The 72,089-nt window shown below is 35.8% G+C and overlaps 1 protein-coding gene across 2 annotated transcripts; it reads left to right on the top strand.

The window, feature by feature from the left end:
- Nucleotides 1-35,718: 35,718 nt before the first annotated feature.
- On the top strand, nt 35,719-65,719 carry LOC120778447. Of its 2 annotated transcripts, XM_040110240.1 has the most exons (5): nt 35,719-35,791; nt 57,024-58,442; nt 59,160-59,262; nt 60,079-60,104; nt 61,139-65,719. In XM_040110240.1, the coding sequence occupies exons 2-5, from the start codon at nt 57,647-57,649 to the stop codon at nt 61,840-61,842; spliced, it is 1,629 nt and encodes a 542-aa protein (XP_039966174.1). In that variant the 5' UTR covers nt 35,719-35,791; nt 57,024-57,646; the 3' UTR covers nt 61,843-65,719. The 2 variants fall into 2 exon arrangements, with proteins under 2 accessions (XP_039966174.1, XP_039966172.1); XM_040110238.1 differs by lacking the exon at nt 61,139-65,719 and having other exon boundaries at nt 60,079-61,078.
- Nucleotides 65,720-72,089: the final 6,370 nt, after the last annotated feature.

Raw genomic sequence — 72,089 nt, 5'->3', positions numbered from 1 at the left:
TAGGCCTATATTGTTAATAGTTGAAACACAAAAACAAAAATAACAAAAACAGCAAAGTTTCTAAGTTCTCTTTGACATTGCTGACTTCATATTGTGCTTGCAGCAGCGATTTTCTGCATGTTGTTGCTGCTGTTGTTGTTCTTTTGCCAGTGTCAAGTGCACAACAAGAGCACATATGGTCACAGCAGCAGCAGCGACAGCGGGAACGGCATTTGTTAAGTTTTTTATTGCATTCATTGCTGCTGCTGTTGTTGTTGTTGTGGTCGTTGTCGCGGATGTTGCCGCGTCGGACGCGGTCATCAACGGCAAACAATTCGCGATTTGCTTCGTTGATTCAAAGTACGCGGCAGCAACAGAAACAACAACAGCAACAACTACAACATACAGTGAAGAAGAAAAAGTAGCATCAAACAACAATAACAAGAACAACGGCAGCAGTAGCTTGCAAGCAATAGCGAAAACAACAGCAACTGCATTTTTCTGCAACTTGTTCCGTTGCTTGCGACTTAGCTATTTATATATATGTATGTATGTATGTGGACATATACATGTATATATTTGTGTGTGTGTGTTTGTGTGTTTGTGCGCCAGCATGCATGTCCGCTTTTACGGCCTCTCATATGCACGCTCGTACTGGTGTGCTTACGCCCCGCTAATTTTCCAGCACAATAAAAACAAAAGCACAAACTTGCTGCAAGCTGCCCGGCAATCAACTGCTCACACACACACACATACACCGATGTAGTATGTTTGCTGCGGCAACCGGCTTTTGCAAGGCAGTAAAGCAAGGCGTAATGGCAATTTCAGTAGAAATAAACAGCAGCAACAACAACAACTGCCTAGAAATGTTTGCGCAGCAAATCTAAACCTGCTGCAAGTGTAGTAAAAATAACAACAATAACAATAATAAAAAAACTGCCACTACAAAATGTGTATTAATATTTAAGACGCAGCAGAAAGAAAGCATTTTTACGCAAAAATAAATAAACTCCGCTTTACTGCAAATTGCAACATTTCCTCTTAAGGCTGGCTCAATAAAATTGGAGCAACCAGCAAAAGTCATAAATAAATAAATTTGCTTGTCTGTATGTGTGTGTATACTAAAACAACTTCCTTTTTTTGCAGCTTTGCCCAACAACAACAATAACCAACCTAATCGTACGTGCAACATATGCAAATACACATATCTGCCAATTCGTTTGTATGCACGTATGTATGTATGTGTGTTCAGCAACTAACACTCACGTATTAGCGAATTTGCATAGCAAATAATATTATTTTGTCGCTGCAACATTTCGCGCCGCTGCCGCGCCGTAAACAAGCAAACAACATTCGCGTGTGTTGCAAGTAAACATTTGTGCGCCCATTTGTGATTTGTGTGTGTGTGTGTTGTCAAAGTAACTGAAAGTGTCATCTTCAGCGTTTTTCGCGTGCGCGTACTTGTCGCGTGTGTTTGTGTGCGCGTGTGCGTTACAATTTGCGTAGAAAAGAAATTTATTTGCTTTTACCTGCCTCTTAAACGTGCAACATACTTACTCACACACTGGTTGTTTGTCTAACAAATCACAATTGAATTGGATTATTTACGTGCCACCTCTTACTAATTGGATTTGAAGCATTTTAAATGCTATTGCTGCTTAAAGTGAAGTGATTGCTGCCACTGTTGGTGTGTCACCGCTGTGTTGCAGGTGAGTTTTTTGCGCTGAGCGCACAGTAAATTGATTTTATGTGCTGAGTGGTATGAGTGGACTTGGCGAAGAGAAGACTTTTGGTTTGAACTAGATAGAATTGAAAGAAAATTGGGCCACGTTACATGGGCATACGGACATATATGATATACCTTAAGTATGTATATGGTATACAGAATTTTCGTAAATGCTTCTGGAACTAAAAAAAACGCCAGTTAAAATGCTTTCGAAGAAGCAAAATTTTAGCTTCGGTTGTATCCTACCTATATTTTGTATGTGCGAAGGGTATACATATACAAAATATTTCTTACAAGATTTTGATTTTGAATGCTCACTTTGTATGGCAGCTATATGCTATAGTTGTCCGATCTGAACAATTTCTTCACAGATTGTACCATTGCCAAAGGAAATAAGTAAAGCCAAATTTCATGAAGATATCTCGACAAAACAAAAAGTCTTTCATACAAGCGCGTGAATATGATCACTCAGTTTGTATGGCAGCTATATGCTACGGTAGTCCAATCTGAACAATTTTTGTGCAGATTGCACCATTGCCAAAGATAATAAATATAGCAAAAATTCGTGCAGATATCTTGTCAAACAAAAAACTTTCCCATATAAGGGCATGATTATGATCATTCAGTTTGTATGACAGCTATATGCTATAGTGTTCCGATCTGAAAAATTTCTGAGCAGAATGTATCATCGCTTGAGGCAATAAATAGAGCCAATTTTCGAGATATCTCGTCAAATGAAAAAGTCTTCTATACAAGCGTATGATTATGATTACTCAGTTTGTATGGCAGCTATATGCTATGAGAAAAGAATATGTGCACAATTTTTGAACGATAACTCAAAAACTAAGGGAGAAGTTTGCCTTTATACAAACAGACGGATATATTATAGTCAGTTATTTATACATTTTATACTGCACTCTATATTAGTCATTCGTAATCACACATATGCATATATACGTCTATCTGTAAATATATATAAATATATATGTATAAAACAGAACCCAGATATATAAATACATATGTATATATAAATGTATTAGTGCCGACAAAGCACAATACTTTAATTTAAATGTCAAAAATTGTAAAGAGTGCACTTCTATACTACAAATCCTTCGTTGCAACAATAAATATTAATTGCCCCTGTACACCTTTATTGGAGCGTTTGTGCATTTAAATGCACACAAGAACATCGATTCTCCTGCGAGACAACTCAATTGTATCCTTAGCCGACTTTAGCGGTCATGTCCTTTTCAGCGCAATCAATCGGCTAAGGGTATAACGAAATGAATTTCTGTTGAAATGCGTTCCTCTCTTTGATAATGATGACTTTAGGTTTCCATTAAAGGTAAGAAAAGACAAAAAAGCAACAACAGCACATACACTTTCATATGATTACAGTCGTGAGAGAGGAGGGTTCGGCTTTTTTTGCTTTTGGTATGAACTAAAAATAGAAAAGGTCCATCAATAAGTAACCCATTTATAAAGTCGAAATTGAGACATATGGAATTGTGTAGGAATGCGACAAGAAGGGAAAAACGGCAGATGGTTTTTTGTGCATCAAAACCACGAAGAAATTATAATTGTCTGACTGTGTTGAACGAATTCAAGAATTTCTATCGGTATAGCACGCATATAGAGCCCTACTTTAAGGGAACCTAATTTCATTTTCATGTCAATTCTTTTAGCCAAATGTGTGGTTTCAAAACTTAAAGTATTTTGTTAAATTTTTTCACTTTTTTTTAACCGTTTGTGTCTGAAAGTATGCTGTAGGTAAATGAGAAAAAACTGCGAGCCACAGCGACAGCTGTTTTCAATATGTCTTCATCCAATTAATTAAGTTTATCTATTTTAAAGTATGACAGGAAACTCCTCCAACACATTTTGGTCTAAGCAGTAAACCTAAAATTAGGTAGCTCATATATAATTAAAGGTTATATATGACAAAAAGAGAAGATGACAGTGCCAGAAACGTGACTTCCTTCAAACGAACCTCTCTTAAGGAGTTTTATGCTGAGCTTCGTTAGCTGTAAGTTGACTTGGCATGAAATACGCCTAATTGTATGCTACCTTATATTCTTTAAGGTCATTTTTACAATAAAGATAAAATGTTGCCTACATTTAGGCTGATGTAACAAAAACTGTGGCTGAAGTAGAGGTTAAAGTGACAGCGCAAAAATATGGCAGGTTTGAAATCGTGATTTCCGTTTAACAACTTAAAGTCATACGGCGATGGAGTACATTTTTAGTAAAGAAAACATTTCTTTGTGCTTGTTGCCTATCAACAACGCACAGGAGACATCCACGTAGCACGCATTTGGTAAAAAAGAAAATAAAAAAATGGAAAATAATTTCATTGGCACGTTTTTCGGCAATCTTTCACTTACACATGTTGCAAGCATATTGTTTAAAATCTCTGTCTGCCAAAAAGCACTCAATCTTGAGCATGTGATAAGGCTTCAAGCGCCTTCCCGAATGTAGTGGCAAGAAGAAATGCGATTTTCGTTTCGAACCCTCGAAGAAAAATCACCGCATGTGTTGCTTAACTAATTTAGTGGCATACTCTTTTTCACAACAGCACGTTTCTATGTTTTCAAAAAATAAAATCACAGAAAAAAAATTGCACAAATTTTCAGAGCCAAAAAAAAAGTTTTTCCTTTATTTGTTTTGATTATTTAACATTTGATGTATGACAGTTTAACATTTGCTTTGTACATTTCCCACATCACACACATAAAACGCATAAAAAGTGCAAGCATTGTGCATTACTAAGGGTAACATAAGGCAATTATTGGCATATGGTCGGATTAAGCCGTGCGGTTGCCGTTGGTGGGGTGGCTGTCGCCGTGAGATAAACACACTTCGGCTTACGATTTATATGCGCTTCCATTGTAATAGCAAAAATAACAATGAATAAATAGCGGATGCTAACGAGCGGTGGTTGAAAACCACCCAGGGCCGGTAAGAAAATTACGCACTTTTCTAATTTCCACTGTCACAATTCTACAGTCCTACACAGGATGGTTGTTAATGAAATGGGTCGGCTGCGAAGTGCTAAAATCCATGTTGTGCGCGCGAAGGCAGGGTCGATGACTAGCATATGATGAGATGATTACACTGCGTTGGCCTCTGCGAGTGCTTGCAGCACAAACAAGGATGCGAGATGCTGTTGAGTCACAGCGAGTTTTTCTATGAATAAATAACTACTATATATATGTGTGTATGTACTTTCTTAGTTGAACTTTGCTTTTCATAGTTGCTCATATTGGCTAACTTGCTTAAATCTTTTATGCAAGCTTTCAGCAGCAGAGACTCACAGTTATCTTTGGTGTTACTATTAATAGTTAGAACATGCCTTGCGAAAATAGACAGCTGATGGAAGAAAGCTGCATAAAAACGAAAGTTACATGCGTGATTTTCAAGGTTTTGTGGGTGGGTCATTGCACTTCGGCATGTTGCATGTAAACTAGATGGCCCGTAAAACTTCATTTGTTGAAAATTAGTAATAAGATCTTTGCTTGTAGATATCATTAATTACTTATACATACGTCACAAAAAAAATAATCTAATTTTTGTTGTGAACAGATTTTCCATATTGAAGATGATCAGAGTTCCAAAAAATTAGTGAGAAATAGATGTTTGAGTTTTTTATTCGGCTTTAATGCCGAAATAAATTTAGAAAAAAATTAAAAATCGATGCTGAAGTCTTTGAAAATTATAGAGAGTGAAAAAAAGAAAGTAGAATTACATAAATCCATTGGAAAATGAGATAAAATAACAAAACAAGAAAGGAAAATTAGTTTATAGTCAATCTGAATTCGGGAACAGTAACGGCAGGGGATTGGTTGAGTTTTAAGTATTAAGAACAATTTATCTCAATTTTCACTCAATTAAGAACCAAAAAATTATAATAAAAACTTAACGCTGTTTTTACATAACCTCAACATGCTTATGAAAATTTCAAAAGAAAATATTTTCTGGGTTGTTTACTTTTATATTGATTTGTTTTTCATTTCATATTTTTTTTTTCTTGTAAAATAACTTTTTTATGTCCCAAACACACTGCAATATTTTTGAAATAAAATATTTACTTTTCATATTATTTTGACAAAATGGAAAATGCTCCGATTTCCATTCGAAAACTCTCACGCTAAAATATTGGTTGCTTTTTTGTGAAAAAATATTCGAATACTTTTGTTTGCAATTCACTAATTTTTTCTTTTGGCCGAAATCTCATCTAACTATATTATATATGGTTGTATACAAAATTATTTAAAATTTAAAATTATTAAAAGTTTAGAAAAATATTTTTAAAAATATTTAAAAAATATTTTATTGTTTTTTTTTAATTTTTTTTGTTTTTGAAAATTATTTAAGAAATATATTTTTATTTTGCAAATTTTAAATATTTTTATTTTTGAAAAATATTTCCTTCCTCACAAGTCTTATAACATAAATGTATATTTTATCAACAAACAAATTATTTCCTTAGTTCAAAAAATTAAAATTCCAAAATTTTTAATTTATATAAAATTTTCTAAGAAATTATTTTCTTAATTAAAAATAATTTTATTTTATTTCAAATTGCAATCAAATTTCACTTAGAAAAACTGGTTTTATTTTAGTCAAACCGCCTCCCATTTGCTTCAATACTGTAAAAATAATATATACCTTCAGGAATCAAAAAGTTCCCTCAACCGCTTCTCCATATGGACTATTCACATAATCACTTCAGTCCAGCTTCTAAGTCGGTGTTGATGACCTGAAATTGTGTGAAAGTTCTGTATTCACATATTTACGAAGTCTCTGAATACTTTGTAATCCTTCATACTTTTCAAAAAGCAATCTTTCAAAGCTCCAAAGAGACTCCACTGGCATTAACGCCTTAACCATGAAAAATGATACGAAATATGATTGAACTCACAAAACTATCGGACACGCTGTATTTACATAATGTCTAGCGCTCACACACATACACACATTTACACAAGTAGATTGCTTTGTTTTTAATTTTTGATCAGCGTAAAGCATAAAGTCCATAAGTAAATAGTAAACACAAGAAGACAGCATATAAAGAGCCAGACCGAAAATGGGCTAAGCAAATACATAGATCACAGTGTTTAATCGCAATCAATTCCGAGCATTACCAAAAGCGAAACAAAGGGATTTTTCAACGATGCATGACATGAAAAATGACGCACTCGCAAAGTGTAAAAGTAAAAATCACTGGCAATCACCAGTAAGCACCGAGTCAACCAGTCAGTCAGCCAGCCAACCAATCAACCAGTCAGTCAATAAACAATGCAGGGAAATTCTTCAAAAAGTCAAATGAACGATGAATGTGTGAACACTCCGGCGCAGCTGGCTGAGGGCGGGGGCTGAGCTGGGCCAAGGAGATGAATGATTGTAGGAGGGGGATGGCAAACAAATTTACTTGCGCGTACGTAAGTACAAAAGCAAGAAGAAAAGAGTATTATGAAAAGCGGCAAAATAGATTGCGCTGCGCCTTCTGGGAGTTGCAAGTAGCTGGAGTAGCTGCGGCAGCTACGGAGCAACAGCGCGACGGCAACGCACAGGCGGCGGCGGTAACGAAATTCAAATTTTTCACATTCACCTTAATCAAGTGTAAAAAATTTCGATTTCTTGATTTCTCAAGCTTAACAATGCAGGGGCGCGCGCGCGCAGGAGTGTGCGTGAGCGTGTTTGTTTGTTTGTGTGTGTGTGTGCGCGTGTTTATGCTTTTCAAGTGTAACAAATGCAACGGATGAAGTTCGTGCACACATGAATGAGTGCTTGGATTGGATTTTCATTTCATTTCGACTTTTCTCTTCACTTTTCTTGCTGCTCGCGTTTGTTGTTGTTGTGTGTGTGCCTTCCTGTGGCAGCGCCCACCGCCCGTTGCCTGTTGCCCGCCGAATCATTAATCATTTCTCGTTATGAGCAGCGGTAATGCGTACGAAATTGGAATGGTATGAGGTGTTTAGAAAGCAAAAAGCAACAACAACTAAAAAACGTAGCAGCAAAAACAACGCCGCTGATGCCCGTGAAAAATCAAGCAGCTATAAATCCACTCGTGTGCGCATATCACGCGTTGACTTCATAATTTTTTATGATTGTTAATTTTATGCACACTGATTTTGCCTTCATTTGCCTCGAATTTACGTGGGTTGATTTCGTTTTTGTTGATTTTTTATTTGGAATTTATATGTGTGTCTTTCTGATAAAATTTCTGCCGCTTGCCATTATCGAAAATTCATAGCTTACAACTTTATAGCGTCCTTATTTTCATTATCTGCTATTGCAACACCGACAATTTATGCCGCGCGTTGTCTACATGCGCTCTTTGTTGTAATTTTTTGCTTGCATTTCTATGCAACGCATTGTGGCAAGTTGTATTTTCTGCTTTCTTTTACATCTCGCCGTTGCATTGTTGCAAGTTATATAGTGTGTCACGTTTACTTGTTTTGTCCGAAAAGATATTGATCTGGAAATTGGCTCAACTGATTGCTGCCGCCCCAACTAGTCGGGATTGCGTGTGCCTCATTGTATGCCGGCCGTCCGACTGCCACTTGTGGCCGTGAATTCGATTGCTAGTAAATGTGTACGTATGGGTGTGTGGTAACAAAGAAGTCTGTAAAGTAGAGATAAAATGTGGAATGAAATTGTATTGAAGTATAAATAAAAATATATAGTAAGGCCAGCTAAATCGAGAAATTTTTCGACTTAAAAAAATTAGTAAAAATTAAATTAACTTAAGTTATATTGAATTAAAATAGACTTAAAAAAAATTAATATTTAATTAAATACAACTAATTAAATTAAATTATTTTAAATTAAATTAATTTAAATTAAATTAAATTGAATCAAATTAAATTAAAATGAATTAAATTAAAATAATTTAAATTAAATTAAATAAAAAAGTTAAAAAAAAAAAATATAAAAAAATTGCAATTTATATTTCACATTTGAAAAATTGTATTTTTAAATCTTTAAGAATTTTCCCCAGCCGGCTGTTCGTTCAAGATGACCTTAATATCCAACTTTAAACCAAGCTTACCTCGCATTTAAATGCCACTCTTACAAAAAAAAAATAATAATAAAAAATGCGCTCCGAATAATATGACCGTCACTGTACACACAGCTCTTTAAGCTATAGTCTGAATTTTCTTCAATATACACCGCATTTTCCACTGCTCCTCCGACATACATACGCACGCGTTAACTTTAGCCTGCTCTGCTTAGTGTTTTTCATCAACTCATGCTGCTTGCAAACAACAACAACAAGAACAACAAACAAACAAGCAAGCACGCAGGCAAACAAGCATATAATGTTGCATCAATACTTGCTTCAAATCATCTCATCGCATCTCGTCTCGTCTCATTTGGCTGCTCTTGTGGCTGGCATCACCGGCCGCAACTTGCTGCAGCATCGTCAGAAGTTACCACAAGCCACAGTATCGTATCGCTGCATCAACAGTCACTTTGTAGCACGTCAAAACGGCATACTTATGCACATCCATGACCAGCCAACGGCACACAGACACACACACAAACGCTTTGTTGCCTTTGTTGTTGTCAACTATATTGTTGTTTCACATATCCATCATATCCATATAAGTGGCAACGGCTGCGGCATCTTTTGGCTGCGCTTGTGTGCATGTGTGTGTGTTTGTGTGCTGATACTGCTTCATCACTTATCAGTCGAGTTCGTATCTAATGCGCGTACAACACGTCCGCAACGGAAAATCTCTGTGCAACAGTTGCATACATACAAATTTGTAGTGTATCTAGCGTGATGCACAAAGTCACACTCATGCATATATGTGTGTTATCTGTTTATTTGGAGCATGTCCCCTGCAGTGCAGATCTGAATTATTGAGACAAATTTCTAATTAAAAATTGTGTTTTCTATTTCTTTTGAAGCTGACAAATTATGGAGGACCTCTATTTGTACCATGGCATTCATGTATAAATCATAATGTGTTGCAAGAACGAGTGTTGAAGGATATGTACATCGTGCTTTATGGGATCGGTGTCATTGACTCAACTGAATTTTGACATAATTACGTAACTATAGTTCCCACGCCTGCCTATATGTAAAATATGCCTTATATATGTAAAAGTACAGTTGGCACATATAAAAAGTAACAGCCAGTCGAAAACTTTTTTGAAAAAAGGAACAAACAGCTACGTTTTCCTACTAAGCAAAATTTCTTATAAAAATTTTTTCTTGCAACAACAAATAAATATGATAATTTTCCAATCAGTAACATGCAATTAAGAAAATGTCTGCAAATGTAATAAATTGAACAAAAAACTTCTATTTTCTAGTAAAAAAAAATTCAATAAAATTATTCTCCTTGCAACGCAGTAAAAATTTTTTTTTCGCAATCTAGCAACGCATATACCTAAAAAATAAATTTTCTACTAAAATATCGTTATTCACCCACTCACTTGCCTAAACTTTTCCTTAGAAAATTAAATTCTTAAGTTAATTCACAAATTCTTGCCACATATAAACCTACTCAAACACACATAAAAGTCTACAACAACACCAGCATAAGTTCTTCAACACTTTTACTACTTTCAACGAGCATAAACAAATATTATTTGCAATTCAAATTCCCAAATAATAACTTATGCTTTATTTTTGCACAATTATACCATCCACACTGTTATTAGAACTTTCACGCCCCACACTCCAAACACGAGCGTTGCATGTACGCACGTAAGTGTGCGGCTGACAGCATAAGTGTGTGAGTCCCAAAACACCGGCAAACGCCATTATCTCCAACCACAAACTTGATCTAATTGTTTTCGAAATATGCGCCGAGCAGAAACATTTAAATTCTAAACTTTTCCGAGCGAGTATTCCGTCGACGCTGACTCAAGTGCCATTTAGGTGCAGCAAAAGCAACGAAAGAAAACCCAGACCAGCACACATACAACCATAATTTGGTGCGAGGAGATAACTAACACGCAATTTTTGCCATTTTCCTGTGCTAGGCGCCGAGGCGCATTCGTTCATTAAAGCCGGAAAGTTCACGCTGCGTGGAAGTGGAAAGTTGCCTTTTCACTTTTCAACTGCCTAATCACCTACAAACAAATGTATTTAGTTAGCTCCTCATATATGCGCATATATATGTATATAAATGTGTGTGTGTGTGTGCGTTAATATTTGCATATGCTTTTGACTTTGTCTGCTCGGCTTTTGTGCAATTTAGTGTGGCATGTGGCAAGTTTTCGTCAAAGTTGCAAACTATATACATGCACTCTTACAAGCATACTTGCCATCCAAATGACTTATTTTGACAAACATATGTACATATATAATAGCATATAACCTCTCAGCTTAGCATTCACTTTTCCTACAACAACATCCGCACCATCAAAAGTGCCGTTAAGCTCGCAGTTGCTCCGCTGCTTCACAAAGTTGCTGCTTTACGGCGATTCCACCCACTCACTTGTAACTTTACGGCCTTTAAATTTTTACTGCATACTTTTTCGGCTAGTTTGCGTCAGGTCCTTGCCTCCTTTGACAAAATTAAGTTCTTGGCGAAATCTTAAGCTTTTCTGACAATGTTTTTAATACTTACTGGAAATTAATTTCAGTGCGTTCAAGTTCATTGCGAAATGGTCATATTTTCATGTTTTTGGCCTTGCTCTGCAGAGAGTTTTAAATTTGAGCCTGCTTTACCTTTTGCTATATTCATATTTATTATTCTTTTCCTTTCTAACAATATCTTATCGTTACATGCTTGACAAACTCCAATAAGGCTGGCCAGGCGCAAAATGTAATTATTTGTGGCACGTTTGTATTTTCATTGCATTGAGGCATGTTGCTTATTATTGCATGCAATGGAGTCACGTCTGTAAATCTCAATAGGATTATAAAATATTTTCCTTTACATAACGTGAGGATATAAAATATATTTTTGGTATTCTGAGGGCGTTTCTGGTTTTCAGCATTAAATCGAGGGCATTGTGTAGGTTATCGCACATGGGAGCTCTTCCATTTTGTACACGAATTCGAAACCTTGCGCCTCAAAGCTACAGATAAGTCCATATGGTCATATTTTAAAATGTTCTTAAGCGTTTACATTTGTAGTTATAAACTTTGCGCGACAGCAACTTTCCAACCACCTCTCTTTAAAGAGCATAAACCTTTCTTTCTTAAGCTTTGATTTTTCAGAAATCATATCTACTTACATGAAAGACTATCTCTTTCATACTTATATTTAAATAAAGGTTTTCCCTTGAAATCCTTGCTTGTCTGATTCTTCATGTCCACATCATCGCACATCATCCTAAATGTAGGCAACCGTTTTTTATTTAGTCAGTCAATTATTGCACTATTCTATAGCATAGCATACATTTAGGCTAAATGCATAATATTAGCCTCAAAAAAGCAATATGAAGTTTAGCATTGATTTTCGAAAAGTTAAAGTATTAGCCGCTTCGTTTATAAGGAACCTTCTTTTAAAAACTTGCGTTTTTATCTCTCTTGTATCATATTTCAATTTCTCAACCCATTTCATGGTTTCAAATAAGTTTTCGAATTTCGAAAAACGGGTTTCCACAAACTTTCGCACTTTTTTGGGATACTTAAGTAAAGTCTTAACCCACTTCAGTCAATAAAAGGAAAATTTTTGCCAGCATGATATACTCTAAAAAGTTATTATCTAAAGCATACCGTTATTAACGAACTTCTATGCGCACACTTAGTTTTCTCATACTCAATAGCAGCACAACTGTGGCATCTATTTATTACAACATAAAGAATAAGCGGAAAACTTTTTCTAAAGAATATAATTTTGTACTTAATGAAATTTTTTATGATTCTTTTATGAAGCCGACGCACGTGCCACAGTGTTGGCAAGCGGCTGAGTTTAATTACAAAAACGCATAACTCAAAACTAATGGCTTAAATAATACAGGGGTAGGTAGCGCAGGAAACTTGCAACAAATAATATTAGAGATCAGATCAACGCAATATTAGAGTTCTTTAAAAATATTTATATTAATTTATACACATTCAATACACAGCGCAACCTGCGATAAATAACTGCACCAAAATTGAAGGTGATAGACGCATAAAGTTCACACAATAGACTAATTCCGCTGTTAAGTTGCGCTATAAATGTTTGAGAAGAATAAACGCCACATTTGAAATTACATAAATCGCTTATTACTTAGAAGTAGGCAGCTAACGGTATTTATGTACGTGTTTTTATATAATTTTTGTTGCATATCCCAGCAGTCTAGCAGTATACTAATTCGCTTTAGGTTTCCCCAGTGTGTCATTCACAAAAATTTTTGTTGCCTATAAAAATTTGTCCCCGCACACACACATGCATACACGCACATACTCACAGAAGCAGACAAGATTTACCACTATGCGTTTTATAACCGCCGCAAATGGCGTATTCTTCTTGACAAAGTTTTCCTTATACATACTTACATCCAGCCACACACACACAGCCACATAAAAACGCGCATATTTTACTTTTCATCTTATTCGCATTTTTTGCTTTTATTGTTGCTGCTTTGCTTTTGGCCGGCATGAATGTCATGACCTTTTGTCAAAGAAGCGTTAAAGTACATATTTTCTCCGAATATCTTCGCAAGTCAAGCTGAAAATATTTTCATAAAACACCTACACAAACAAACGACCAATAAATGTTTGTGTGCGTGTGTGTGTGTGCGGATGGCTGTGCGTCCGTTTATTACGCTCGTATATTCGGATATTCGTTTGCAGTTCATGTATAGGTGTGTGTGTGTGTGTGCCCGCAACCACTTGCCCATTGTGACGTCTCCAAGGTATTCTAGTCCTGCTCGGTGCTGCTGCTCAACGCTGACTTGTAATAAACATAATCGTAAATTTAGTGAACAGTTTCATCTTCACTACAACAACGGCGGTAACAAAACCAACAGTAATGTTAGTGGCAACAACAAAAGTTTTGCGTCTCCAGTGCTCACCGGCACTTGCGGCACAACACCTTCGGGGCATTGGACGCACATACACACACAGACACATGTACTTACACTCTCACTCGCATTTTACGTGGCAAGCGTTGCAAAGAATATGGCTGCTAAAGTTTTCGGCACTCAACACACGCACACACACACACAGCTGGCTATTTATGTATAATACACTTAAAGATGTTTGCTTTGTAAACATTTGCATTCACGTAAATATTTCATTGCCACAGCTTCATTTATTTATTTTTTATTTTTTTCCTCTATTTTTTCCTTTTTTGTATTTTTTTAAGTCAACAATGATTACTTTGTTTGTTACACCTACAAAGGAATCCCTGGCAATGTGGCGCGTGCTGTGGTATTCTTATATTTCTCGCCACAATTTGATTTGATTTCAAAATTGATAATTTGCTTCTTCGAAAAGCTTCACAAATTTCTATGGGCTTTCGCTTGAGCTGTAGGGAAATTAGCCAAAAGTTGTTGTTATGCCGGAAATTACATGCAAATCTATAATATGAAATCTTTGGATATATTACACCTGTAGAAAGTGCAGAATTAAGCAGTGGAAGTCTTTAAAGACTTATCATAGTGGTAAAGTAATATCAAATAAATAGGACTAAAAGAAAAATTAGTCAAGACAGCATACACGACAAGAGACATCGAGTAGCATACATACTGTCGTCACTTAATGAAATTTGATTATTTGAAAAGAGATAATGACTACAGGCGTCACTAAAGCGAAAGAGAGTGGGATATATCTTGATAAGTGTCAGATTTTTTTGATTCTGCGAAAATCTTTGAAAGTATTTTTCAATTAAATAGGGACACTTTTTCTATATATCCTCCATTGTCTTGTTTATGAAGTGTAGACTGATATATATCACCCTAAATGTAGGCAGCACTTTTTTTATTAGCATGCCTATTTTTAATGTGCAAGTGGGAAGTCTACATTCAGGCGCACGTTGCTGTAATTAGTGTTATATGCTTTATAAAATATTCATTCATTACACTGTGATAGTCAAAAAAAAAGACAAGACCAAATTCGACGGTTTCCCCCTATTTCAGGTCCTACGAATCGAACTGCATCATTACTTTTTTGAGTTACAATCACGGTTTCATACAAAATTTTTTGTTGAAGTTTTTCATCAAAGTGGCCCATTGTAAGAGAAAGGCACATTTTTCTTTGGTCTCTAACTTTTTTAATGTTGACTTTTTTGATAAACTTTCTTTGGCAAAGCTTCTCAGAATAAGTCCGTCTTTAAGTTCTTAGATGACTGTAAACCCCAAAATCAATGTTTTTTGTGTCCTTATAGCCAATATGTCGAAAAAACTGAAATTTAATCCATTTTTTTTAATGTTTTTTCCCTCACGTTTTGTCAATATTTTAATTTACCCTTTGATACTTATACATTAAGTGACATCTTGTCATAGTAAGAAACTTAAGCAAAGACAACGTTCTGAGCAAACTAACCATTAGAAAAAAAAACTTAATAAAATTTGTATTTTTTAAAAAAGTTACACTAACTATGTTTTATTTTTGTATCTTATACACAAGTGTTATCAATAAGTATCATAAATTTGTACACAATATTATATATATATTTTATATTAATACTTGTGTTATCCACATACAACAATACTGCTTTTAAACTATTTTTCGACGAGTCAATAAACAAGCGCTATTGCTCTGGTTTGTACTCACAGTTCATGATTTGCATAAGACCAGGAATATTTTTACAATACGAAAAAGTATTATCGCCATTAACCTCAAAGAAATCTAAAAGCTCCTTCTGTCTTTTGCGGTATCCATACACCTTTACATCGTTAGACAATATATTTACCGATCGAAGATGATGTGATCGGCAAATCGCTTGTCCTTGCGACAATTTCAGCTGTCGTACCATCGTATTGAAACGGGCTTGGGAAATCTCCAAGTGACGACATGGGCTTTCAACTTCGGTTGGGTAGATTTGTAGGCTCGGTGGAAAATGTTGGCGAAATATATCTGTCAGTTGGACTTGGACATCTTGTTATCGGAGCATTTTCTGAGTGAGATACTGGTAGCTGTGCAGATTGAACACTTTTTTTGTAAACTGTGTTTTTTTTGTTGAGTCCTGCAAATTTGTTCTCGCGCAACGCGTAGCAGTTACCAGTATGATGCCCTTGTGGATCTATCCAAATCATTGGAATGCCGAACCCTGGCTTTAGGCACAGTCTTTTTGACCAGTTATGCAGGTTGTTGTTGCATTGCGTGCAAATGGTATTTGGCAACCCAATCTATTGTCTCTTCATAACGCGGCAAATCGAAACATTTCTCGTAGATGCCGGCAGTTCCCGGAAGATATTTTGCGTCTACTCCGGAGGGCTTGTAAATTTTTCCACACATTAACGTAGCAGAACAAATTTGATAGGTCATTTGATTACACTCTATTCATTTTAATTCTTATTTTCTTAATATACAAGGCACTAAAACAATGTTCTTTCCGCGAAGTCAAAGTCAAATTAACAACTGTAATCTATGCTTAAAGTTTGTTAAGTTTTTTTTCTAATGGTTAGTTTGCTCAGATCATTGTCTTTGCTTAAGTTTCTTACTATTACAAGATGTCACTTAATGTATAAGTATCAAAGGGTAAATTAAAGTATTGACGAAACGTGAGGGAAAAAACATTAAAAAAACATATTGGCATCGACATATTGGCTATAAGGACCTAAAAAACATTGATTTTGGGGTTTACAGTCATCTAAGAACTTAAAGACGGACTTATTCTGAGAAGCTTTGCCAAAGAAAGTTTACCAAAAAAGTCAACATTAAAAAAGTTAGAGACCGAAGAAAAATGTGCCTTTCTCTTACAATGGGCCACTTTGATGAAAAACTTCAACAAAAAATTTTGTATGAAACCATGATTGTAACTCAAAAAAGTAATGATGCAGTTCGATTCGTAGGACCCGAAATAGGGGGAAACCGTCGGAGTTGGTCTTGTCTTTTTTTTTTTTTGAAAAAAGCTATCACAGTGTTATTTAAGCTATCATTATCGCCTAAATTCGTGTAAATTACAAACTGATTTTTCATCATATAATATTTTTTTGCATGAGATGAAAGTAAGAATTCAGTGAATCTTTGGATATAAACTGCTCTCCATATGAAAGTAGGAATTAAAAAATTAAAAATCTAAGCTTTATAGTATACCCTTCATAGTTGCATTTTTTCAGCATAAAAGGCTATAAAACGATCTTTCTGTTGAGTTTGATCGGTCAGTTTGTATGGAAGCTATATGCAATAGTCGTCCGATCTGTACCGTCAAATATTGCAGCAATACCTTGGAAAATAGTTCAAGTTAAATTTCGTGAAGATATCTAGTGAAATCAAATAGATAATTTACTTTGTACGGTATCTAATGGTATATTGGTGCAATATCATCTATACCCACAAATAAGCAGCTCCTTGAGAACAAAAGAATGTGATCAAAGTTTCAAATCGATATAGCAAAAACTGAGGGACTAGTTCGCATATATAGTATAAGGACGGAGAAACGAACATGGCTAAATCGTCTCAGCTCATTAGTTTGATCTTTTAAATACATGCTTTTTGGGTCTCCGATGTTCTAAGCTGGATATTATATACAAACTTTGTGGCAAACTTCTTTTTTTTAAAGTTTTTTTGAAAACCAAATTGCCAAGTTCCTGAAAATCTCTTAAAAAAATTAAGTTTAATCGTTCTAAGTTCACTTTTCTATGAACGGTTGATGATACAAACATTTTGAGAGCGTTAAGAACATAATTAATTGGCAGCCCATATTCCTGAAAAGTAAAAAAATCTCAAGAAGTTAAAAAATCATCTTTTCGATAAATAAGACAGTATAATTCAGGCTTAGTATACTTTGAATTTTTTCCAAAAATATTTCTGTATAATTGAAACCATACTTACTTAAAGCCGCTTTACGCAACTGTCAGTCATTTAACCAACTCCATGACGCTAAGGACAAACCATAAATTACCAAATGAGCATGGAATGCTTCATTAATATTATATGAAAGGCATTTCCCTAAATTAAAAACAAACCTTCACACAAAATAATAGCTTTTTAACTAATACGAAAATATTACCAGAATGCCATTGTTGCAGTCTCTGCGGCTCTGAGGTAAGCAAAAGTAATTTAATATACCCGAAAAGTGACACACACTCGACTGACTGGCGAATGACTGCTCCGCGCCACCCTTTGCCACCCACTTGAGGCTGATCACAAGCGACACCTCACTAAATTTTTAACGCGCAAGTGACAGGCGTATCCTCTTTCATTTAAAAACCGTTTCCACACCTCGTAAATGTATATGTGTGGGTGTATGTGTGCGTGTGTAATCAAAAAATGCGGAAACGGAATGTCAGAAGTGCAGAAGTACACTCGTTTACTTAAGATACAAATAAGGCCACATGACACTTAGTACATTAACTGCACTGTGACTGTGTGAATGCGAATAAATTTAAACGTCTGCTTAATAAAAATGCCGTTGACAAACGCACATACATATATATTTATATGCATGCATATGTTGTTGTTGTGCTTGTGTGTTTTTAAATGCAGAGGCTTAAGCGCTGAGTGCCATTTGATATGACACGCACACGGCGCGGCACAAAGCGGCCGAAAAGCAAAACCCTCGTAAATATATATTAACATATGTATGAGTGTTAGTGCGTTTGTATGCGTGTGTGTGCGCATACCTTTTGTTTAACAATTCTTGCACAAATATTTCACAAAAATGCGTATGCATGTGTGTGTGTGTGTGTGTGGGACATGAAATATTTCACTGCTGACACATATGCGTGTGCGTGTGTCGGTGCGTGCTTGTTTTTGTGTCTGCCACATAATGGCGCACACGCATTTAACTCAATTTAAAATATCCCTAAATCGCTTATCCTTGTGGGTTTGCCGCCGCCGACGGTTTGTTCTTTCGTTGTTATTATTGTTGTTGTTGGCATTGTGTTGTGCCTGCGTAATCTTGTGGGCTTTCGCTTTCGTTTCGGTCGCTTGCAGTTTCGCATTTTTGTTTGGTTCGCTTTTACTCTTGTTGTTGTTGTGGTTGCTTTTAGTCAGTTGCGTGCTATTTCGTCTTGTTTAAAGCTCAATGCGCAGATGCCAAGTGGAAATACCAGTTTAACCCTCCCGATCAGTTGGCCAAACCGCTGTGTCCAACACTCCACCGCTGCCATCACATCCACCGTGGCAACCTCACCAATCAAGCATCTAAGCAAACTGACAGAGCCGCACTCATTCCGCCGCAAGATCGCTGTTTTGTGTGTTTGTGCCATTTGTTTATTTGTATTTGTTGTTTTCCGATTCGTTTTGCATTTCCATTGTGTGGCTTCGAGCTGTCGCTAGTTCCTGCTGCTCCTTGACACACTCCTTGAAGAAAAAGTCTCGAGTTTTGTTGTCTTGTCTTACTAACATATTATCTTACACTGTAAACACATATGTATGCAAACATACATATATACATATATACGTGTGTGTATGTGTGGGGAAGTACCGACACTGGGTTTGTGTTTCTTGGTCACATGTGCCGGTATTGGGTTTCAGGCGTGTCAACACTTGCTTTCAGCAACACTAACTGCCAGCTCACATCAAAACCGAAAAACCTCGAAAGCAATAACAAAAACAAGCATAAACCATTGAAAGGGGTGTGAGTGCGCCAAAATATTAAAACCAACTCTTTGTGCGCTCGCTTATTCATATATATGTATGGGTGTGTGTGTGTTTTGCCTGTCAGCATGGTGTGAGAAGTGTGAAAAATATATTCCAATGAATTTGAAGCCTCACAGCAGCAACTAAAACAACGACAACAGCGCATTTGTCAGTAAGACAATACCAGCATTAAAACAAAACGTCCATTTCATTTACATATCCACAAATATAATTCACACATATCATTTGCCTTTCTTTCGCTGCGTTTTGTTGTTATGTGTTTTTGTTTTATCCCTCTCCGCCTTTGTCTTTGGGTATCGAATTATACGCACTTTTAAGCAGCACCGCGTAATATATACATATTTAGTATATATCTCCATATGTACGGAACTTACACGCCGCACGCAGCTGTGATTCCTGCATTTTTGAAAAACCAAACAACAGTAAGCAGCAGCTGCTGTACTGTATAGGTTTTTTCTAAGTATGCATTTAGGCGCTTGAGCGTTTTGATGATGAATTTGCGGTCATTTTTATTTCTTTTAATTTTGATTTTGTATTTTTTGGTAATGCTGAAATTGCTCGAATAAAAATGCTAACCGTTATTTATTGCAATAAATTAATTAAAGTCTGGTGGTAGCGTATTTGGTAGCTGATATCATATTAGGTTCAATTATATTAGGTTTAAGGCTGCGTGGTCGGAAAAGTTCGAAAGTTTCAATGGACTATACCACATTAAAAGAAAACGTATTTTTACGCTTGACCTGTTTTGCGTACTAAGCTCCTTTGGCTTAAAAACCATGTACTATGTAGTTGTAGAAGATTCGTTTGTTACAAAGGAACCAGTTAAAATTTTACAAGATGCTTTTAATGTGGCATTTTTTCGCATTTAATTTGCTCTTATTTTTATTTAAATATAATATTGTATAAAAAAAATTATTAAAATTCGACACTTTTGGATTAAATATTTTTGAAGTAAAAAATAAAAATTTCAAATTGTCTTAGCTTTTAAATTTTTTGCAAAATCTTATACATTTTTATATTTTATCTATAAAAAATATTGAAAACCAGAATTTTTGAGTTATTACTGTATTAATATTGTCATCCGTTTATTGTGCCACATGACAGATCTTACCGCATTTCCTCTAAATAGTTGCGATAGCTGAAGTGCCAAGATTTTTCTGATATCACGAGATTGCCAATAAAAAATCTCATCACTTTTTAAGGGGGTTTTCTAGTTCAGGTATCCGAATTTCGAGCATTTTTTGGCAATATTAATCAATTTTTTTCCATTTTTTTATCATTTCATTATTTATTTTTGAGGAATAAGAAACATTTATTAAAAAACAAAAAAAAAAAAATAATTGAGTTATGGGTCCTTGAAGTAGATGGAAAAAAGACCGTGTCCTTATCGCCATAATATCTAATATTGTGATCATCTGACAAAATATGAATACTGCATTCTTGATTAGTCGATTGCCGTTATCTCAAGAAGCTGCAAACGAATTAATTTTCTTAAAATCGCGGCAAACCTAAAATAAATATCGATTTTTTCACTAATTTAATATTACAAATTTCAATTTTTAATTTCTTGTTGCTTCATGTGATGAAGAGAAGTTTATAGAATACTCATGCCATATATAAAGCAAATCTTTTTATCAGAACTGTAGACATTTTAGCAACTGCATCGTAAAAGTAGTTTCAAGAAAAATTCGTTCAAAGTTTTACATCAAGTCGCTTATTGTTGCAGTCATCCAATAAACTGGTCCAGTTGTCACGAAGCCAAAACGGCTATAGCTTCGGAAATAATGTGAATTCTGAAAAATCCTTTTAGAGACATAGTTTTGACTCCCCAAACTATCGAATTATTAGAAAAAATTTCATTTTTTTAATTTACTGAATTAGAATGCTCCTTAGCAAAAATCAGATTCAGACGATAAGCTTCCAAGCGGAAATTTATATTTGAAATATATTTTCCATCAAAAAAAAGCAATTAAAAATGCTGTATTATGAAAGCTTTACAGTCTTCGACATTTTGCCATACAACTAGTATGCTAAAAGATGCCTAGACACGCTCTTTTAACTCTGCGCAAAGCAGTATCAGCAGTTGCAACAGAGAATAATTGAAATTGCTGCAAATCATAGAGGCAACAAATCAATCAGAGCCAACACAACAGACGTCGGACCAACTCCAGAGAACAAACATAAACTTTTGCCATCCTACGCATACTACTTATACATGCATATGTATATGCTACACATAGAACGCATTGCATGGCTTCAAGCCACTACACTAGCAGATGCTGCAACATTGACACCGCTATGCATATCAATTTTGCTGGCAGAAAGGTGAGCAGCATTGGGCTAAAATGAAAAATGCAATTAACCGTGTGCACAGACACCATGCCACACATGCCACAAACACAGCTCCCTATATACATACATACCCATCTGCATGTATAGTATGTGTGTACATGCAACGTCAGCGAGACTCGTGTTGCAATGTTACTTGTTAGTGTTGCTGTTGTCGTTGTTGTCGAAGTCAAAGTTTTTGTTGCAACGGTGGCGCTTGCCGGCATACCGCTGGCAACTGCCAAGCAATGTGATAGAAATGTTAGACTCGCTGGCAGGTGAAGTTTGCCGCGCCTAATGAACGCTGGCAGCATGGCGAAATGTGGCAAGCGGCAACCGCACACCGGACACTGTGGGCACTGCAATGGCGCATGCCGCACAAACACCAATGCGCCAAAATATTTCTACTTAGATCTGTGGCATGCGAAAGCCGAAAAAAGTGTGCACAAGTTTTTACGGCTACCTTTTGTGGCTCATTGGTTTTTGTTGTAATTTTAAGTTTTTTTGTAATTTTAAGTTTTTTTTTCGTAATTTTAACGGTCTTTGTTATTTTTTTATTTTCATTTTTTTTTCTTGGTTTTTGCTCTACTGTTTGCGCAAAACTGGGCGTGTTGCGAGTGTACGAAACTTGCAACCACAAAAATATGTAGAAAGGGAAGCGTGAAGTTACATTTGAATAAGTGGTCGCATTACATACATACATATGTACATATAACTGAGTAATCGTTTATGTGGCAAGTAATGCAGGTTTGTGTGTACATATGTACATGTATGTATGTAATTGTGACTCCACACTCATGCGGCATATTTGAATTTATGTTGCCACTGTCGCATTGCATGACTCACCAACTCACAGCAGACAGCAACACTTGCCACTCACCATTTACCATTCACTACTTGCCACTTGCCACTTGCCATTTGTTAATGTGCCATGCTTGTAATTAAATCAGTCTGGAATTTTAATTTTTAATGGTATTCCAAAAGAAATTACTGCTAATGCTTCATGGCGTTGCTGGCGACAGCTAAAGCGAACAGCAAGCGCAGACAAGCCCGAAGACTCGGCTATAGCGGTATGGTGGCAGCGGCTTTTACCAAATGCTTTTCATTTTCACCTACTAAACTTAAGAATAATAACAATAAAATTATACAAAATTTATTTGCGGCAATAATTTGATATTTTATGTATAGCGTAGCGCCACTGTGTGGCAACATGAGGAAAAAGATCACAAAATTAAAAACAACAAAAATACACAAGCACTAGACAACAATTTGGTGCAGACGAAAAGAGCAAAATTAAAAAAAAAAAATATTGTGTGTTGGTGTATGTGTGTGTGGTAGTAAACGGCAAAAACGGGCACGAAAATTGAGGAAGACATGGAAAAGCTTTTATCTACAAGATGTCTGTATTAAACTGAACTTAACTACCGTGAGCCAAATGCAGACAGACAGGCAAACAACTGGTTTACTACAACTACACACACACACATACATATCTACATACGAGTTTGTATATCCGTAAACAGTCGTTTATACCCCACCTTGTAGTCATAGCAGAGTAGTAGCTGTAGCGTGGCGAATGGTTGCTCACCATTCAAGCAGCCAACGGCAGCACCCAGACAGTCAGCGCAGCTTCGCTACATACATATATAAATATGGTGCTAGTCTATATGCGCCAGCTAAGCTGTACCGCTTGTATTAAGCTGCTGCCTTGATTCCCGACTGTCAACAGCGCTACACTAAATGCTTTAAAGCCTTGATTTTTATGGCAAAGCGGTGATCTGGCGTAGCGCGCTTCAGTGTTTAGGACCTCTTACATTACAGTTAGGTGCGCGGTTATTAAAACAGGATTTGTGTTGTTGTTTGAGGGGTTAAGAACAACCTGGGAAGTAAAAGTTCACATGATTACTTCCAATCAAGCAATTAGGTGCGAGAAATCAGTCGTGTGTAGAGTAAGATCTTCATTGTTTCTAAGTTGGTATGAATAGTTGCAAACATTATTATTTGAACTTCATATAATATTCTAAATTTCTAGAAATATACACAAAAGTGCTTATCTCTGTTCAGAGTCGCTTTCTTATTACTTTTGATAGCATAAGAAAGCTTTGTGAGTTCATTGATTAGTTCTGAGTAGAGTCTTACTTTCGTCAGCCGTATAAATTCAAAAAGAAACTCGAACAAGCAATGACTAAAGAGAAAACGATAGTATTTTAAGGACACGTTTCGTTGATACTCTTTTATTCTTACAACAACAACTACCAATTTCAGAATTTTGTGAGAAAAAATTAACAAAACTTCCACAACCGAACGCTCTTAGCAAGATTAAAGGTCTATAAGCATTCTTCTTTATTACACATAAGCATTATTTTCTAGAGAAAGCGAGAAGTGGTCTTGGAAGACAGCACAGGGTTGCACAGCATGGCAAAATTTCAATTCTAAAATTATGTTGCAAGTAGTATGTTGGTGAAGAATCACTTGCTTAAACATTTTTTGTCGCCAAAATCTAAGAATTATTTATTATAATTTATTTTTTTGCAGAATAATTATTTATAAAAAAAAAACTAACTCATTAGTTATCATAGAAAAAAATCTCAATCCCAAATAAACTTAGACCCCACAAATGGAGTTTCTGGTGCCGCCAGTGTGCACACATGCCGCACACTAACACTTCCACACACTTTCCACTTAAGCAACAGCAATAGAGCTATTGTTGTTATTGTTGTTGCTAACGTTGTTATACTAATGTAAATGCTGTTGGAGCGGCTGTTACCATTTTTGCGCTTGTCGCTATGTTGTACTTTCGCACACACACACAAGCAGCTCTACATGGCTGTGTAGCTGATGAGGACTAATTAGTTTTAAGTTCTTTAGTGCCTCGCTAACAAAGAACCTGTAAGGCCGACCGACGCGCAACGCTTGTTGTCTGCCACAGCTGTTGGTTGTTGTTGCTGCCACCATTGCCATTGTTGCCGTTGAAACTAACGCAAAATGCTATTTTTTCGTAGTGACTGCATAAAGAGTTTCTACTGTAACAAATATGTATGGGTGTGTGAATATATATATATAGAAATATGTGTGCGTGTGTTTGTTGATGTATATCAGTCGCTTTGTAGCGCTTGCCGTTGCTTTTTCAACTCTTCTGCCGTTTTTATTGTTATTATCTGCTCGTATTATGTTAGCTGTTATAATTGTGGCCTCCCCATAATGGCAAGAAACCGCTTGAATTCTGCGCCAAAGCAAGTGCCCAAGCGCTACAAACATATGTACATGTACATGTGTTGTTGTTTGTAAATAATAAAAAAACTGAAATTAAATAAAAAGTATGTGAATAAAAATGCATAAAACAAGTAAAATGACAACACTCGCCATAACAATAAGACATTAAGAAAGATGAAGACAACGAGCAAACAAAAACAAAAACAAACTTGTGATTATCGGCAGTAAAAACTAATGCTGCGGCCGTTTGACCCAAGCGACTGGACTGACCAAACTCAAACAACAACAAAGCATACAAAAGGTCCGAAATTTCGGGTTTCTTGCGCAGTCGTTGTTGCTGTTTTTACGCCATTAGTTGTATGGTAGTTTGAGAAAAAAAGATGTAGTTGCCTTACATTTGCCACAATCATTTCTCAGGTATTGATGTGGCCGCATTTTTGGCTAGTGAAAATTGGTTGAAATTATTTTGGGCGTAAAGCTAATGTCTTTGGCAGTTTCGTTGATGATGCGCTCGACACTTGATGCGTTTGTTGTTTACTTTTTTGTTTAATTTTTTTTTTTTTGCTATTTTTCTCTTTTTTGTACTGTTTTTGTTATTTTATGTGTGTTGCTATTTGGCTCTTGTTGCATGGTTATTAGTGCGCTAACAACTTATTTGTTGCTATCACAAGCTATCTAACCTTGCAAAGCGTTATGTGAAAGCGTTTGTATGTATGTATAGATTGATATACATATGTATGTATGCATGTGTGTTTAAATGAGTTTCTTCTTCCCTGAATTGCTGTGTTTTATGCCGTTGAAGGTTAAACTTAGGGTTTAATTGAGTTGAACATTTGAGGTCAGTAATATGCATATATTTTGGGGCATCTTCAAATACTATATATTTTCATTCTAACAATGAGAACGCTGTATATGTATCTCTATACATATAATCTTATCGCACATGTGAAATCTGTACATTTTTCCACGTTCTGGGTTTCAACTTCTTCAGCTCATTCATGCATACAAAATTTATAAATTTTTTCATGCAAAATTCTATCACTTTTCGGTGACCAGCAGAGTCAAGTTCTAAAATTGGAGCGACTTACTGAAGAAAGTTTGAAAGCGATAATAAAAAAACTTTGAGATGCTATGGAAATATGTTGGGTATGCTGTATCAGTTCGACTACAGCATCGTTTCCGTACACTTCACAAATTTCATTGGTGGCTTGCGTGGCATATTTCCCGTTTTTATACAAAAATTTAAACTATCGCGAATTTCTTCATTATTTTCATTAATTTTCGAACAGATGTACTTAGATGTAGAAGCTTAAAAGTTCATCTTTCCAACACAATATGATATGACTCAATGTGATTGGTAGCACTGAAGATATACGACCTCAACGACATCTATTGACAAAATACGAAAAGACTCCAATAAGAGTGTATCACTGACTTCTGGATGAACAATAAAGTCAACTTACATTAAGTTCTATATTAATATGGATTACTTATATGATTTTTGAAACTTCACATTTTAACTAAGCTCTAGAATCCATTGAATAATCGGCACAGAAAAGTTCTAAAATATTTTGAGTTATAGTTAGTGATCGATTCGGATTTATTTATGAATAATTTTTTCGTATAGAAATTAATATATGTGTTCCCACCTCTGTAAGTGTTCAATAAATACTTTGGTCTGTTACTGAACATCATGCTACAGCTCTGAGTATAATCGGCTATTAATTCTCAAAAAATTTCGTTTACCTTGGTACAATAGCCGTTCTCTAGGAGCACCTTGGAAAAAATATCTGGTGCTGAAGAATTTGTTTCTGTTTCAAAAGATCTTAAATTAAAAAAAAAGAAAAAATAATAATTACAGTAGCTGAGTCTTGATTATGATCGAAGGACTAGTTAAAATTTGAACGTTTGACAAAATCGTCTGTTTCCAAAAACGTAAATTTTTATGAAAAAAATTACATTTCAACCTCGAAAATCTAAATTATTATCAAAAATCGTATAACTTAATTATTACTTAACAAATAGGTCCAAAAAGATCGTAAAAAAATTTCAAACCCAACAATTTAGCTGTTTCATCATCGACTCTGAAAACAATGTTTTGAAAAAAGCGCAATAAATGTTTTGAAAGCCGATTATACTAAATCTAAAATGTTTCACATATACTGGTCGCTATTATCTGCGAAACTATTGGCTGAATAAATTTTAAATTTTCGAAAAACGCTTTCAAATATATACATATGTGCATACATATATCGTCACTTAAAATGCAAAAGGCCGTATCATCGAAAAAATTGAAACTGAGTTTCTTATTGCGATTCACTATCGTATTAGAAGCATACAAGTTTCATGTATAACCAACATATAACCCATAAATAACCAATATATAACCAATGCATAGCCAACATATAACCAATAAATAACCAATATATAACCAATGTATAACCAATATAGAATCATTTTACAACCAAAACTCAATTTTTTTCAACATTAATGTTTTTTATTATATCGTTTTTGTTTTGGCTGTAAACTTATAAAAAGTGATGTTATGTTATTTAAGCGAATAAAATTATCTTTGGAATTCACATGTATCTACATATATACATATAATCCCTTAATAGAAATTGGTAACGAAATTTATAAAACCTAAAGCAAAGTAAAAGATATTAGTATTGTATATTAAATATCCATAACAGTTTAACAACAGTAAATATTTCTTCTATTGATTGACCTTTTATTTTCAAATTACTAAAAGTAACCCACAACCAAGTTTAGCGTACCTTTTGATTAGCTACATTATCGGAAAACTGCAGCAACCAACGACTCAAAAAATCACGCTAACTACAAGCCAAGAACTTTTTCTCGCTACCAAAAAATCAGAAAACTTTCAATATTTAACGACCAGAAGCAATTTTCAAACGGTCAGTGCTGGTCAAGGGACGTTTCCCAGTCATTAAACAATTTAGTATATTTTATGCTTGTAAATATGTTTGCGGCGCTGATAACCGAGCGAGTGCGCGCCTAACTACACGTCGGTCCTTTAATCGCTTTCAATGAAATTTACGACGTTAATGGCTGTAAAATTGTTACGACTAAAGTTAAAATTTCCAATTTCCTCTGAAAATCAAATGCTTACGAGACACAAAAACTTATTGTACCTTTGTACATATTTTTGGCTATAAGACACGCCCCTACCCACCTCTTGTTTTCTAACTAATAATCAACACACACACATATACATACACCAAGTTGACGCAATGAAACTGAAGCTGTGAGCGACACACCGAATGGCTGGACTATTTAAAGCGCCTTCGTTGACAACCGAATGGCGACAGTGGCTGCCGCTTGTTGTTGTACGCACAGCTAGCGGAACTACTATTAGAATAGATGCTGGCGCTTTACTGCTGTTGGTGTTGCTGCTGCTATTGTTGTGTTGCCGCCGCCGCCGATAGCGTTCTGTCAATATAGCTGCGCATAAAGTAAAGTAAAGTAAATTGCTTGGAGAATTCCCCAAATACCCTTGGGAATATGCCCCGCCCCAAAATAGCAACATTAACCGAAACTGTATTGTCTGTTCTTTTTATTGTTAGTGTGAGTGTCGGAGCGCGCATTAGACGCATTAGAGCATTGTGTACGTGAAGTGAAGTGCAGTGGGACGCTAAGCACCAAGTGGGGGTATACCCATTTGAACATCTTCACTACAGTTGAACACCCCGCCTTGGGATATATTTATTGTGCGTATTGTCTGTCGACCAGCACAACAGGAATTTATCTTTATTACCAGCATGATGAGTATGTATGTAGGCATGTGTCTGTGTATATTAATGTGTCTGTGTCGGTCAGGAAGGAGAGTTTTTATAATGCCCGCGGGAAAAGCTCTCTAGGAAATGTTTATTGCCTTAAAGTGGTAGTATTCTTGGCAAAATGGCTTGGGACATAACTAGTTAAAAATGTGAGGCATTGTGGGCACTCAGCAAAGTAGAGAAAGAAATTTATATTTTGAAGTTTATGAAGCCATATATTTTTTTTATTTGCAGTGCTCTGAAAACAAGTGATCTAAATATGCTTTCAAAGCTTTGTCACTAAGAACAGCTGGGTCAGCAATTTCGACTCCAGCTTTTGATCATACTTGAAAAAACTATTTTAATCACTTTTCCTGCTAAAGTTAAGTTTTCTATTAAGTAGGTATCACAAGGGGCCGGCGTTCTAAGCTGTCCATGTGAGGTCCCTGTTAAGATCGACCATATAATCTGAGCTATGATTGATATTGTAGTTTAAACATATCTTTTTTCTATTTTGCTTCTATAGATATGGTTCTGCGTCTTTTTCCGCCCTATAAATCAGTATTTTCCGAAGCGGACACTTTTCCCACTAAATGCTAATTCCGGAATAAGATTTTTCTCAAGTTCAAAAGTGTAATTTTGGTATAAAATTCAATAATAATGATTGTAGAAATTCTATCTTTTTACTATTTTTATATGATTTAAGTATGTAACTTAGACTTCCCATAATGACTTTTTGATTCGAAAGATGTTGTTATCTCTTTTCCTCATACAAAATTTATATTATTTTTCGTTTGATAGTAAAAATTAATGGGAAAAGCTCTTTTAATATGTAAGCTCTTTGGCTTCCTCACTTTGTTTGCTGAGCTTAAAGAGCTTGAAAAGCTCCAGTAGCTCGATTGAACTTGTGTTCGTCGAAAAATAAATTAATTCAGTGTCAAAAGGGTAACAATATACCAAAAAGAATAAGTTAACTACAATTTTAATGCATTTACTTCCGATGTTTTTTATTAGAAAACCGTTGACAGGCTAATTAAGTGCCGCCAACATGAATGTAATTAAGCACTTAAAGGCAAGGCAGTACCTTCTTCTATTATTTTTTCTGAAGGCAAACACGATTTTGGGGTGAAATTTTCGCCACTCTAGCGCGGAAATTAAACCCTTGTGCACCAAATATTCGTGCGGAATTCAATTACAGTTCATTTATTGTATCCCTGGCTCCTTCATTACTAACGACATGCCCTACAGGGCAGCTTATGCGTACGCATGTAAATGGATTTGCGTGTATTTGTGTTATTAACGCTGAAGATGCCTGGGGCGATTTTACGACAATTGTCGGCAGATGCCCGCCAAGTTTTTTAAACCTGTTGTCAGTTTTACGCAAATATGCATAGGCTATATACGCACGTTTTTGTGTCTGTGTGTTGACAGCGCTATCAGATTTGGAAAGACACACGCGCACATACGCAAATCAGAACTATATATGATTGATGTGCACTGTCAACGCCCAACGCTTAGCTTCAAATATTTATCCATGCAAGTGCACGGGGCCCAGAAAAAAAATACGTTAAAGTAGAATAAAAACTGAAGTGAAATGGAAAAAAGGAATTTAGAAAAAAATCACACAACAATGCAGCTGTTAATAGTAGACATGCCATACTTGCCGTTTGTTTATTTACGCGCTGCGTTCATTTGTTTGTGCAGCGCGCATTTTCTCCATCTCAAATGACAGCGGCGATAAAAATAAAAATTGCTATCGAATGAAAAATGGGCGCACATGGTGACAAAAAATGCGCTGCCCCGCACCGACCCGCTTGCTGGCTGCCACGACTGCTACTATAAATGTTGTATGAGTGTGTGTGTTTATGTGCGTGTGCGTTTTGCCAGGATCATGCTACTAAGCGCCGTGGGTGTCCTTTTTTCGCTGGGGCCCATACTTACATATTTATTGTGTCGTCAGTCGTCGTCACTAGGCGACATGCTGATCGATCTGTCAACGCTGTTATTGACTGCTCGCTGCTGATATTTTACTCAGTGTGCCCATTGTCTCCGCTTTCGCTTGCGCTAAAGCCAGCTCTATCGCCTTCACCTTCTCCTACGCTTTCTGCACATCATTTGTTTTATCAGGAGTGCGCTTAGGGCATTACACTACCTTTTTTTGTTATTTTTAATTTTTTCCCTTTTGTCTTCCGGGGAATGAAGTTATGCGCTTCTTTATACTCCACTTCATTTGACTGACAATTTATTATGGAGAAGCGCAAATATTTTTATCATTTCCTGCAAATAAATTTTTGTTATTTCGCTCATGGAAATTACTTTTAAATCCACTTTTACTTTATTGTTTTTTTATGTTTATATTTTTTGTTTATATTTTTGCCTGTTTCTCATCCGAAGTTTTTCCAATTTATATTAAGGTAGCGAGATGAGTTTGCTTCATCCCCGTCGAAATTTGTAAGCATACTCACAGGCGTACGCACATGTCGTTGTCAAATACAGCTAAGTTTATAAGTAAACACACACACATTTGAATGCACATACTCACGTTCTTATATACATATATATATGTACATTTGCACTTAGGTAGCAATTTTAGCTATCCAATTGCTTTGCAATGCTTGCCAAAACACACTCACGTGCAATCATACATTTGCTTTATATATTTATATGCATACATACATATGAGTAGTATGAAAGCTTCGTAGCGCGCCCCGCTGCCTTTACACGGCGTATCGAAGCTACTTAATATCTTATTTTCACCTGATTTTTCTTGAATTTTGTAAGAATATCATTCGGCTGCTTGGCAGCGCCTCACATTTCTATGCATACATTGATTTAAATTATGTAAATTCGCATTGTGAAAAGCACACCAACGGCAACAGTAGTGCCGCCAAACAAACGCGCACTCACCCTCCGGTGTGTTAGCTGCGAATTCACGTCTGCTGGAGCTCATAGCGCTTTCGCTAGCTGTAACTGATAGGCAAATCTTCTTACTTTTTACACGAATTTCTAACTCCCATCACAATTTGCTACACTTTGATGTAACTAATACTTTGTTTTTGTGATTTCGTGCGTGTGTGTGTTCCCCTCAGCGCAAAGTGTTGCAAAGGCTTTCCACCGGCATTGCTGCCCTCGCTCGCTTTGTGAATCTCAGCATTTCCCAACGGCATTTCTATTAATTCTTCTGTAATTCTCTTTGCGCTTTGTGAACAGACTCCAGTCGATTTCTATATTTTATGAAAATTATGCAAAATATTATCAGAATAATTGATGTTGCATAGATAGCGCGAAAGAGTGAAAAGAGTGAGTGCTGCCGCTGGTGGGTGTATAACGGTGCAGCAGTTGCGGCTGCAATGCTTTTAAAATCAATTTCAGGAAAGTAGACTCCAGTGTCCAGATTAGCATTTCAAGCGTGTAAATATTATTCCCCGTCGAGGGAACAGTGAATAGCATATTCGATGAAAGGATGAGCGGCTGCAGAACTTAAGCAGAATATTACAATGTACCTTCTTATGTAATATATATGTATATATTTATCAGTTGGCATATTAAAAAAGGGCTCAATTAACACACTGTTTTTTTTAACAGACCTAAAAAACGAAAAAAAAAACAAAAAGTTAACAAATGACAGTTTAGGCTTATTAAAAATAGAGCATTACGTGATAGATACTGTAAAGTGTTGAAAAACAGACATTATACACAAGTAGTATCTAGTTCACATTGTCTGTAATTAGGATATTTGGTCCTCAGCTATCTTAAATCTGAGATTTTACAGTATTTATTTTTTTTTATGCGTAAAAACTATTCAGTAGAAACTATTGAAAATGTATTAATTTACTTTTCGGGATATATTTAACTAGTTACTTTTCGGAATAAATTTTAATTAGTTACCTTTAAGATTAAAATTTAACTTGTTACTTTTGCGAATGAATTTTAACTAGTTACTTTTGGTATTAAAATTTCACTAGTTACTTTTAGGATTAAAATTTAACTAGTTATTTTTAGGTATAAAATTCGACTAGTTTCTTTTAGGTTTAAAATTTAAGTAGTCGTTTTTTTACAGTATTTTACAGCAATTTTTTCCACACCAGGCCTTTTATCAGAAAATAAATTAGTCAAAATGAAGTTGCAGGTGTGTGAGGGAAACAAACAACGCCCACTACTTGCCATTGCACCTGCCCTACAATACTTTCTTTAAGAACAAACATTGCTCATAATCATTACACATAAGCATTTTTATCTAATGACATATAACTTTAACGATTTCAAGATAGAGCTGATATCATTGAAAGAAAACAATTTGGTTTATGCTCCACTTCAACCTAATGTCAACTAGATATACTATAGTATAGATATTAACCTTTAACCTGACTTTAAACGCTAGATTTCTACAAATGTGCGCAAGAGACTTTTACGTATATGAAGCATGAAACGGAATGCTTAAATGTGCGCATAGCGACCTTCTTAGAACACAAACTGAACTATAAATGGAAAAGGTATTAAAATTATGGTCTATTACGGCTAAAATTTGATTTAAGTTGCTTAATATAATACAGTTTATTTTCAACCCCACACACACACATATGTATGTCTAGTAATAATATATATGCATATATAGGATCGTATACACGTGCTCACCGCCTTGAATGTATGTAAATTTTTTATCTCTTCTTGCCGCCAACAAAGTCCTGTCAAACAACAAAATTTATTATTATCGCATTTTGTTGTGTATTTAATGCTTTAACATATAAACATTAACACAAACCTTGACGCAAACAAAAAACTCATAAAAAGCATTATATCCAAAGTCAAGGAACAAATAAATAAGCAAGCAACAACCACAAGCGATGAACGAGGATAAATACACACTTGTTCCCCGGTATAGCCAGCGATGCAGTTTTATTGATATTTGCTTGTCGGTTTTTCTCGGACACAAAACACTTGTTGTAAAAGCAAATAAACCGACGGGCATCGGTTAAAGCATAAAAGCGAAAGCGGTGCCTAACAAAGTCTTTTATTGAAACAGTACAGAAAATAAATAAGCAGAGGGAAACCAGTAAGAATAACACTTGAAGAGATGCAAAGTGCCATTTTAGGATAATTCTTCGTTTGCGGAGCACACTCGCGCTATAAATACGTCGGCTTGCTTGTGTTTGTGTGTGACTTGGCGTGTGTATATTTATTATGAATATTAAAATCGGAAATAAAAAATTGTGTATAAACTAACTGTGTAAACAGCCGGGAAGAGGTGGCATGAAAGCCGGCGTTGCATAAGAAAAAAGGTAAATACATAAAGCATTTATGGCCAAGGTTCAGACGAATTTAGAGCCATGAATAATTTGCGCTTCCTTGCCTTTCGAGACACTCAGTAACTTGAATGCGTGTATCGCTCAGCAGGTGGAACTATTACTTTCGAGCGTAATTGGAAACAAGTTACAGGCTAGTACGGAAAGTAACTAGTTAAAATTTTGCCTCAAAAAATAAAGTTGATACTTTTTATAAAGTTGGGAACTTACAAAAGGAACTAGTTGCAACGGGAAGTAGTTACTGGTTAGTTCAAAAAGTAACTAATTAAAATTTTACCAAATAAAGGATAATTATATAGTTGGGAACTAACTAAAAGTTAAAACGAAAATTAACTAATTGAGTTTTTAATAATTACCAATTTTGATATATGTAGATGAAACTAGTTACGGGTTAGTTTGGAAAGTAAGTAGTTACATTTTTCTCTCTCGGTACGAAGGTGAATACAATTTTAATTCGATTTTTGAAGTTAGAGTTGACTCAGAAAATTATACCACAAATATTTTTTAAGTGCATCCGTCAAGCAAAACTATGGTATTTGCAAAGCACAAAAACTATCAAGTATTAAAGTGTACCTCTTCAAAAAAATTCCAAAAAATTGTGTTTCTGTATTTAAGACGGATTACTAAAATACATACATATATGCCGAAAAGCATATGTATATATTTTTTCCAATATTTAAAGAATCTTCAAATATATTCGTTGATTATGTGGAGCTTTTGTAATTCAAGACTCAACAAGCCTGATTTGTGTTAATTGTATTAAAAAACAACAAAAACAGAATCTACATAATTCTAAAATCTAAATCCGTCAAGTTTCCAATTGTCAGGCTTATCTCGACCATAAAAATATAGAGGAAATCCAAAAAAAGCTATTACTGCTCTATTAAAGATCAAATATTCAGTCTCCAAATTTCAAAATTTGTAGCAAAATTCACCGTTAAACAAGCAACCACGCCTTCTTATACTCAACTATTCGATTACTATCTCTATTACTCGAAATATGATATGCGAAAAAATCCATGCACAAACTCCTACGCCCTCATCGGTCATACCCATTATGCATGAGGCAAGTGTTGTGATAACCCTGCGGTCGGGCCAAGCGCCAAATTGCATAGGAAAACACTTGAGAAGATGCATATGAAAATAAAAGAATCTTCGGAATGTGTTGAAAGTACCAACTTATAATGGTTTATGCCCACAAAGGCCGAGCACATTATGAATTCGAGAAGTAATAATAAAAACGGCATACACACATACACGCGCACTCAAGCCCAGGCAAAGTTGGTAACCTGATCGCTTACAAGGAGTTGTTTATCCCTACAGAATTCAGACACTTACATGCTTATAAAAATAATCATAAGCACATTTAGAAGTCGCATGTTTTACGACGTTGTTCCATTATATTATCTGCCTTGGCATGCATGCACGCGAACGCGTGTTTGTTGTTGGCTGCATGTGTGTGTGTGTGAAAATATTTGATAGTCATTTGTATGTGTATAGCCATAAAAATAGAAACACGTGTGCCTGCGGTAGTGGCGTTTTTGACTCGCATATCTCAGCGCTTCGCATAATGATTGTTCAAATCTCATAAGGATAATAATGATTGATATTTGACAGCCAAGGATTTCGGAATCTTTTGTGCATTTCAAGTATCAGTTCACATTGTTAATTCATTTTCTTATGCTTCCCTTTGTTCTGCTCTTCTTTCTTGCAGTAAACCACTACAAAAACAATAACCAAACAAAATAGAAGGGAAAAATTTGATTCATTTGTTGGCGCACAGTGTGTGGTAAGTAAATATGTAAGTGTAGTTAACATAGATAGATTAGATTGTGCATATGTATGGAGTAATATAAATTTGTTAACACTTTAATAGGCTAGCATTGTAATCTTCAACATGAGTATAAAGTCATTATCGGATTTTCACTTGAGCGTCTGCAGCTAGTGTAAACAGAGAAGGGTCGCTTTGCTGCACATATAAGTATATGTATGTATGTACATTACTCTGTAAATATGCAAGTGTTGCACTTGCGATAGCTGTGGCAGCTGAAAAATTTATGATAAACATTTATTTTTTGATGAATTACTTGTTAGTGATTCGAAGAATTAGAAAAATTAGAAGACAATTTTCATGCATCCGCTGAATTTTCTAGCACCTTTGAGACATTTTTCAGTACAATCTTTTAATTTTCGGCAAAATTATTTAAATATTTTTTGCAAACTAGTTTATATATTTTTTTTAATTATTCGCATAACATTTTTTTTTATTTAAATGTAAAAAGGTTACTACTACATATTACAAGGTATTAAAGAGAAAAATGACTCAGAATTTAGAAAATTCTTGATATAAAAAGCCAAATTATTTATATATTATTGCTAGAATCTTGTTAGCATCAAAAGTGTTAGCCGAGTTGCGCATTCTTTTGCCACTCGCTTACCAAAAACAAGTATAAAGCAGCGATAGTTGAGCTCTTTGAGAGAGTTCTATAGGCGCGAACTAATTTCGCAATATAGCTTCGTGACGTGTGCGAACTTGAGCTTCGTAACGCGAAGAGAGTTGTTTCAAATTCTTGGAAAGCTGATGGATGTACCCAAAGCTTGTAGTTAAACTTTGTGAATATAGACAAATAAAAAAATTTAAAGTTGATTAAGTCGAGTTTAGGTTATGCTAAGTTAGATGACTGACTCAGAGATCGCACTTCGAAAAGCAAACTACTGTGTTCGTTCTTATAAGTCAGCAAATCGTCTGGTGACCAAAACAAATTTGCGCAATCGTTTAATTTCTGTTCTCACCACTTCGGTGTAAAGTCTGAGAATATCAGCATCCAATTCTTTAAGCCTTGATATCGCAAACGTGGTTAAATCAAGAAGGAAGTGTTGAGATGTTTCCACTTGGTCTGCTTCCACACAACTTCTGCAGGTGGCGTCTGGTAAGATTCCCAGCCTTACAACGTGGTTGCTGATAAGGTAATGACCTATTAAAACGCCCACAACTAAAAAGAGGCTAGCCTTACTGAAATCAAAAAGCTCACTCGATCTCTTAAGTTTAATCTTGGACCAAAAAGATATTGCGACTGCGGATGACAGCTCACCGATAGCCAAGCTCCCGCGAATCACAATTAAACAGTAGTGGAACACATGAGATAGAGAGGACCGACCCGTTCCCATTCTACTGATACAGGGTCTGGGGTACCTTTCTTTGACAAATCGTTAGCTGTACAGTTACCATTGATTCTGTTACTCCGTGACTCGATGCCATATATAACGAGGTTAGGCATTCCTTAACTACCTCTGAATGCACGGTTAGTGAGCTGAAAACTACAAGACTTGTAGAATGTGCACCCCGATATCAAAGTGGATGATAGTCACTGCTTTGAAGAAGACTGCACTCCGGAGCAGTAAATCCACCGCTACGTTAATAGCAGCAACCCGGTAGACTGAAACTAAAGCTGATATATAGTTCCTGACAATATACGCCTTCACCAACCTTCCCCTAAGCTTTGGTCTATCCCTAAAGAAGTTTGCTGCACCTCTCCTCCAACGAATCGGGTGGGTAGCAGTTATTTGGGAAGAGAAAAAGTCGTCTGAGTTTAGTTTGGCGTCTCCATAACCCAAAAGATCCGGTATAAAGTGAAATCTTTTGAGGGTGTCCGCATGTTTAGACATGTGTTCCTTTAGAATCCCAGATTCTCTTAGCCTGATAGCAAATTAGGTCGCCATATGAGTACATATTGAGTATAATGAAAGAATAAAACGCGTGAATAGCAGAAAAAATATGAAGAACTTCCAAACGTAGTACGAAAATATAATAGTAAAAATTTCCAAATACATAGGCTACTTTATAAGCCGTGCGAGTTGTTCTGACGGCTAGTGGTTGCCACAAGTGCTAATTTACGATTTCTGTTCTTCTGCTTATGGTTTCGAATATTCTTTCTTCTTTCTACTTGCTAACTTCAAAAATGCTCGAAAACTAAATGACAGACATCCACAGGGTTGCACTTGACACCTACAGCAATAACACAGCGAACTCAAGTTCGCCATTTGCTCGCATGAAAGAAGTAGACACCCGAATTAGCAATGTTGCTCGGTATACCGAAACAAATATCGCATTATGGCACACCTCAGCGGGGCTTATGTATATGTACATAAGTATATAAGAAAAATTTATCACACAAAGCTAAAGTAGGCGCAAATTTTCCACAATTTTTATCTAAGTATTAAAATGCAATAGTGACTAAATGTTGCATTAGTAAATAAATGTTGCATGAGTGTTGCTGAAATCACTTAAAATTAATACCAATTAGCAAATCACTGCTTTGCTTTGGCGACCACCACAAATGGCTATTTAAACAACAACAAACATATAAAGAAAGCCTGCAGCAGATTATTTATACTAAAAAATCATAAATAAATAACGGTTTTCATGCCACAAATAGCATATTAAAATCTAATTAAAACTAAGCAGTGTATTTAATGAATATTCATTAATACAGTGGCTAATGCATCAATCGAATGCTCAATAAATATTTATTTAAATGCCAAAATATATTCCTACATACATACATATATACAAATAAAAAGTCGCAAAAGCATTAGTGAATTATTAATAGAAAAATGGCAAATATTAGCTTTGTAGCAAAACACTTGTGTGTGTGGATAAATGTTTGCTTTAATGAATGGCGATTTAAAGTTGCAAAGAAGTGCAATTAAAAAAAATAGTAAATAAATAAATTAAAACAAATTATATATATACATAAATACATATGTAAGCAAACATAAATTTAAATATTTGCACTGATGTTCAAACACGACACTTGATTACAGCTAAAACAAATATTGGTGAAATAATCAGAGAATTGCACCAACACACGCACACATACATATAAGCGAGTAAGTGGCAAAATAAATGGCGCTGCAATAAAATGCAAATTAATTATGCGAAACAATAAAAAAAAATTAATTTAGCAAATTTTGTGCAAACGCACACCCACACGCACAAACACATGCAAAAGCACACATACATATACAATTAATAATAATGGAATCGCAACAATCGCAACACGTGACCCCATTAGGTTAAGGTGGGTTTGTTGAATTTGCATAATATTTACATTACGGAATTCTCTCTGTTTTATTTATGCGAAAATATGGTGAGTGTAGCGGTGCAAAAAAAATATATACAAATATAAATAAATTTAAGCTTCAAAAAAATTAATCGAAATGAAAATAAATAAATATTTAACAAATAGAGTGCGTGGAAATTGCTTGGCATTATGTTTGCCATAAATAAATTAACAATTTGTTGTATTTGTTGAGTGAAAACGGCGCTTTGATTCATTAATATGCGCAATTAATGCTGCGGCAGGGAGATTTGCACTGATTTGATTGCACACGCGTGATTCACAGCGCAATCGAACGCGCTGGTTTTAGTGAGCCTTTTGCACATCGCGTTGAAATGATGTGAAATTGACCGTATTGAAAATGTTGTATGACTGTTTATTGTTAAAATTATAAATAAGTAATTATTTTAATAATTAAACATCTTTAAAAACTGTTAAAATGTTTGCAATTATCGTTTTTCAGTTCGAAAAATGTGAAATTGACGGTATTGAAAACGAAATATTATTGCTTATTGTTAAAAAAATAAATTTGCAACTTTCAATATGGCCAAAAGGTTTTCGTTTAACGTTTTTCAACTCGAAAACGCGTTTTCGAACATAACACAGCTGCGTACATACTAACTCGATGACCAGCATATTCCTTATGGTTTGAAAAACCAGCAATTAGTTTGAAAACCAATGCGTAGAGCGCCCTACTGCGTGCCGAAATGGCGAGTTTAAAGCGAGAAGATGCGGCTTAAGAACTGCAGCTAATGCGTCAGTGGCCGCAGCTGATCAGCAAATGAAGTTACCAAAATCCAATTTGGCATGCCTGTATGTACACATACATATGTATAAGTATGTACATATACACACTTACAACTAACACTGCAGGTCTTTGCGGGAATGTGCACGGTTAGAATAAGCCAGCATGCAACAGCGCTGACACACATACACATAGAAAAATGTACGCACTGATAATGAGTAAGGCTATGCTGTTGGCCATAATGTGGCTAACCGTCCAATAACTAAATGCCTAAGCTATGTGGAGCACAAAAGTTTAATTGAAAATAATACGCCAGCTGTGGTTATGGCCACTCCAGCTGCGCCTGATTGTGGCGCGCAACGGTAAATGTGGAGAAAGTTGAGCGCTGTGGAAAAAATTAGATTCCAGGAAGCTCACTGTTTTGAAAGTTTCTATTATACAATTATTAGCATGCTGGAGGAAGCTGCAATAATTGCAAGCAAACTGGAGCTGAGAAATTAAAAAGCATTACCAAAATATGTTATAAAAAGAATTAAAAGAAAACGCTTAAAACGCTCTCAAAGAATTTTATTATTTATTTTCTGTGTTGAAAGCGGTTAAAAATAAATTTTATATTCACCAAAAAGCATCCATAAAAGTTAAAAGAAAATTTAGCCTTACTCACCAGCTCTCCAGCAGCAATCGACAAGTGCGGCAACCACTTTACACACTTACATATTTAAATGTTTATGTGTGTGTTACCTTGTACTTTTCAGCAACTCATGCCTCCAACTCGGCTGAACAAAATTTCGCTGCTGTAAATAAGTAATTAATTGCCTAACTACCGCAATGATTATGGCGCATCGCGTAATAACATACTCACGTGAGTGCCAGTACAAGAGCACACACACATACAAACACACTCACAAGCGTTGAAGGCACTGCCCTCGTGTTATTGCCTACTTAATGTTGGTGAAAAATTTCTAATTAATTCTACGAAACATTACTTGCGAGCGCAAAACGAATTGTTAACAACTTGTAAATGCTGTAGCACCCAGTGGCTCCAACTGTACATATGTACGCATGTACATACTTATGTATGCCGCATAAGCACACCCGTAAACTTCTCACTCCTATATGGCTTGCTCATTTCGCACAGCATGCGATCAGGGCGCGTTCAACGGGGACTCACTAGGCCCGCTCCAATCAATCAAAGAAATATTTCCCATATGAGTGCGCGAAGCTGTAGTATGTGTGCCTTACACTGCTCAGGTGTATTTGTGTTGTTGGTGGTATGCACAAATTGGATTTGCCTAACCAATCTATATACACACCTACCTATCTACATATATATGTATTTCTGTGTACGTTTATTGCTTCTGCTTCGTAACTTCGAATTTTATGGCTGCTTTTATAACTGCCTGAATTATGGCCACCTTTATTCTTGGCCACTTTTACTGTCGCTGTCCGTGCGCACAAAGCTGGCAATGCTGCCACAGCTTCCGCAGTCATTCTTCGGCAGTTGTTTTCGTTTATGGTTATTGATTGGGATTTTTTTGTTGCTGCTGCCGCTGCTTTACCTTTACCTGCAAACAGCTATTATTACATATAACATATGTACATACTGTTGAATATTCAATATTCAAGCGTAGTTATGTTTGTGTGTGTATATACATATCTTTGTATATATGTATTTGTGTGGTTGTGTGTATCGCTTGAACTTCTGCTTAAGTGCAAGTAATGAATTCATAATTAATCTCTGCTTTTCGTGTTATTTATTGGTAATATTTCTTGGCATTTAATTTTCTCCTTCGACAACTTCAGCTGTGCTCGCTCTGAAAATATATTTGAGGTCAAATAAATATAGCAGCTGACATTTCAGTGGCTAAAGTGGCACCGTGTTTATTTATATGCTGTTTTAAAGAGATAAATGTGGAAAATATGGAGCTTGAAACATAAGGAAATATTAAAAGAAAATTATGAAAGGAAAAAAAGTAAAAATAATAATTTTATGGAAAATTATAAAATTTATTATTTTAGTATATAACTAATATAATATTATTTTTTTAATAATAATTCATTAAATTTTTATTTATATTGTAACTAAAAAATTTTATAATTTATAATTTTTTTTAAATTTAATTAATTTTATTTATATGGTAAATGAAAAGTTTGTATGGGGAAATTTTTTTATACAAGTCTAAATGAATACTAAATATCTCTGTATAAATATTTATTTTTTAATTAGGGAAAAAAAAATTTTATTGCCATTATAAGAAATAAAGTAAAAACACTTTAAGCAAATCATCTTTAATTGACTTCATATATTAAGCAATTAAGCTAAATAACGGATTTAACACCACACATACTGTATTTAGTTATATTTTTCGAACATTTTGTACAATTTCTTTTCACTTATAAAAGAAAAAATTGCAGAAAATTAATATTTTTATTATAAGCATATAAATTAATATAAGACTAGTGTAAATATTTATATTTTTAATATAAGATTCATTGAAGTTAAATTTTTGTATGTTCATAATATGAAATAAAGCAAAAAACCGAGCATAAATTAACTTCAATTAAGTTCAAATATTCAACAGTCAATCTGAAACACTAATTTAAGTCCACATGATAGTGGAAATGCAGCACTTTAGTAGCCAAATAAATTAAATAAATATTAAATAATTATATTTGTATCATAATACAGCAATAACATGCAAAATTTATATGCATCTCGTCAGTATAAATACTTGCAACATATGCAAGCAAAGGTCAAGTTGAAAGACTTCAATGCTTTAATGCCTGATGAGTCATAAATCACAAAAATATGCAAACCTCACACCCAAGAGGTCAGTATACACATAGCCCATACTATACACTATATATTTATGTATATTCATGAATATATATAAATTTCTCTGCTCATAATTATTCTAGAATAGGAAATTTAATTGATGGATCCACATTATTCCATTACTTTTGTTTTAGCGCAACATATTTCTGTGGCATATTATAAATATATTTACACAATATGCCTACACAAACACATATATGTTTGTATATGTATGTGAAATCGTATTGCTGTAAGTGCGTGCAATCACTCAAATCCAATGGAGACTCAAAAGGATGTCGTGAGAGATTGACGGCGAAGCAGTCTGCATGCCTAAGCCAACGCTACCAAGTTTTCTTGGCAAATATTCAGACCATAGAAGTTTGCTTCAAATATGTCTATTCTATTAGGGTGATCCTCTAGTGCAAAAAAAGAGTATTTGCCATTCTTTTTTTTGAATTTCTAAAGTAAACCAATTTATGTTAGCTAATTTTGGGTAGATATAAAGTTTAGCGAGCTTAGTTGAAAGGAAAATAGTACAAGCTAACAGCTAAGGCGACAGAACGATATTAAGGCAGGGTTGCATTTTTTATAAAATTCTTAAATATGCATTAAAGTAACTTTTTTAACTCAAACTGCCATAACAAGGTTACTGTTTACCTCTTTTGAATTTTTTTTTCATTAAAGTTGACTAGTAATTTCGAAATTATTCAGAACTATGCAAATTCTATATATTTTTCGAGGAAATTTTTGTTCAAACCTACGATATATGTATGTTAGTATATATGTAATATATATGAGTGTGGTATATGCGGTGTATGTAAAAGTAAGTATGCACATACATATGTATGAAATACTACCCACTCACCTTTTTGTTGTTGTTGATGGAAAAGTTTCCGCTTTTTTGCTTCTCTCTGTCACGCATTTTTGCGCTCTACTTCTTGAACTTGTCATGAAGCATGCCAATGTATTGTTGCGCGTGCGGTTCTGAGAGTGAGCTTTATGTTGCACGCAATTTATCTAACAATTTAGATTAATTACAATACCACAACAGTAAGTTGAGAATAAATGAACATAAGTATACAATAATATATTTATATTATGAAGGTATATAATATAGTACATATGTATGTGTTATAAGTCTAATGAAAATATATGCAGACATAGACTTACATACGCATGCATTTAACACGACGAGGCTTTCGTTTGTTTAAATTTCCTAAAAAAAATTTTTCAAATAATTTTTTTATAATTTTAAAATTTATTAAATTTCAAAATTATTAGAGTTATAATTTAAAAAAATCATTTAATTTTATTAAAATTTATTAAATTTCAAAATTATTAGAGTTATAATTTAAAAAAAAATTTCTAATTTTTATTAAAATTAGAAAAAAATTGTTTAAAATAAAATTAATTAAATTTTTTTCATTTAAAAAACATTCTAAATATAATTTTTTCTACATTGTAATTAAATATATAAAAAAATAATTTTTTTGCTTAATTTATAATTAATTAATTTATATTACTTTCTTCTAATTAACCAAAAGAATATAAATTAATCAGTTAAAAATTATGTAAAAGTAAATTATTTTCATTTTTTTATAGAAAGTAAGTTTTTTTCTTCTAATTCTCAAATATAAATTGTATCAAGTTTTAAATTTTATTAAATTACACAATTATTTTGATACAGTATTAATTTATAAAAACATTAAAATTATTTCTTCCAAAAAAAAATTAAAAATATATTTTATATTAAATTAAAATGTAAAATAAAAATTTTGGAAATTTTTTCTAAATAGTAATATTGTTTTTAAATTAAAATTAAAATAAATTACTTATTTTTGCTTAATTTTCTTTTATTAATTTATATTTTTTTTTTTATTATATATATAAATTTTTTCTGTATAGTAATATTTATTATTAAATTAAGATTCAAAAAGATATATAATTAATTATTTTGGCCAAATTTTTATAGATTAATTAATATTTTTCCTTTTATATATAAATTCTATCAAATTTTAAAACTTATTTAAATACAAAATTATGTACTTTGGTAAATTATTAATTAATAAAATACATTAAAATATTTCTTCTAAAAAATTAATAATATATTTTATATTCAATTGAAGTGTAAAATAAAAAATTCCGAAATTTTTTCTAAACAATGATGTTGTTTATTAAATTAAAATTAAAAAAAAATTAAATTATATATTTTTGCATACTTTGTGAGCAATTTCTTGAACCCAAAAGCGCCTATTTTATATATATGTAAATAACAATCAGTGCGTGTACTTTATTACACACTTAATACATAGGACCGCTTCACCCATTCATCCTTATTTATTTATACACACAAAGTTCGATGCTAGTCTACACCATATTGCCATGATTATGGCCACCAAAGTTACACACATCCATCCACCCAATGCATACGAGCACAAGAAGCGCAAATCAGTTGTGGTAGTTGCTGTCGTGAAACTTCGCAATTGACGACCTCAAAACAGAAACCGCAACTAGTTTGCAGCCTCAATACTTCTAAACACACGCATGTGTATATAAAAACTATATACACACATATGTACTACAAGTGTAATGCCCACTTATATACCCTAATAGAAATTTAAATTCAAGGTTAGCACCTAACCGACACAAATCCTTTAAACACGGTTGCGCAGGGTCGCACTGAGCAGCGCCCAGGTGGTATGGCCACAAAACACATGCAAATCTGCTGCTAATTATATAAATTACGGTTTGTAGTTGTGAAAAACAAATCACTTACATGTTTTGGAAAAGTTTCCTATCGCGATTTTTATGCATTCCGCGGAAAGTCGCCTACGAAGTACACCCCAACTATGTGCGGATCGTTGACAATGAGTAGCAAATTAGTGAAGTCATGCTTCAAAATAGATATTTATGGTTACGGATTATGTGTTAATGGCCATATAAGCCGCCTCTGAAATTAGCGTGTTAAATTGCCGATGTCTTCATGTGTTGAAAGAACCCTGGCGCACACATGGAACACTATGAATTCAACGAAGGAGGAACAGCACTAAGTATCCTGCGGTTTTCGGTGTAGGGTATAAGGACAGCTCACTAGGCAGTCGCTTGTACGTATTCATCTAGACATCTATGTATGTTCATATACATGTACATATATATGTGTAGGTATGTAGTAGGTGCAGGCGCTGCCGGCTTAGCGCCAATTTGTATCTTTCGTCTATGTACTGCAGTTGTGCGTTTTGACGAGACGCGCAGACTGCACGATTTGAGTGTGTGCAGTTAGTTTAACACCGAACTAATACCGTGATGGACATGAGCGGAGAGAGTCTACACTTTACAAAATAATTTGCTGCAAATGAGAAGATTGTTAGTGGAAGTTAGTGTAGTTTCGAAGTGTTTAAAATAAGCAATTTTTTGCTGAATGTTGTGAAAATTACAATCTGGAGTGGTTAGAAAAGAAATTGCGGTGATTTTCATCAAACCAAAAAAAAGAAAAATTCAAAAAAAAAATTATATCTAATAAGAAAAAATTAATTAAATATACCCTTCCATTCCATCTTTTTGAAACGTTGAGTTGTCTTAAAATTTTGAAGGCGATAGTGAGTGTTCGAAGGGTACATGTGCATGTTGTTCTGTGATCTTAGAATTAATAATTTTGTGGTGCAAAAATATTTTTAAGTCTCACAAGACTCTGTTTTTCTGTCTTTAAATTGAAAAATGCTGATTAAAAAATATTTACTGATTATTTAACCAAACGCTTGCTGTGATCTAGTGTAAAAAATAAATTGTTAACGTAAGAAATTTGGATATAAAATAATAAAACGAAGTCGATATTCCTACAGTAATCACAAATATTGAGTGACACAGCGCTCCGCCAGCATCATTATCAGAAAACTTGAGAAATATCTGAGAGAGAGAGAGAGAGAGAGAGACCAACGTGTTTTAGTGTAAAGTAAGTGTAAGTTCTAAGTCACAGAATGATTTGTCAAGGCTTGTTATAAGAGTTTGACTGTTCGTTTGAGACGCAAGCTTGCCGCTGGCGTTCTTGATATTCACCAAAAGTGGTATAGACGTGTTTATATTCGCTAACTATGAAGTGTGGAGGCTTTTTCGTAGTTTCTGCTATGCTTAAATATATATTAAGCGAGAAATTCCATATTCTAACTATGCTATATGCTCTCAAGCTCTCTGTTGCTGCTCTGCGGACTTATTTTATGAGAGCAATGTCAGCTGATCAAAAAATCATTACGGTCCTTCAGCAAAAAAGAAATTATTATTTTTTGTTTAAATGAAGCTTAAAATCTCATCTTTCCAACACTATAACACCAAACAACTAAGGACTGGGCTCATTGAAATAGTATATATTCCAAATTATGTAACCAAAATTAATATTTATGTTAGTTTAGGTTAGCGAAAAAAAATTAATATTAACATAGAAAAAGTTGTCCAAAAGATTCAAAATTAAAAATTTTTCTTGCAGCTTATTTTTATCCACCTGCCTAAAGCGCAGAGAACATTTTAAGCATTTCATGCTGTCAGTTGTATGCTATAACACTGTACCGTTGTGTGAGCACATGTGTGTTGGCAATAACGTTATATTTATGAAATTTATGCGCATCACGTTTTTCATTTTGAAAATGAGTAAATATCGTTTACGTTTTAATATTAGCCAATATTTTGTCTACCACTCGTAACTCAAAGAGATTTGTGCTCTGCTGCAACACAAGCGCACACATGCATGTGTCCATGCGACATGCAACATATCATATTTTATATACAAGTACATATGTACATATGTATGGATGTATGTAGATGTGTGTTTAAACAAGCGACACTTGCAATTGGAGCTGATATTGCCGCTGCCGGCGTAGGCAGCTCGCCACCTGCCGCCCGAGTGAGCAACACGACAACATTGCAGCAGCAGCAGACACAGCGCAATGCACAAGTTGCTCAAGTGGCACAATGTTGCCCTCACATATTGGCTGGAACAAATTTAACATTAGCGCACTCAGGAATTTGCAATGAGCCAGTGCCACACGGCTGGCAGTAGCAAGCAGCGAGTGAGACGCGCAAGGAAAAATATGATAGAAGAATTTTCAATAAAGTAAAAAGTTGACTTTAAAAATATCACCGCTTGTGGATAGAGAAAGTGAGCGAGTGCGCGCACATGCCGCAGCTTGTTGCAAGCTATTTTTGCAACAGCTCTAACGCGCTACCTACACGACTAGGCTTTCGCTAATTTACTCTTACGGCGCGCATAAATAGTATGCGGCAGCAGTAGCGTCAGCAACAACAAAATCGAAAACAACAATAACAACAACTGTAATTATGTGCACAAAGCGCACTTGGTGCGCCATTGCACAGCAACACTAACGAAAGCGGCAGCAAAAAATGTTGCCACTGACTACCGCCGCATCGGCAACATGCAACAACTGCAGCTCGCTACTCACTGTAGCGCACAAAAATTCTTTGTTCAACGAAAAATGTTCCTAATGCGCGAGTTAAGACCTCACCTGCAGTTTATTATTATCCGTGTCACTCCTGCCAAGCGCCGGTTCGTCGGGAGAGGGGCATGCGCCGCCACGTTAATGCTAGAAACGTGCGCCAACACTTTGCCACCTTTTTGCTTACTTTACTTGCTTGTATTGCTGCCGCCTGGCGCTTCAGGCGCTTTTATGTGCTTTCAATAGCATATGTTGCACGTGTAGAGCGACACGGTGCGCGAGAGGAAGTGTAGGGTGGTGACAGCGCACACTGTGCGCATTTGTGGATCCGCACGGCATTGTTATTTTTGTGTTTTGTTACGCCCTGCGATATTTGCTGCAGTTTAATCAAGCAAGAATTTTCGCCCATTTTGGTGCTCACGGAGTTTTCAGAAGAAAATTTTAGCAGCGAAATTTTTCACAGACATTTCTGTGTCGTTAATTTTAATAGCACAAATGACAGGATGTTGCAAGTGTTTGGTGAGGACACAAAACTTAATCAGTTGCAGGTTAAAATTAAAGTTGATTTTGAAAAAAAAAAAAATATAGAAAACTTGAGTAAACTTTTCTTAAACTAAATGTGTGCTAGAATTCTTTGATATTGCCTGGCTACAGCTTTCTAGAACCAAAAAATCGTGATTAAAGGCTCTCTACCGTGCTTTTTATACTTTCAACAAGGTGTATTAAGCATGCAGAGAAGTTTGTACAATCCAGAAGGAAACGACGGAGACCCTATAAAATATTATGTAAACGTTCAGCATGTTGAGCTGAGTCAGTGTGCTATGCCTGTCGCGTCGGTCTGTATATAGGTGAACTAACCCCTTAGTTTTTGATCTAAATCTTAGCATATGTTCCTTTCCTCTTGAGGAGCCGCTCATTTGCCAGTAGCGCCGATATCTGTGCACTAACCGATTTAGTTACCATATAAACTGACCCATCAAATTCATGTCCTTGTATAGAAGAGATTTGCAATTGGCGAGATATCTTCAAAAAACTTCGCTTAGATTAATGCTCCAGGCAGCTGTATAATCTTCGTAGAAATAGTTCAGATCCAACGACTTGGCTGCCATACAAACTGAGTGCTCACAAAAGAAAAAATTGTATGAAAACTTCTTTATTTGTGAAGATTATTTTAGCTTTGGTGCAGCCAATTTTAATTTTATTTTTGTTTTTATTTCGTTTCACATGCTTCCACTCTGAATGTGTACCTAATTTGAGCTTATAATTTTCATAATACCTGCGTGTGGTCTTTTCTACACCAAAAAGCACCGAAATTCATGCTTCTTTCTCTGCACACATTATTTCTAGTTCTGTTTTATTAGTCTTAGTTTTTCCTGTTCATGCATTTTCGAACAAAAGCCAGCAGTTTTTAAACCGGTTCCATGGCATGGCCTGAAAGGCGCCTATTAGTGAGCGCCTGCTTAACTGTTTGTCATATAATGACAGTAATTGACACTGACAGACACTTGGGTAGTGCCGTAACCGGAAAAATGACGTGCAGGTAACTAATTTAGTTGTGACTTTCCAAGTAATTACCCTAAACAAACCCAAGTACTCGTAATAAATATGCCATGTAATCAAGTGTTTGTGTTGCATGAAGCCAAAGGGGGAAGTAACGCTCTGTTTACATATGTACATGTATGCAAGTATTTATGTAACTAGTAGTTAGTGCAAATTTCGATAGATAAAATGCGTTCCCACAGCTTTTTCTTTGGTAAACTGAACTAATGATTTTGGAAAATTTTCGCCTATTAAATTTTTTACTTGCACGCCTAAGACTTAAGTGTCTTACTTAGTACCAAATAAGTGGAAAATTGTTTTACGATTATGAAAAATAATATCTAAATATTTGGTTTTGGAAAGTTTCTGCTGTCAATTGACTGTAATAAATTTCAATAGGATGGGTGTGAGTGCTAACCTGTTTTGAAAAAATTTAAAAAATTTTTATTAATAATTAATTCTTTGTTTTCCATTTTCTTGCCATATCAAAATGTTTAAAAATAAATTTGGAATTCAAAAGATAAAAGAATTCCTAGTATTAGAAATTAATAATTAGCTATAAATAAAATAAAAAAATATTTTTTTTTTTCAAATATTTGTTTTTTATATTTGCATAACTATTTAATTCAAAAAATTCGAAAAAAAAATTTTACCAAAATTTTACAATTTTTTTTTTCATGTACATACATATATACAAGGTCTGTCGCAAAAGAAACAGAACTTCTTAAATATAACTGGGTATATGAAATAAAAAGTTTATTTCTTGTTGACATTTTGTAAAAATTTTAAGACAATTGGATAACTACAATCGATGTTATCGATCAAAAAGTGACAGCAGCTTTTGGTCATCGGTCGTAAAATGCATTTTGAACAAAGAGCAAATATTAAATTTTGTTTTAAACTTGGGAAAACGTTTACTGAAAAATTTCAAATGATGAAAAAGTTTATGGTGATCAGTGCCCATCCCGTAGTAATGTGCATGAGTGGTTTAAGCGATTCCAAGAAGGTCGTGAGGACCGCTGTGACGATCAGAAGTCGGGCCGGCCAAAATAAGTGATTACCCAAAACAATTTTGAAAAAGTGCAGAAATTTATTAAGAATGAGCCGAAATCTTCTTTGCGTTACATGGAAATGGAATTAAATATCACCAAAGACTCCATTCATTGCATTTTGATAGATAAATTGGGTCTACGGAAGGTGTGCTCCAAGTTTGTTCCGCACAAATTGACTGAAGAGCAAAAATTGCTACGAATCCAACATTGTAAGGATTTGATTAAGGAGTCGAGAAAGAACATAAACTACAAATATTCGATTGTGACTGGTGATGAAACGTGGTGCTTTCAATATGATCCCGAAACCAAACGTCAAAGTGCCGAATGGAAACATCTCGACGAGCCATCACCGAAAAAAAGTCGTCTTCAGAAGTCAAAAATAAAGACAATGCTGATTTGTTTTTACGATTCCGAGCGTATTGTACACCGAGAGTTCGTCCCACCTGCCCAAACGATTAATACTGTGTTTTACCTTGGTGTTATGAAGCGTCTTTTGTCACGCAATCATCGTGCTCCACCACAATACGGTGAGGCAGGGTCCTGGCGCCTGTTGCACGATAATGCGCCGTGTCATCGGTCGACGATTGTCACTGATTTTTTGACAAAAAACTCCATATTAACCATTAATCACTCACCCTACTCACCTGATCTGGCACCCTGTGATTTTTACCTATTTGGAAAACTTCATTTGTCCATGGTTTCAGGACATTTCACCTATCCAAAAGGCGACGACCGATATTCTCAAGAGCAATCCGAAAAATGATCTTAAACAGTCATTTGAAATGCTAATTGACCGGCCTAAACGCTGTATCGGAGCACAAGGAATCTACTCTGAATAAAAGAATATAACTTTTGAAAAATATTAATTTTTTGTTGTGTTTTTAATAGTCTTGTTTCTTTTGCGACAGACCTTGTATATAAATATTTAACGATATCGAGACCTTTTAAAGAAAGCGCAAAATAAACAATGCTCAATAAAATTATCTGCTTCCACATAACCACATATCACACACACACACACCTAACCTAAAGCAATCACCAATTGAGGCAGCGCTCAAGCATTTCACTTGGTCCTCAATATTGATTTCAAATACCTCGGAAAACTATTGGAATACTCGCTTTCACGTGCCTACTTATCTGCTTTACCGTAATCTGTGCTAAGTGCAAGTATTCACGTCGCACCATAAGCCTTAAAAGGCAGCTACCCACATACGTTGAGAGGCGCATTCATGCCACAAACACACACACACTCACAAACGCTATAATGCCTACTCCATTACACTGCTGTGCTCATTCACTTAGCAACTTGTCAACTAGGCGCTGCAATAGATCCACCTAACCACATACACACACACACCCATACATACATAAGCGCTGAGTTATTTATCCAACTGTTGACCCCACTGCCGCAAGTGAACATGTTCTGCTGAATTTTTTACATTGTTGACGAGTATCTGCAACAGCGAGAGTTTGATAGAAGAGAATTCACGAACAAAGAAAAAGTTGGCAACAAATGCATGTTTGTGTGTGTGTGCGTGTGCCTGTAAGTGACATAAAAATCACGGCAACAATAAAGCAAAAATTGACAGACATGCAACTGAAGACATATGACACCTTCAACATGCGACATGCAACTGGGCTGCGGCCGTGACAAGGTTTGGCGTGTACGAGTTTTCACCCAACAACACCAGCAACCATATACTAACTAAACGCTACTGCTGTTACAATAAAAAAAAAACATATATATTAACAAAAACAAAAACATTAGCAAACAATTTTCCAACATCTACATTCGCGTGTTGCAAGTTGCTCTACACGACTGTGCCGCGCGGGCAGCGGCAATTGATAGCGGCGACAACTTTTTGCCGCGCACGTAGCATACTTGCAGGCAGGTGTGCTGCTGCTGCTCGGTGGGTGTGTCGGCGAGCAACTTTTTCTCAATTTCGCGCGCACACATACAAGTGCCTTCGCCTGTGTGTGTGTGTTTGAGTGTTCGAGCGCGTTACAGCCGTTCGTTCGTGCAGCAACTTGAATGTGAGTGTTTGTGTGTGTATGTGTTGCAGCGTGTTTATCGCGCGAAACTAAAAATTATTTGCAATGTTGACGCTTTGACGCTTTTGACATTTGCTTTTGCTGCAATTTTGATTTGTCGTAGATTTCATTTCGCCATTCGCCTCACCAGCTACACAACCAATCAATGTGCAACAACAAAAAATCGTAAAAAACAAATCGTTTTCAATTGTCACTGCGCTGACAGTTCCATTTACTGGTGAATAGCAGCGCAACAATTTTATTTTGTCCTGAAATCAGCTTTGATTGCTTGCTACGTGAATTAAGTTGGTGAGTTGTTGAATGGCGCTGCAGTCGATTGTGCAAAACCGATTACAAGTGTGGAAAATAAAAATATGTCATAATAACTGTACATTTCGGAAATGAGAAATAATACCGAAATAATGACTTTTGGAAACTTTTTTGGCGTTTATAAGTTTAGCGTTTCTGCTTCTTTGGCGATAATGGAAGTGAAGTTGCATTTATTGCATTATTTCAACTGTGCGATTCTACAATTTAAGTTAGTCGGTGAGTTTGAAATTGCAAGTGCTTTCGAAAGCACTTTTTTGACAGATTTCTACATTTCGCTTGATGTGTGCCGTTATCTGCAGCAAAGCAGCAATGAAATTTGTATTTTTTTCTATGAAAGTTGACACGGTTGTGTCTTAGGCGCCAATAGCTTCGTTCTATTTTACTTTGGTATATCAAAAAGTTTGCTTGACTTTTTAAACGATAAAAAATGTTCACTTCGTTTGCACCTTAGCTAGAATACCCTTCACAAATATAAAAACTTCAAAGTAAGAACTTGATTTTGATCGGTCGGTTTGCAGAGCAGCTATATGCTATAGTAGTCAGTTTTGAACAATTCATTCGGAGAATATATTGGCGTCTATACCAACATATACTTAAATAGCAAAAAACATTCGGTGAAGATCGTTAAGTCATTACCACACGATAGTGGTCTATTCACCTTTGTTAATGACGATAACATCGACAAAGTCAAAGAAACATTATTTGAAAACCATCAAAGAGATAGCAGAGGACCTCAACATCTTTTATAGATCTTCCGAAAACATTTTGGTTAACGTTTTGTGTATGAATCGTGTCAATGTTAGAATCGTATTAAAATATCCGCAGCTTTTGGAAAAGACGTTGAGTAGAGGTTGCAAAATACAGTTAGATACTGGACAACGAAGCTGGGGAATGTAGGGTACATGTAGGCATCATTTTATTTACCAAAAGCGAGCAGAAACCAGTCACATAAAAGCAAATGAAAAATTAAGGTAATGCTTATCGTTATCTTTGGCTAATGTGGTGTGGTTCACCACGACTTCGTTCAACAGGGTCAAACTATAAACGAGGACATGAGGTAATTTTGAATCATCTACATGAGGCAATTCGTTTGATACGACTCGATTTCTGGGCAGCAAATTCATGTTCTCTATAGTCTATTGCGCATACTGCCGGTTTTGCGACATGGAACCGAAAACTCTAGAACACCTGATTCTAGATTGCCCAGCAAGCTTCTGGAATTGTTTAGAGTGCTGGCTTTTTGTGATCATATGTGATATTGGGGATGGCACAATAAACCATAGGTCGTAGCGCAAAACCTATTTTATTATTTTCTATCTATCTATTCCTTAAAAAGAACAAATCAATATAAGCGCTCAAAAGCTCTAAAAATTGTTATGTAGCAGATTTTTTTTTTTAAAGTCCATGAAGAAATTTGGCATATATTATGTAATATTCTAATAAATATTATTACTACATATCTATACTTATATAAATATTTTCGTATATAACATACATATATGATATAAAAAAAATCTGTATTTTGAAATTTCTAGAATTAATTTTCTTAAATTGTATACAAATTGCTGCAATATCACCTTCCGCTCGCTAAAATCCCACGTAAAAATTTAAAACCCTTGATTTTTCTTGCATCCTTAAAATTCCTTGTTTCTACTACGTCAGCTACCTACCCCCATATCAACTTTTATTCGATACACCAACACACACATACAAACAACTGTCGCCTCTCCTTACATATTTGTATTGATATTTAAATAATCCGTAGAACCGTCGTTTCTGTCAAACTGTCAAAAATATCAATTGGATTGAAGTGCAGTCCTACACACAAGTCCACGCATACATACGCTGGCGACTGTTTGTTGCGCGCTCATCACTGACAGGCGACATTCCATGGTTAAGAAAGGCGAATTTCGTGTTCAGTCAGATGTCGGTTTTCAAAAATCGATAGAATTGCTACATTCTGCTTCACACAATGTGTTCGATATGCATGCATGTATATGTGTGTGCGTGTGTTATGCCGGTCTGCATATCAGCCAGGTGATTGGCATCCCTAATTCTGTCAAAAAATAAACGTTAAACATGTAGTTTACGCTTTACTTACTAATCGGGCATTCAATGTTCAAATTTGGATTTGTTCATTGGAAAATCCGCACAAAGCAGCGTGTCTGTCAAATTCGATTTCTGAGATGCTTTTAAGTATCATATTAGTCATTAGGGGATGCATGTTGTATTCGATTTTATTCATTTGTAATCACATGTTGTACTTATGGCTAAGAATGAAATATATATGTGTCTTATTTGCTGTTTGGTTTCCTGCGGTGACAGGAGCTGGAGATGAAAGCCGTAGCGTGTCGTCAGTGCATATGGCTTGGGTACCTAAGTGTGTGTGCGCAATTGTTTGTGGTATAATAGAGATCTTTCAATTGAAGGGCGAGGAAATTTTAATTAGTTATACGTACGTATAGTATGTGCATGTATTGCAAGAGTAAAATTTGTAGCAATGATTAATTTTTCATGCTGTTCTGTGTACTTTCTTTACCCAATTATTTGTACCGAGCCTTTCAGGTTCTGCATTTTAAGAGAGCATTGAACTTATTTTCAAGCACTTTTCGTTTTTTCGTGCTAATGGAGAAGCATCTGTGCTTTTTACAACATTTTTTTTGTAAACTATTTTCTTATAAATTTTGAAGGCATACTTGTTGAACAGAAAAATTAATTGAGTCATAAACTCGAGTTTATTTAGGAGTTTACGGTTAAACACTTTACTTATATATTAATAAAACAGCAACAAACAAAATCCTAGTATACTCGATTTACACTAAATTTAAATATGACATAAACTCGAGTTAAATTAGGTGTTTAGTGTTAATTTTTTTTTTTACAAATTCTCCACCTAAAATGTATCAAATCAACTAGAAACTCAAGAAAATGCAATTTCCATTAAGAGTTAATTAGCTATAAACTCGAGTTAATTTAGGTGTTTAGCTTTAAATATTTTATATATAAATTTTTTCAATCCCGTTATGTCATAATATGACTTGAAGACCAAGCAAATGTGCTTTAAATTTATATAAAATACGCCATAAACTCGAGTTTATTTAGATGTTTAGCGTTAAGCATTTTACCTACTATAAATTCTTAAAATCAAGGCACTAGACTGCACTTCTCCAATAAGGTGTTTAAATGCGTCATAACCTCGAGTTTATTTAACTCGACTATTAAACACTTTTTAATAATTTAAATTATTTATCAAAAATTTGAAAATGGCAGTAAACTTGCATTCTTTTAGGTGCTTAATGATAAACTCTGTTTTCAAACACGGAGTTTAGCTCCAACACTTTTTTTTATAAAAGTGCTGTTTTGATCCTCAATTTTTTATTCTTAGATGTTTAGCCTTAAACCAAAAGTTAACTATAAACACCTTTTATTTGAAAACTGCGGTTTTGAGGGTTAAAGGTTATAGTATTCGTGTTTGGAGTCATGGATTCAAAAAATCGAAAAAACTCGTATGGATTTTCTAGAACACTCAAATATTCATGTTTTTTAGTTTTAAGTGAAATTTTTCAGTAATTGCGCTAAATATGCTTTCTACAACAACAATTGCTAAACCCTAGCAATTTCATTACCAATGACAGTTGACCTTTTTATCGTGAACAAATCTCCTTACAACTGTGCGCTAAATTACACATAACCAGCTTCCACATCCCTTTCAAGCACTGAGTTTCAATTAAGAAAAGTACTTTCTATTGGCTTATTTAACAGATTGAAACACATTTCGCACACACACACATATTTTGTGGCAGTTAACACTCTCTCCGTTCATTGGACATGAAGTTCAGCGTTTGTCCTTTAGTGGCAATAAAATCTAGACAAAAAACGAGAACTACATTAAACACATTTTTAATCTCTTTCACTCATTTCCTTACGTTTCCTTTTTTCTCGTTACAGCTCGGCTTTAGTTACTGCAATTGACTTCAATCACATGTGACAACAGCAGACGATAAGCCCAAAAAAGGATAATAATCAAAGCGAAAGAAGACGGAGAGTTGGAAAATTGCAACAAAAAGAAAATCAAAAAGAATTGAAAAAAACACAAAAAAGCGCAAAAAAGCATAGAAATGTGTCGGCACATCAGATTGTGTTGAAAATTCCTGCACACAAAGTGATAATCGTATAAAATATTGCACAGAGAAAACTACAAAGTATACACTCGTGCCATAAAAAATTGCACTGTAGTGGCAGAAAACCTAAAACAAGCGGGGCACATACGGCGCTGGTGTGTCGAATGGGAGGAAACGGTTTCAATCTCACTAAAGTACACATTTTAAGTTGAGCATAAGCGCAGGCACATCCTGTGAATTGAATGCCAACTAATCCTCTGCCAAGCAATAAAGAAACTAGAAAGCAAAACAAAAGTTACTACGCTTACACACACACATATAGAAGAAAGCTTAGATAAAGGTTAAAAAAAGAACTTTAGAGTTTATTGTAGCAAAAAGCAACAACAAACAAACAAAAATAAAAATAACAATAAGAAAGGACTAGCAACGTGCAAACAAAAAGTAAATAAAATGCCTGCCATAACAAGTGAAGCGACAAGACCCGCGCCCACCCGCTGCCTACGGCCAATCAGAGCGACAGTGCTTGCCGCAGCGACAGCAGCCGCCTCACTGCTCACATCCGCAGCCACAGTGGCAGCGGCAGCAGCAGCAGCTGCGACAACATCGTCCACAACAACTATAGCAACAGCAACGGCAACAGCTGGCATCGCCAGCTACAACCACAATAGCATATCAACTCAACAGCCGGATGCTTTGGAGCGACGACTGCAACCAGATGTCGATACGGACACCGGAGGTGGAAGTAGAGTAGGCGTAAATGTTGATCTAACTGCCGCCTCCGTTGCCGCGCTGCCCAGCCGCCTCGCCAATAAGTTGCTAACCAATTTTCTGCCTGCCATCGATGCCGTCACAAATGCCACCACCACCAACACACTCACCAGCAGCAGCCACAGCAGCGCCATCAGTAGTAGTAGCAGTAGTGCTATTAGCAATCGTGGTGCTGCTGTCACATATCCAACCTTCCGGCCGCCGAGTATAGAGAATCTTGTCGCAAGTTCAGCTGAGGATTTGAGCAATTTTCGTGATGTGTCCTTCGATATATTCGACGACGATGACGATTTGTTTGGCTCGCCATTGGCATTTGATGCTTCCGATAATGGCTTGTGGAATGGACGTTTCGTGCCGCCGCCACCCCGTCCGCCATTCCTAGTCGATGAGCCGGTGCTGAGTGATGGACTGACAACGTGTGATTTGTGCTCATGGGCCATGCCAACGAAGAGTACATTCATGTTCGAGGGCACAATAGGTGAGTAAAGTGGGTGGATGAATGGATGGATGGGTTACTGAGTGTGTGCAAGTGTCTGTTTCTGTGTAGGTGTGTGTGTGTGTTTGTGGCTGTGTGCTTGAGAGTAAAAGTATACTGTCATTAAATGAAATTGCTTGTGTTGGGTGAGAGATATGTGCGAGTAGGCACCGTTGTATGTGAGTGCTTCCGCACACTGCTTGCGCGTGTGTGTATATATGCGTGTTTGTGAATTTAAAAATCCTACCCATGTGTTTGTGCATGAGCTTTGCAATCATTATCTATGCAAATGTATTAAGGTATGCAAAAACGGGATTGCTGTTGTCAGCGCATTTGCGAAAAACGGAGACAGCTAAAGGCTTTACGTGCAACCGGCATTTCCCGGGAACTTTGCATTAATACATATATATAAATCGATTTGCGAAGCTCACACACTCACAACCAGGTGTATTGGTATGATTTTCGATATGAAGTTTGCTGTGAAAATGTGCACGAATGTCTGTCCAAAAACACATACACGCTCGTTTATACGTTTGCTTGCGTTTGTGTGCTTGTTTGTATGTATGCGCGTATGAACCTGTTAGCCCTTTAACATTTTGGGCAATGCATTTGGCATGAAAGCTCGTAAAGGATTTGGTTATCTCTGCTTTCCGCCGGATATGGCATACCATAACTAATTTCCGCTTATGTTCTGCTCTTTTTTTTCTATTTCGCTTGCAGAAAAAGCTTCCGAATTGGGCTGGCCCTTGACGCTGATTATCGTTTCGGTGCTGTCAGCATTGCTGGGAGCGATTGTCATGGTGACGGTTGTGCGCTGCAGAAGGTGAGTTCAATTACAATTGCACATTACACTATAGACTTTTATAAAGTATAAATATTCGTGACTGAATTATGATATTAGTCCTTTTGGGGTGACTTCATTTCATTCATGAGCATATATGGCAGTAAAGTATAAACTCCTGTCTGTAAAAAGGTATGGGTTTGAAACCAATTAAGTGGGGATTAGTTGAGAAATGTGATACCAATTATAAATGGAAGAGTGGCAACCCTCTGTGAAATATGAAAACAGGATATATATGCACATAATCTCAAATAAAATATATCCAAGCGAAAGGATAATTGCACGAATTAACCTTCGGGCGCAGGCTATAGTGTTTCAAAAAGGAAACGGATATTTGCCACTGTGAGTTTAATTGACCTCTTTTATATATTTATATACATACGGTTTACATTTGGAACTGCAAAAAATGGTTTTAGCGAATACTTTTTCATTTTTCGAAATTTTTTAAATTCTTTTCTTAGTTCAAGCGCTTTTAAATTAAAAAAATCCATAAAGCGCTGTGCTTGAGATGTTAAAATTGGAATTTTTAGAATGCCGAAAGGTTCTCTCGATCATCGCGAGCAATATTTTAATTCATGCAAGGATACGAGTATAAATCATTCTCAACAGTCCGTCTTCTTAAAAAGAAAACTATTTTCTTTGTAATCAGGTTTATTATCTCAAACTTCGCTTTTCGTTTTCGAAAGTTATTAGACTTCTAAACATAAATATGCTAACCTAGCTTTAGCTTGCCCTAAAACACTATTTCTACTTTTACAATGTCCTCTCTCTAACTGTCTGCTCTTCTGTCGCTTGCAGGAAAAAACCAACGAACAACCGTAACGGTAAGTGTACTAAACTTGCTGACGACGATCCAGCACCCTATATCCAACAACAACACCACCACCACCACCATCATCACAATAACCAACAACTACAATATAACCAACACCTTAACCATCATTATCCATACCAACACCAACACAACCAAAACCTCAACCAATATGTACACGAACACCACCGACATTTGTATCCCACTGCCTATCGTAACCTACACGCACAGTATCCGTCGTTGTCTAGCCACCATAACGCCATGACAACACACCATCACCAACAACAGCAACAACATCAACATATACAACAACAACAACACAAGCGATTACCTCAGCCGCTGCCAATGCATTATGTGAGCAATAGTTGCTCTTCCTCGTCGCTGACGAATGACAGCCAGAGCACGCAACGCACCAGTCTGTCGACCATATATCGGCCACCAAGCTACTACAGCAGCGCTACGGTGCACGCTGGCACAGTGGCATTGACCAAGGCGGCACAAAAGCAAAAATTGCTAAAACAACGCATTGACATGTTTACGCGTTCGCTGCCACCGCCACCGTCGCCACCAATGGAGGCGCATCACGATGCGGTGATCGAGCGGCGGAGTTGTAGTAGCATTGCGAGTCACAGTGGTAGTAGTGGTAGTGGCAGTAGTAGAAGGGGCGATGATGAGAGCATTTGCAGTGACAGTTATGCCGAATCGTCGGTGGCTTATGAAGAGCCGACGACGCTGGAGATAGACGCGTCACCGGTCGAAGAAGCTGATATGCCCATAGTTGAAGCGGCGGTTATGGTGGCTGCGCGCAGCACTGAGAAATTCTGAGCGCGTGCTCAACTCCTCCCAAAAATTCAAAATTAAAACCACACAAACCCAAAACTAAACGAAAACGAAATTGAATTAACCGAAAATTTAATGCATTTAGTTGACTGAAACTACAATAACTCTCTTCTCCCCCCTTTCTTCTCTTCACTACACTTCACTTCATGGCACGCCTGTGTGTATTGCCTTTGGTGCGCGCTGTACTCCTCACACACATATACACAGAGACGCATGTGCAATGGTGGTCACGCAACAAGCGCACCAACGGCAGCAACAACAACAATCATTTGCGCCGCAGCAATATTTATACAGCGCATCCAGCGGATAGTGTGCGCGGCTTGCAGCAGCCATCGCTATCGGCCGCCTCGTCGCTGACCACAATGACCGCAATGGGCGCATCAGCGGGACCCCTGCATTCGAACGCGGTCACGCCGAATGCCACGCAGCCGCCACAGCTGCCACACCAACAACAGCAACAGCAGCAACAATACTACCACCATCCATATCAACAGCATCAAGCGTCACTACACCGCAGCATCAGCGGTCATCAGCGCGCGCCCGATTATGAATACGAGCACGAATACCATCAACCGCAGGAGCTGCAATTGCAGCTGCAACACCAACGCCAACACAGCTCGTCGCTGTCATCGCTGTCCGACACGCCAACCCTACCGGTGGCGGTGGCGAACAACAATAAGTCGCGCACGCTGCAGCTGCAACATCAGCCGTTGCAGCACCACCATCAGCAACAACAACAACAACCACAGCACCAGCAGCAAGCGGCCTACAATGTGTCCGATGGTGTGACAGTTGGCTTCGGCGCGGGTGTGGTTGGTGTCGGTGTAGGCATGAGCCGGCGCGGCGCTGGCGAAATGGGTGACGAGTCCTCATGTCGTTGGCCGAATGCAACAATTGTGGTGGCCAGCTGAGTGCAAGCGTACAAAAGTCGTATGCCCGCCACGTTGAGCGGCGCAATGACGTTGCTACCGGTGCATCCGTATCGCGACCATTATCAGCGGCAACAACAACAACAACAGCAGCACCAGCAGCAGTTGCAGCGACAACAGCGCGAAGTGGAGGCCACCGAATTTATTTGGACGAAATCATGCAGCTCGGAGCAATTAAAGAATGATTGGATATGGCATTGAGCGCGCCAGCGGTGGCCATGTGTCGGTGAAGTGCGCGGTGAAATTTCGGTGCGCAACGCTGAGACAAAGCTTGTGCCAAGTAAAGTAAGCTGGTTTTTGAAACGCTCCTGTTTGTAAATATTAAACAAAACTCAGAGATCCATGGTATTGCTAGAAAGCAGTCATTTTGACCAAATGTAGATCATGTAAGAATCTGAGTTTGCCTTGAAGAATTATCAGTGAAAGATTGCGAACGCACTCCGAAAGAGTTACACCCCAAACGAGAGAAATTGATTCATATTGAAAATATTTTTTGCAACCTGCAAAAACCTGTCCTTTTTGAACTTCTAACATGACTTGTTGGCCTGCTGTCTGACACTGTTGCTTCGAGAATATGGTGATTGAGTCAGTCAATATTTTTGTTCTGTCGGGCCACGCAGAATTGCATATCATAATGTAAAATAATCGGTGGATTATTACCATATATAGATTGAAAACTTATTATTTTGTCGAAAAACTGTCCTCAAGTCCTTCAGCTAAGGTCACGCCAGATTCGCCAGGTACTGTAAAAAAATAACATGGCAGCTTTTCCCAGAAACTCTTTAGAGGCAATATTAGTTGTCAAAAATTCAAGCGCTGTCCCAAGCACTTTCCCAGCTAGACCTGTAACAGCTGTAACTGTCTCCAAAACACTTGAAAACCGAAGCGCACATGTTTTCATATATTAACGAAGTAATTAACAGTTATTTACATACAAATCTATTTCACACACTTTAAGCAAGACGCCAATTCAAGTGGCAGAGCAACTGCAGCGAGTCTAGTGAGTTGTTATATTTATTGATTGGGTACGGCAATTGATAAAGATCTCTAGTCTGTAATCACTTATTTATGAGTTCCGAGAGGCAAGGCCACAGCGCCTTTAAAGCGACAAGTACTTACAACTTTATACACACGCTCGTCAGTAGTTAATATTTTTTTTGCTTTTTTGGAAACCTTTTCTAGCGCAAAATTTTCCTGGAACCTCTTCCCTACGAATCGACTCATATAAATATTTATTGGCTTGGTAGCCAACATACATATGTGAGTACTGAGTACTTACCGGGAATTGAAACGGATACTTTCAGCATTGCGACGTGCTTATACGGCCAAGGCATATAAAGTTGTACGAGTTTTTTTTTCGATTGCATTCTTGTTGTTATTTTTGTTCTTTTTGTATGCCTGCCGTGCACAACAATCCACTTTAAATTGCACCCATAAGAACCGTCAAATCTCTAACAATCCCGTCTGTTTTTCCTTCCCTTTTTCGTTGTTTCTTTTGCCTTTGCCCGCCATCGCCAGCATATCATACAAATTATCAGCGATCAAAAATTCTAAGCACACGTTTACAGTCGCAATTTAACGATGGTATCATGGCAAGACATAATCCTTAAAAATACTCCACTGGAGACACACATACTTCAGCAACAACAGACTGATACATATGTATGTCGTGTTGTGTGGATGCCAATAGTCCTGCCGAATGGAAAGTAGTAACCACTGGCCGACTGGCGACACACGCTGATTTTCTGGCGCGCACACATATTCTCACACACACACACACGTGCAGGCCTTCCGGTGCGAGTGCAGCATTCAAGAGGCAGTGAAAAAAAAAACAAATAAAACAACTGAAAAAGTAACAATCGCAGCCAAGTGTTGAAGAAATAAAGAATGAGTGCTTTCGCTGAAAAATAAAAACAAAAAAAAAACACTGAGAAAAATAAATGTTGCAGCAGCATTTCGCTGGCGGCATAACTGCTGCATGTGTATGTGTGTGCATTTGTCTACCAGCAATGACATCAGCATGTCAGTCACGTTTCGTCCTTTGTGAGCAGCGTCTTTCACACACATACACACACACGCATGTACACCAGCTCACGTTTATGCACTTGTTAAGTCGCATAAGAACCCCGCAGTGAAATTAAACGATTCCTTACTGCCGCCTTTCTGCAGAACGAAAGAGGAATTCTTTATAAAAAAGTAAACTGCTCCTCGTGGCGCTTGGCATTTTCAAGCATTTCCAAAGGCTATGTGTTGGTTTTTATGTCAATTGCACTCATTTCCGTTAATTCGCAACCAGTTCTTTGGAAAAAAGACTGGCTCACTGCATTTCCTTCTTCATTAGTCGGTTCATTCTGCTGTCATATTTCATATCCTCTCCGAAATAAGATAAGATAACTCAATTGGCTTGTGCAGTTGATGGGATTTTTTTGGCGCAAAACACCGTGACCAACGCAGTTTCGTGCTTCGGCTATTACAAAAACAAAACAATGAAGGGTTTCAAAGCGTGGATGTCGTGCTATCTATTATTGGATCTCATAGAGCTTAAATTAATGGAAAGTATTTTTTCGCACATGAGAGCTTAGAGTAACTGATTATGAAATATCGGTTCTCAGAGTTTCTATGAGAGGATGGGGATACTGAATATAATCAACGTCTAATAAGGATCAACTGAGACACTTTAAGCGTTAATTTTTCCAATCAAAATGTGAATGTAACTGAAGCAGCGAAACTTGGGTGAACTATAAGTATGATTCGTTAACAAAAAATTTAAGTTTTGAGTTCAAAAATCAGTTTTCTGAGAGAGACTGTACTTATATTATTTCGGAAAGTCCTGGAACTTTAGAAAAGCGTATTTCTTTTGGAGTGCGCAGTCAGCAATAATTCAAAGCTACCCACACCCACAGGCATTTTTATATCAACCCATAAAAGATACATACATACATACATACATAAAATTTTGCTGATCGAGTAAAAATCTTAATAAACTGATAAAAAAGTGGTAATTTATGGCAGAAAAAATAACAGCAACTCATGCAGTTAAAGAGGACTATAAAATAATTGCATGAGTGCGTGAAAAAATCATATCAGAGCGAAAAAAAATCATATTTTTATGACAAAAAATAGACAAGTGAATATTTATACGAATATAGGAATAACAAAAACAGTTAAAGTGCGCAAAATCGGTGGCAAGTGCTTGCAAATAAATCACGAAAAAATTATATTTAAACAAAAAATTTTGCAAAAACAACATTGTCACAAATTAATAAAGCAGAAATTTATTGAAATTAGAAAAAAATACTACAACTCCACAAACGGTTGTTGTGTAAAAACAATTAAAATTAATTTTGAAAAAATAAAATTGTTATGCTAAATATACTAAAGTGTCGAAAATTGGTGGCAGAAAAATAAATAAATCAATGCGAGCAATGCAAAATGTTATTGTGAGTAAACAGAAATGTCAAAACAGCTAACAGCGTTGAAAATAAATCAATAATACTGCAATGTATTTCAAAATGGCTAACTACACTGTAAAAAAAGTTTTAGAAACAGTTATTTTAAAGTAATTTGTAAAAAGTTACAAACAGCGCTGCAAAAAAATGTTGAAAAAAAAGTTTTCGAAAACAAGTTGATAAATAGTAGCTCACAGCGCTGTAAAAAAATAATAATATTGAAAATTTATTTCAGAATGACTAACAGCGATGTAAAAAATTTCAAAAAAATAATCAAAAATTTATTAGGAAAAAAATATTCTTTCAACACGCATTAAGGTTATTGTGAGTAAATAAATATGTCAAATGTAGATAATATATAACACAGAAAAAAATCTAAAAAAACTAAATTTGTATAAAAAAATTTGTTTGTTTGGAAAAGTTGTCGAAATTTATTTAAAAAAAAAATTCTGTAAGTTTTTTTTTTTAATTTTTATCGCAACTAAATTTTCTTGCTCATAAAAATTTGTTTGTTTAAAAAAAGTTTTGTAATTTCGTTTGAAAAAGTTTTGTAAATTTGTTTGAAAAAATTATGATTTTTTTTTTTAATTTTGTCACAACTAAATATTCTTGCGCGCAAAAACTTGTTTGTTTGAAAAAGTTTTCAAAATTTGTTTGAAAAAAGTTTTGTAAATTTCTTTCAGAAAAAATCTGTAAATTTTTTTTAAAAATTTTATCACAACTAAATTTTCTTGCTAGCAAAATTATTTGAAACACAAAAATTTTAAATTTTTATGCATAAAAAACAGCATGAAATTATGAAACTAAATATTTTAAAGCGTGTAAACCTTTTATTTAGATCTTTTGCGCCACTACGTCTCTGCGCAGCGCTCCTATCAATACTTGTATACTATGTAGGTACTTAAATGTTATATAGAAACTATTTTCAAATGCTAAATAATGTTTGTAAATATATTTTTTTATTCCTCAACTAACTGTAAGTGGATTGTATTTTTGTTGTAAATAATTAAAAACTGTATAGTAAATAGCTGTAAGTGCATAACGGTAAAGAAATTTCCAAAATAATATCATTATATATATATATATATATATATACATACATATATATGTATATATATATGAATACCGTTACATAAGTATATATAATATTTACATAAGTAATTAAGCGTAGGGAAAAATTAATGCTGTTAAAGACTTGGTGCGCTGTTCGAGCCAAAAAGCAGCAGCAAAACTGTCCAAAATCATCACTTCAACTAATGTAGCTTGTATCTAAATAAATTTACGTTTAGTGTGTTTGTAATAGCGGCTAAGTGAAACTATTGTAACTAATTACTAAGTATTTCATCAGAGTGATATTTATTATGCTAAGCTTGCTCATGACTGCCTTCCACAAAAACAAAGGTCATGACAAGAGTGTATTTCATTAGTAGGAACTATTTAAACTATAACCAAAACACAAACATTCCTTTTCAAGAGTTCAACATGCATACAACAACAACAACTAGAACTACTACCACTTCATACATAACGAAATTAAGCTAATTCTATTTGTTTACCTAAGCGTTTATACACACACACACACACTTCAGAGCAGTCAACTCACGCACGTGTGTGTGTGTGTCTCAAGTACAACACCGCAAAGCATTAAGTAACTGTAGTAATTTCGCTATGTAATTAGTTGAAAATTGTACAACTACAACAACAGCAACAATTAACAATAAATAGTAATGCACACACACACAAATGCATACACAGACAGACTCATACACGAAACAACAATTGCAACTGATGCTACCAAAGACTAGTCCTAATAAATGTAAGAATCTATGCGCAGATTAATTGTCGAATGAATAATACAGCAATACGCGTACACATACATGCATACTGTAGTGGCATATGTGTGTGTAAATAGCATGTAAATGCATGTATGGCTATGTAATATTAATTCAGTTAAAACGTACGCTTCGCCAAACAAAGCGAGCTAAGCAAACAAACACTTCTGTATATACATACAAACATACTGACACATACATACACACATGCATACTTATGTACATAGCAACAGCGCATATAAATTATGTGAATCCGCAAGCAAGTGCAGTGTACTTACGTAAGTAATAAGTTTACCCATAAATACCTATACATATGCATACCTAAATTAATGAGTAAAAGCAAGCAACAACAAAGTAAATTAATGTGTAACTGTAAATTTATATTTGTAGTCCTTAAATGAATTTAACTAATTGCAATAATAAATATTTTAAATATTATATAAATAACGGTATTACATCAACAACTACTACCAATGCGTTTCAACCCATACACACACACAGACACAGCAATAAACACACACAGAGAAACACAAAAACACCGACAGAGTACAAAAACTCATAGTCGCACACATACACACGAACCTAAAGCCCACTTTTCAACTACTCGTAGAAGCCTGTTTCTTTCACTGCAGCGTCGTAGAGCTAAAGCAATTCGTAAATATACACTTCGGCATGCTTACACATATACACACATGCTCACACACACACATACATGTATACTTATGTACAATAAATGCAAATTCAATCATTACAATTTTACGGTAAAATTTGTAAAGCATATGAAAATTAAAAAATCTTTAGAAAACTGTTCCCGTTAACGGTACTTGCTGTTGCAGTGCATGCAAAGCGTATAGCGTGTTGAAAGTGTAAACGAAAGAAAAATGAAAACGAAAATACTAAAAAAAAAAAATAGAAATTACAAAAATGGAAAAAATAAGCAATCTAATGTTTCAACTAATGTAAACTATCAGCAACTGAAAATGTTTCCTTTTTGTGTGAGTTACCACTACATAAATACATAATATTCCGTATATACATAAATACCTACTAAAAATGCATACAATACATAGTTATATGGATGAAATCAAATCAAATCTAATTCGATATTTAAAGCAAATAAATACTTGAAAAGAAAATATAAAATTATTAAAATTCAACTAAGTAAAATAAAAACTAAAAAAGAGAATCTTCAAAAAAATTAAATCAAACTGAGTTTTTATTTTTACTAAAGCAAAGCAAGGGTAGATAGATGAGATCGCAGTGGTTTGTATGTATAAAAGAGAGTAATATTCATTAATAAAATCTTAGCAAAATATCCAAAAGAGGGTTTCAGTTAACTCTTTGGAAGTATGGAGTTCCAAAAAGCGACTGGTAAGTATAGAAAATCTGTCCTTTTCTACTATAAGGTTAAGATGAAAGAGCAATTAATGATTTAACGAAGGATTTTCTGGCTCAAAAATAACTAGTTCAGTTTAAAATTATGAGAGTACTGCAAGTGGAATGGATATTTAGCAATCAGAAGACAATTCTCATAAGTACTTACCCGCCAATGTGAAGGTCACTTTGTTTAGGTGCTCATTCCAGAAGAAATGTATGAAAGCATGTTTTGAATTTCGGTTTGATTAAATATATGAAAAGTCAAATGACTTAAGAACCTTAACAAGCCTTGTTTTAATTTCTGAAGTACCTATTTTGATGTGAAAAAGATAAGAAATCTGATCTGCTAACTTTTTAAACTAGGAACTAGAGCAAGTCAAAAGTAAAAGTCAATTCCGAAACTAGAAATTTCTGCCATCTTCTATAAGAGTGTACAGCTGCTGGCGTACGCCAATGATATTGGTATCATCGGCCTCAATACCCGCGCCATTAGTTCTGCTTTCTCCAGGCTGGACAAGGAAGCACAGAATATGGGTCTGGCAGTGAACGATGGCAAAACGAAATATCTCCTGTCATCAAACAAACAGTCGTCGCACTCGCGACTTGGCTCTCACGTCACTATTGACAGTCATAACTTTGAAGTTGTAGATAATTTTGTCTATTTAGGAACCAGCATTAACACCACCAACAATGTCAGCCTGGAAATCCAACGCAGGATTGCTCTTGCCAACAGGTGCTACTTCGGACTGAGTAGGCAATTGAAAAGTAAAGTCCTCTCTCGACGAACAAAAGCTAAACTCTACAAGTCGCTCAAAATTCCCATCCTGCTGTATGGTGCAGAGGCTTGGACGATGACAGCAACCGATGAGTCGACGTTACGAGTTTTCGAGAGAAAAATTCTGCGAAAGATTTTTGGTCCTTTGCGCATTGGCCACGGCGAATATCGCATTCGATGGAACGATGAGCTGTACGAGATATACGACGACATTGAGATAGTTCAGCAAATTAAAAGACAGCGGCTACGCTGGCTAGGTCATGTTGTCCGGATGGATGAAAACACTCCAGCTCTGAAAGTATTCGACGCAGTACTCGCCGGGGGAAGCAGAGGAAGAGGAAAACCTCCACTCCGTTGGAAGGACCACGTGGAGAAGGACCTGGCTTCGCTTGGAATATCCAATTGGCGCTACGTAGCGAAAAGAAAAAACGACTGGCGCGCTGTTGCTAACTCGGCTATAATCGCGTAAGCGGTGTCTACGCCAATTAAGAAGAAGAATGGAACATCTCTTGTACACTTGTCCTGCATTGGCAAGACTACTCTGTAAGCATTTGGGGTCACCTAAAAGATGACAACTCCTCATAGACCTAGTAACTGAACTCCATCTGGTATCGCAAAGTATCAAAACTGGTCTATGCGTGGCTCATTGGCTTAGCAGACTTACCAAACCTACGTCCACCAAAAAGAGGTATTTGGAGTAATCTAGGCCGCTTGCAGTTACTGAAATTTCGAATAGGCAGACGTGAATCTATAGCCACTGCAACTCTGCTCTTATTCAAATAGTAGATATTATATGTATATCTAAAAAGTTTTAGCCTGATATGTAGGACTTTTCTGATTGATGAGATGCAATAATTTGATCATTCAAATAATTGCCAATAACAACTAGGTAGACTAGTAGGTAGATTAGTAGGTAGAGTGAATGCCTGACGACTAACTTAAGCCTTTGGCGTAATGTGACACCCCTTCTCACTCAGTTATGTCCTCTCTGAACCTCCCTATGCCAATCATGAAGTTCTTACTTACACTTTGGTGTTGAGCTGTTTAGTCGAAGAGACCGAAAGCCATATCTTCGTCTTCCTCGGACTCCGGCTCAGCCTTATTCTTCTTATTTCTTCTTTTCGGCAGCGTCAGCACCAGCTTGATCTCTAAGATGTCAGGTGAGAAAATTGAACCAGAGTCCTAGACTTGGGTTTTATTGATGCAACCTCCGAGATATCTATTGGCTGATATCTCGGAGGTTGCACCAATAAAAACCCGATTATTTCCGTTCCGATTATTTTCGTATGCATTACCCTACATTCACATAAAAAATGCTCCATAGTCTCTTCTTTTCTAAACATTGGAAATCTCTGAATATCTCTATCCTCAGTCTAGTGACATGTCTGCAAATTATACCGAGACCTGTTCGCACTCCTACTAGAGTTCTTATGCCATTTATTTTGAATTTAATAGACGGCATTGTATTCATGTTACGGTTGTCTGCTTGTTGAACAAGTTAGGGATAGAGTCCACTCACGCTCAGTTATACAGTATATATGTGTGTATGTATAACATGTTTTTCGATTAAATATGTAGAAGTAGTCAGAGACATATAAATTTCCTCTTTTCCTAAGTCTAATTGTAGGGTGGTATCTGCTCTGGCTAGTGCATCTGATTAGGAGATACCAAGAATATCATTATGTTTGGGAAACCATTACAGGTCTTTCGTAAAATAGGGGTACATTATCGAGATCCAGCCAAGGTTGAAAACATATATCAAACAAGCCCTGAATGCATTATAATTTATAAGTATCTACATATATCTATATGTTGATCTTTGAGAAATGAAGGGCTAAAAGTTATCGTCTGCTAACGATACAAAAGCCTCTTTGATGTTCACTAAAAGTAGGTGAAATTTTAGACAAAGCTTTCGACAGATTATAAATTCCGCAAAATCCATAATAAAGTCGTTGTAAGTAGATGTGAATAGCATTAGGATTATGAAAGATAAATTATTCTTATTTACGCTTACATAAAGCCAAAAGTCCAACATCTCAATACATACATACATATAAACTTGCAACAAGCACACAATCTTATCAGCGATCAGCGATCGCCTGAAATTCCGCATTCAGCCCACTCAGCCAACATAAATCTTCATCGACACGTGTGAAGCAGGAAGTGAATGTGAATTTTCAGCTGTCATTTCTTGTCAACTAAAATTATTTATGTATTTCAATACGTAATTATACGATTTCGCCATCTTAAGATCTTTCGCACGTTCACAGATCGAAAATCGATAAAGCTGGCCCGCTTTTATTAATAAAAGAAAATGTTGACACTTCGCTGCCCACTCTCACTGCAAATGCATAAATACTCGTACGAATGTGTGCACCCATAAAAACTGCTACACACGAGCACAAGTCTCTGAGTGTGTGCTAGAGTGCTGACAGTGGGAATGAGCGCCGTTGCGCGTTCGTGCAACGTCAAGCGATCGTACGCTTCAATTGATCACGCAACGCGCACTAATATACTTGTACATATGTAAAGTGGTGTCTGTATGCACACGCGACGGCGAAAGTCGATCATGCGCATTGACAGCAGTTGCATTGACTGTTGTTGCTGCTGGCAGCAATTAATTAGCGCGCAACCAAGTTGCAAACCATTAGCAATTGCACAAACCAGTGATCGTGAGTGAGTTGCGCGAAATGAGACATCATGATTTCTTCATGTCGGGAGGCATTTCAGTTAACGACAACAACAACAACAGCGATGACGAGCTGTGTTTTGACAACGACAATGGCGATTTGTCAA

Source organism: Bactrocera tryoni, chromosome 5 (genome assembly GCF_016617805.1).
Source record: "Bactrocera tryoni isolate S06 chromosome 5, CSIRO_BtryS06_freeze2, whole genome shotgun sequence".
NCBI lineage: Eukaryota > Metazoa > Arthropoda > Insecta > Diptera > Tephritidae > Bactrocera > Bactrocera tryoni.
Note: the sequence above shows the minus strand (reverse complement) of the source record. Positions and strands in the feature narration are given on the sequence as shown.

Excerpts from the sequence above, each read along its gene's own strand:
- LOC120778447 (XM_040110238.1), top strand. The coding sequence starts at position 57,647 with ATGCCTGCCATAACAAGTGAAGCGACAAGACCCGCGCCCACCCGCTGC. Across the intron at positions 58,443-59,159 it reads CATGTTCGAGGGCACAATAG|AAAAAGCTTCCGAATTGGGC; the intron begins GTGAGTAAAGTG and ends TTTCGCTTGCAG. Across the intron at positions 59,263-60,078 it reads ACGGTTGTGCGCTGCAGAAG|GAAAAAACCAACGAACAACC; the intron begins GTGAGTTCAATT and ends TGTCGCTTGCAG.